This window comes from Arachis hypogaea, chromosome 3, assembly GCF_003086295.3.
Source record: "Arachis hypogaea cultivar Tifrunner chromosome 3, arahy.Tifrunner.gnm2.J5K5, whole genome shotgun sequence".
NCBI lineage: Eukaryota > Viridiplantae > Streptophyta > Magnoliopsida > Fabales > Fabaceae > Arachis > Arachis hypogaea.
In genome coordinates, this window is record NC_092038.1 from 9,832,984 (window position 1) to 9,889,069 (window position 56,086).

A 56,086-nucleotide genomic window follows, 5' to 3' on the forward strand; every position below is an offset into this window, starting at 1 on the left:
TTAAATACGAATTGTTAGTTTTATAATTGCTTGAGATGTTTCTTTTGAGCATTAGTGGTTGACTTCTAGGAATTCTTTAGAATTAATAAGCTCTTGATGGAAAAAGTTACTTATCGTTAATCTAAACATTATTAGTATTAGAAATGTATAGTTTCATATTTAATTTACTATTTTTTGTTTTGTTTACAGGAAAATCATGTTGAAGGGGAAAACGAATTTAATTAAGGTCACAAATTTTGAAGAGCAAATGTTAAAGAGTAAAAGTCATGAACTTGTGGACATGATGATGATAAACGTACTTGTTACTTAGCTATTTCAACTCTCTTTTGTTATTATATTTTTTGCAAAATTAGATGATATAGTTCGAAGTTGTTATGACTTAGACTAGTATTATGGTATTTTGAAAATTGATGATATAATTAGTAGTTATGACTTAGACTAGTATTATGGTATTTTGCAATGATGATATAATGTAATTGTGGATCTTACATAATACTTTATAAATCAAATTTGATGGTATATGTTCAATTAGTTTTCTTTAGTAATTTGATTCAAATAGTTAAGGTTATTTATTGACACTAAATTAAAAAATAGTTGGAATTAATTTCAATGCAATATGAGAAAATTATTGTAAATAAAGAATTATATAATTACAAAAAATCGTTGTCAAAAGTTACAAAAAGGCAATGGTGTTAAAATCGTTGCCAAAGGCAGTTATAAAATGGCAATGGTATTTAAACCGTTGCAAAAAAAAAACAACACCGAAGGCAACGCTTTTAAACCGTTGGCTTTGGGAATAACAAAGCTACAACCGCTTAAAACCGTTGTCTATCCAATTATGGTTTTAAACTTTTCCTTCATGAAAGAGAACGGTTTTAAACTATTGTCTATCTAGTAACGGTGTTAAACTGTTGTTTAAAAATGGTTGTCAAAACCGTTGTCAATGCCAGTCACTATGGTAACGATTTTTTTTGTTGTCGTTGTCTTAGGTAAAAAAACGTTACTTATGAGTATTAGCAACGGCCGCATATATCACAAAGTAAAAAATCGTTGCCAAACCGTTGTCTAAGATTTTAGAAACGATTTTTTTATCTATGACAACGGTTTTTGACCGTTACAAAAATTCTTGTTTGTTGTAGTGTTGGTTGCAAAAATAAAAATAGTATTATTTTATATTATTACTACTAGTAGTTGGTTACATTCTTTTAAATGTTAAACTATTATATTGAGTTATTGACATATGAGCAATGGATTAAATATATAATCTTTGTTGAGTTTTAACCAAATAATCAATTTCATTTTGACTTTAAAATGTATTCCGTTTAGCATCTGAATTTTATCATTATGAATTAGGTTAATTTTGTCATTGTCTTTATTTTCTAATTGATCATGAATAATTATAATAGAAATCACAAGAGTTGTAGAACAATATATTTCATGTTTTATAAAATGAGATTTATGTGTACTGTAAACCAATCTCAAATTAAATAATATAGTGTAATTTAATTAATTGTAAAATATTTGAATACATGACTGGCTAAGACTAATTAATTAATTAACTAAATACCATAAAATAAAAAAATGATATAATTTTGTGATTTGTTTATTGAAACGTGACACTACTTTAATGATTTATTTATTGAAACGTGAAAATAGTAAACACAAACAAATAAATAAAGATGACTGTTGACTAATACTTCCCTGCATGAGTGATAATAATTGACCTCAACATTATTAGTAGCCTCATTTTCGAGTAAAATTCACGTGAGGATCGCTAATGAAATTATATCGAGTTTTGTTAAAGGTGTTTAATATAAAAATATTTATTAACAAATTTAAAATTTTTAATATTTTTTATATTATATATATTACAAAAGTTAATAAAAAATATTATAAATAAATTTAAGAGTAAAATATCGTTTTATTTTCAATATTTGTAGTAAGTCTTATTTATATTAAGGCTATATTTTGTTTAGCGTTAGAAAGAAGAGAAGTATGTTTAAGTGCATTAAATACTTTTTTTTGTTATGTTTAAGTACTTTTTTTTTTCTAAACGTCAATGTAAATACAAGAAACTAGAAATTGTAGTTTCTAAATTTAAAAAATTACGTTATGATTGAATTTATTTTTTTCTTTTTAATTTTATTTTTTATTTTCTTGCTTGTAGTCTTTTTAGTATTCAAATATTTTAAATATATAATTATATTTTTTATTAAATTTTTACTTTCGATTTTGTATAAAAAAATTTATTTTTTGTTTGACCCTGTCAAAATTTGTAAGTCATTTTTGTATATTAGTTTATTATTATAATTTTGTTATAATATAAATTATTAATTCCATTAAAAAAAATAAAATAAATAAAAATCTAATTATCAATGAGAATAAAATTATAAATAACTAAAATTTATAATTTAAAATAATATTAAATAAACGAATACGAGAGTACTAAAAAATTATAAATAATATAATATAATAAAGTATATTTTGATATATTTTTTATATATTATTTTTGCTTTTGATATAAAAATATATTTTGTCAATTTTTATATATTATTTTTATTTTAGTAAGTAAATATTAATTTTATTATAAAATTAATTAATAATATCTATTTAAATATCTAAATTAAAATGATAGAATAATATAAAAAATTTATTTAAGTTGATGTCTATTTTATTAATTTTTTATTTAAAAATAATTTTGAGTAGTGTAATTTAAACAATATTTACTTTACTATAATCCATTTTGATAGAAAGATTACCAAACATAAATCACTTTGACACAAATTTACTTTTCATCAAAATCAAGTTTGCAAAATCAATTTATGCAAACTCCCATTTACAAACTAAAATACAAACACACACTAAATTATCTTATTTGCACAACAAATTTGGGTTGAGATACCATTTAAAAATGTTGTCTATAATAAACAAAAATGTTGCTTTTGATCAAACACTTTTTCGACAAAATGCAACGCTTTTTAGAGATTGGCTATATAACCGTTAGCCCAATATTTTTGGTCTAAGACAATACTTTTATGTATCAAAAGGAATTTTTTTATAGTAACATTAAGGAAACATTACTTTTATTTACAAAAAAGCAACTCCACATGAGAGTTGTCTTACAGGATCAAACACAATACTTTAACAAAAATTTTATGGTAATATTTTTTACGAATTGTATTTTTTAATAGATAAAATAATACTTGTCCAGATTTTTTTAAAATTGTTTTTTTTTTATATACCTAAAGTAACACTTGTATAAAATTTTTCTGATTTTTTTATAGACTTAAAGCAACACTTATCTAAACTTTTTCTAATTTTTTTTATCTTTTTCTAATACCTAAAGTAATACTTTATTGAATTTTTCTTAAGTTCTCTTTTTTTATATCTAAAATAATATATTTTTTACCTTTGTTATATTTTAATTATATTTCTAACATTTATAAAGTGATTCAATATTATCCTATTGTCAATTATATATTATGAATTTTAGTTAAAGTTTTGAAAATCTCTTCTTGATATTAGAATACAAATGTTTATGATAGAATTGACGATTCACTCCGGATAATAACTCATTAAAAGTTGAAACTAATCACTCATTCATTTTGTTAGGGACATAATTGAACCTAAATAAATAACAGATACAATATTAAAATCGAACACATTCAAATGAAACCTAATTGAGAATGAATACATTTAAATGAAAATAATTAAAAAATACAATCTATAATTAATAACAAGATAACATTAAATTATTTTTATAAACATTAAAAATACAAATAAAATTATTCAAATATTAATAACACAAACAAAATTTACTCTAAATATTATGGACAAAAACGATAATTTACAAAGGAAGCTTCAAGGATTTGGCTCCTCTGTTATTACCAAACGATAATTGTGCGTGCGGTTATTCTAATTTCTGAATAAATAAATAATAACTAACTATATTCTAAACATGTTTTATGGCTACTTAACCCATTGAATTTGGTTAGTATTTTCTCCTTTTATTGGGTTATTTAATGTTCAATTTTATTGGAGTAATTCAATCTCATTTTATTGGTGTAGTTATTTTTCTTTTTATCGTACTAATATATTCCTCTAGATTATGAAACATTTGCAATTATTATGAAAAATGTTTGTCAAAAATATCCTTAGTTCCCATCAATTGTTGATTCTTCTGCACTTTGATCTGATTCTTTTTCTGCTCGCACGCAACACAAATTTTTCTTTAGTTTATTTCTATTTAGTTGCTTAATTATCACTTCTTTCTAGCTAGATTTAAATCGTGGCTGAAAAATCCCATTTAGCCTAATTGTAACTCATTCATTTTAATGTTAATCAGTTTCTAAAACACGATAAATATTATTTTTCCCTTTTTTTTATAAAGCACAAAAAAGAAAAATGAATTTTAAAGAACACTCATATTGAAGCTGAAAGAATCTTGCAAGTTGCAATATTTAGAATTAGAATATCTTAAACAAATTCATATATATACGAATCGGAAATCCTGGCACGCAAAATGTTAGGGAAACCTTCACGTTAAGTTACTATTGTCCTTCTCTTTCTTAGTTCTCATCAACCCTAAATATCCATCATATATTAATAGAAATAAGTTGGATAATATATTTTTGGTCAATTATCCTATCACTCTCAATTTTGGTCTATTTTATTGTAATAAATTTTCTGAAATAAATGAAGTACTAGCCAAATTTGTTTCTTTATAAACAATAATATATGCATAAACAAATGAAGAAATAAACTGGTAATAATAGAACAAATAATATTTTTTTGAAAAAATAATTTTAACTATAGAATAAAAAATGAATTAAAATTTTGAGACAAAAATAAAATAATTTAAATATTAATATTAAGACATAACCAAAATCTTAAAAACTAAGATAGTACACTATTTTTTGCGATATCATATCAAATTTAGAAAATCCCATAGTCACAATTTTTGGAAGCCTTGCATAGTTGCATTTATGTAAATCACATTTCAATTTAATTTTTCAATTTAATTTTTCAATTTAACTAAGTATCCTTTAAATATTATTCTTTATTTATTCTTTAAATAAAAAAATAAATAATAAATAAATTTTTTAATTTTTTGAATAATTAGTATTATACTAGTGAATATTTAAATTAATTAAATAATAATAAATTTTAAAAATAAGAGACATAATTAATTAACGAATTAAAAAATATATTATAAAATTTAAAGACGGACTAAAAATTAAATTTTAAAAAATAAGTAGTATTTTTTAAATAATTAATGACAAAAAACATAAAAGAATTATTGGTGTAAATCTTAAAAAGACTAAAAGATATAGGTTAACAGTAACCCCATGCATTTTCTTTTATTAACTGAAGAAACTTGTGCAAAAGGTTATGACCATCATCACTAGAGAGCATAGTTAGTGAGTTAATGAGTTAATGAGGAGCATATGAAAACTGGCAAGTGACAAGAGGGAATTATAATAAAAATTGGAGTAAAATTTCTCTTTTATTTCTAATCATTTATGAAAGGGATTTGATATTTTTTATTATTAGAAAATAATAACATGATTCTTATCTATTTTTTTTGTGTAATTGAAATGCACTTTTTCAGCGTCTTCTGATGATTAGACTTTTCTAATTATTTTTTATCCGAAAATTAATAAAAAAATCTTTTCAATCACACGGAAAAAATAAATAAAAATCACAATGTTATTTTCTAATAGTTAAAGAATTCTAGATTCATTTTATAAATAGTAGGGAATGGAAGAGGGGTTTTACATTTTTATTTTAAAAATTAGATTTGACTTTTTTAAAGTTTGAATTTTATTTTAGAGAATAAAGTGTGATCTTCTATTTTTAAATGATTTCTCTTTTATATTTATTTTTGGTCCCACTTATAAAATAAATAATGAAAAATCATACTTTACTCTCTAAAATGAAATTTAAACTTTAAAGAATCCAAATCCCTAAAAATTGGGATGGCCTTATCATCCCTCATGGGGTTATCCATAATCCTAATTCATGCCACGTGATTGGGTTATTGGGTGATGGGGACCAAGCTTAATTTAATGCTATGCTCCTCACTTTTTTCAGATTTTCCACATGCTTACAAGTATTTTATGCTATATTCATTTCTAACTATAAATAATTTAGATGTCGACAATTAATTGAAAATAATTTAAATAAATTTTATATCCATCAATGTTTAGTTTTATTATACATTTATGAGTTATGACCAATTGTCAATATTAAAGAGACTAACGACATCTATTTAAATTAACAATTGGTTAAAAATGTCTAATAAAACTGAATAATATTCATAAATATAAAATTTATTTAAATTATTTGTGGTTAATTTTATCAATGTTTAAATTATTCATAATTGAAAATAGATATTTATTCTTCAATCAAAATCAAAATTATAATAGTTAAAAAGTATAAATAAATAATAATAATTATTAGAAAGATTTTGCTAATAATTTTTTTTAACGTTTATATTAGCTTCTTTTGTTAAAATGGTTAAGTGGCTCATTACAAAAAAAAATAACTTAATATACGGTTTAAGACTAAAAGACTAAATAAATTTTAAAATTAAATGATCAAATTGATTATTATATAAATATTGAAAACCAATTTAATTAGTTAGAAAACATATTTCTCATCATAATTTTACAAGTCAACATTTCACTAACATCATTAATTTAACCAATTTAAAATTGGGTATTAATTTGACCATCAAATTTCATCGAAATTAATTTTAAAATAGAATTCATTTAGGTATAATGCACTAAAAATAATAAAATTTAGGTTCGTTTGGAAAGTTTTAAAAGTAATTTTTTTTAGTTTTTGACTTATAAAAAATAGTAGTATTAAATATTAATATCTGATATAATTTTTAAAATTAAATTACAATTTTTTAAGAAAATATTTAGAAGTTTATAAAAAAAGTAAAAAAATAACTTCTTTTATAATACTACTATTTTTTATCATATTTTTATAAAATAAACACTTTTAAAATAAAAAATTTAAATAAAAAATAATTTATTTATAAATTATTTTTAATATAATCATTTATTATTTAAATTATTTTTTTAAAAGAAGTTTAATTAAATTATTTACATACCCAAACTAGACCTTAAAATATCTACACTAATACGAGTCTTTTGTTATTCGCTGGATAAAAAAAAGCCCAACGTCACTCTATCATATATTTGAGTTGATGGAGACTTGGTTGGATGACATATCATATGTCTCTTTAATAATTACATTCGAATTTAAGATTAAAAATATATTTATATATTAATATTAGTCACTAAAATTAATCATCAATATATTTATGTATAAATAAATTATATATATATATTTATATTTTAATATATATTTTATACTAATAATTTTAGTGATTAATTTTAATATACACATAACATAATTTATTCAAATTTTACCGGAAAAAAAATATACTCATACAATGTGTAAATGTATAATGCATAGATAATACTTAGAATCAAAAACTGTTTAATCCACCAAACCAAAAAAAAAAAAGTTGATATACTTTTAAGACCCAAAAAAAAATTTGATCTGCTTTTCCGTGCTGAAAATAATTTTCACTGGCAGATTTTAAAATAAAAATAAATAAATAAATTAACTTCTCACCCAAAAAATAAATAAAAAAATATCTAATATTTACTCGTAAGATTAAAAAATAAAGTAGATTTTACTTCATTCTATTTCTACTTTTAAATAAGTTCGAACAAAATTTTGAAAACACGAAAAAATTCACCAATAAAAAGAACTTCTTATATTTCTCCGACATATTTAAGTTAATTAAAATTGATATTTAATTTTTTTAAAAATATTATTTATATATTAAAATTAATTATTATGTATTTATATACATATATTATTTAACTTATTTTTAATATATATTTTATATTTTAATATATATTTTAAATTTGTTTGAATACATTATAACAAAAAATATTTTAAGTGATTTTTTTAAGATTTAAAAAATTAAAAATAATTTTATGTTTAGATATTTTATGTAAAAGTGTCTTTTTATTTAACAATTATATTTGAGTATGATAATAAAAAAATATTTGTTTACTTATAATGTTAAAGATATTTTTATTTTTTAAATACAAAAAATCTTTTAAAAAAATATAAATTATAGTTTTTATTTTATTTTTATTATTAAAATTTTGTTAAATATATTAAAAAATAAAAATATTTTTTATATATTAGTGATACTTGAATAAATTCTTGGTATTACTAGTTGATTTGTTGATTAATTTTATTATAAACCTAAAATTTGTTGGATTATTTTTTTAAATAAATAATTTGTAGCATATTTATCAATTTACATTGTATTTATTTATCTTGTTTATTGTGTAAACGAGATATATGTATTTATAAATAATTAAATATAATTTTTAAAAATAATAAACAATATTAATAATTTAAATTGGACCAAATTTTCAAATGAAACGTTTCAAATAATAGAAAAATGGAAGTCTTTAAATAATAGGGAAGATAAACCATCCATTTCAAATAATAGAAAAGATGGACGGTCTACTATTAGGGTGTTCGCGGTGCGGTTTGGATCGGTTTTGAGTAAAAAATTCATCCGATCTGAACACTAATTTTATTTGCGATGCGGTTTAGATTTTATGTTTTTTAAAAGAAAATCTGATCCGATCCGATCTAATTTCAAACGGTTTGGATTATATTGGATTTGCGGTTTTATAAATTAAAAAAATTAAATACATATAACAAATCTCAACATAAAATTTTAAAATTTCATTAATAACATAACAAGTTTCAACAATATTTTAAAAAGTCAACAATAACATAACAATAGAAATAAAATTATAGGTTAGTTAAAATAAATAAATAAACAACATTATGAACATAAAATATTTATTAAATAATAATAATACATGGAGTAAAGTATTGTTTTTGTCCCCAACGTTTGGGATAAATCTTAAAATTGTCCCTAACGTTTTAATCGTCCTATTTACGTCCCTAACGTTTTAAAATTGACTCAATGTTGTCCTGCCGTTAGGGATCCGTTAATAAAATTAACGGCGGGACAAAATTGAGACGATTTTGAAACGTTAGGGACGTAAATAGGACTAAAACATTGCGGACAAAAACGATACATAGAAATAAATTTTAATTTTATTCTTCAATAATATCAATTTGTTACTGTACATAGTATTCAATTATTTTTAATCATATTTACACTTAATCACCTTATTTTCATTCTAAATAAATTTATTTTTTTAATTTTACACTTAAAGTAATCTATTTTTGATAAATAAATAAATTTTACACTTTTATTCTAAATAAATAATGTAATGTGATTAGAATGAAAATGTAAAACTATAAAAAAATATAAGTAATGTGATTAAGTAATGAAAGTAAAATTACATTATTTATTTAGAATGAAAGTATAAAATTTATTTATTTATAAAAAAAATTATATTACTTTAAGCGTAAAATTATAAAAAAAATAATTTATTTAGAATGAAAATAAGGTGATTAAGTGTAAATGATTAAAAATAATTGAATACTATGTATAATAAAAAATTGATATTATTGAAGAATAAAATTGAAATTTATTTCTATGTATCGTTTTTGTCCCTAACGTTTTATTCCTATTTACGTTCCTAACGTTTCAAAATCGTCTCAATTTTGTCCCGCCGTTTATTAACGGATCCCTAACGGCAGGACAACATTGAGTCAATTTTAAAATGTTAGGGACATAAATAGGACGATTGAAATGTTAGGGACAATTTTGAGATTTATCCCAAACGTTGGGGATAAAAACAATACTTTACTCTAATAAATGAATAATATAAAAATATATAAAAAATTGAACATATTATAAGCATAATTATAAACATAATAAAAAATAATAATATTATAATACATTGTGCGGTTTGGATTAGATTAGATCGGTTATAAAAAGTAGATCCAAAATCCAATCTGATCTAATGATTTGCAAAAAAATAGAATCCAATCAAATCCGAATTAGTGCGGTTTTGATCAGTTTTTAATTTTAATTTAGATCGATTTGAATTTGAACTCCCCTGTCCACTATTAATACGGTTGCTTCTTTTTCTACTATCCACTGTTAACACATTGCTTCTTCTATTTACTGACCTCTATCTGCCAATAATTTTTTACTAGAATTTACATTAAATTAATTCAAATAATACTTTAAATTTTTAAATTTTTAATGTACTTTTTTAGTATTAATATATATAATTTAAATTTAAAATTTAATATTTAAGAGAATACATAAAAAATTTAAAAATTTTGTTAGTTAAAAATTATATCTCAATTAATATATATAATTTTTATTTACTCTCATATAATAAATAAAATTTAAAATATATATAATTTAAATTTAAAAATTAATAATGAAGAGAGTACATACCAAATTTAATTCACTCGTAAATAAATCAAGTTCCATTTTTTGATTTCATAGCCTTTGGAGAAGATGGAGCAGTAAGTAAAGCATCGCTTCAACTGCGCCCGAAGATGACTATAACTCAATTTTAAAACAGGAAGTATGCTACTTCTAGCATTTGGAAACTCCCATATCTGACTATTGGATATTCTTTCTTGTTACTCTGTATCATCTTTAGAAACGCAGAAGACTCCCCAATACATTTACAGCTAGAAGGAGGCCGTTGAATTTTTTCAATATGTAGAAAATTTAATCTATTTTTTTATTAGTCATAAATATATATATAATTTTTTATATGAAACTATATAAATATTTTTTATCTTAAAAAATATAATTTATAATTCTAACATATTAGAATACTTAATTTTCTATCTTAATAAAATTATACATAAAAATACTTTTAGAGTATTGTATTTATATTTAAATTATAAAAATATTATTAATATAATATTTCTATGTATATCTAAATTATTCGTTAATATAATATTTTTTTACCATTTTCTGTTAATACAGGACTCTCCTCTGGGTTCGCACACTTGAAAGCATGAGTTGAGAATGACTTCCAAGCATCATCACGCGATATAAGCGAAGGAGAATGAGTTAACTCAGCACCAATTGTCATTGCACGTGTTTGACTGCGTTGTGTGACAATAATTCTGCTTCTCCAGCTTCCTAATAAAAAAGGACATTTGGAAGATGTTCCAATCAAAAAATTTTCATTCCAAAACCCATCCAAAACAAGTAGAAACTTTTGTCCTGATAATTTTTTTTGAGCTTGATTTGGAGTACATTCAAGTCTATGATGTTTGAATGAGACAAAGTCAAAGAATGAAAAACTTTTTTGGTTATTTTAGACACAATCAGATGTCTCCGAAACAGAGGCCCATGATCTTAACTGAAAATGGTTCCTCATCCTTTATGTTATTGTATAAAACCTGAGCAAGAGTGATCTTTCCTACCCCTCCCATCCCAACAGTTGCAGCCACAGGCACCCCTTCTCCATTCGATTCTCCCAAAGAAGAAAATCAATAATCTTCTCCTTATCATCGTTCCTACCATAAACTCTAGTTTCATCCACCAAAGAAGTCGTAGCAGAAACTAATGAAAGTGATCTAGTACCTACACCACCTTCCTTTAAGACCAAGAAGATCTTTATGCTCTATTATAGACTTCAACCTCTCAGCAATACTCTCAACTTTCGATTAACTCTTTCAGCAAAAGGATTGAGAGAAGCAGCATAATCTATTACCTGATCCAAGGTGGTGTGAAAACCAGAATCCATCTTGTCTAGTAAGGCTTTGGTGGCAATCTCATCCAAGATATGATCAGCATCATAAGCAGCATTTCTGAGTCTATCAACTCAATCCTTCACCAAAGAATTAAAATAATATATTATTAAATTTAAAGACTGATTAAAGATTAAATTTTAAAGAATAAGTTGTATTTTTAAAAAATTTAATGACAAAAAAAAGAATTATTGGTGTAAATCTTGAAAAGACTAAAAGATATAGGTTAACAGTAACCCATGCATTTTCTTTTAACTGAAGAAACTTCAGCAAAAGGGTATGATCATCATCACTAGAGAGCATAGTTAGTGAGTTAATGAGGAGCATATGAAAACTGGCAAGTGACAAGAGGAAGTTATAATAAAAATTGGGGTGGCCTTATCATCCTTCATGGGGTTATCCATAATTCTAATTCATGCCACGTGATTGGGTTATGGGGACCAAGATTAATTTAATGCTATATGCTCCTCCCTTTTTCCACATGCTTACAAGTATTTTATGCTACTTAACTTTGTATCGACGGGATCGGAAAAGATTTTTGAATAAATAGTTAAATACTCATTTCTAACTATAAATAATTTAGATGTCCACAATTAATTGTAAATAATTTAAATAAATTTTATATCCATCCATGTTTAGTTTTATTAGACATTTATGACCAATTATCAATATTTAAGAGGCTAACAGCATCTATTTAAATTAACGATTAGTTAAAAATGTCTAATAAAATTGAATATTAATAGATATAAAATTTATTTAAATTATTCGTAGTCAATTTTATCAATGTTTAAATTAATCATTAATTTAAAATAGATATTTATTCTTCAATCAAAGATCAAAATTATAATAGTTAAAAAGTATAAATAAATAAATAATAAGAAGAATGTTAGGGACCAGTAATTTTGATGTTTTGTAACCATCAATTGGTCATCAATAGTATTTTTAATGGTATGAGATTATATCTAATAGTAAAATATCATTCACTTTTGTTTTGATGGTTAAATATTGTTTAGAAAACACAAAATTTACTGACCCCTATACTTTTCCTAATAATAATTAGAAAGATTTTGCTAATAATTTTTTAACGTTTATATTAGCTTTTGTTAACATGGTTAACTGGCTCATTACAAAAAAAAAAAAAATTTACGGTTTAAGACTAAAAGACTAAATAAATTTTAAAAATTAAATAATCAATTTGATTATTATATAAATCTTGAAAACCAATTTAATTAGATAGAAAACATATTTCTCATCATATGTTTACAAGTCAATATTTCACTAACATCGTTAATTTAACCAATTTAAAATTGGGTATTAATTTGACCAACAAATTTCATATAAATTAATTTTAAAATAGAGTTCATTTAGGTGTAATGCACTAAAAATAATGAGATTTAGAAGAACTACACTAATATGAGTCTTTTCTTTTTCGCTGGATAAAAAAAGCCCAACGTCACTCTATCATATATTTAAGTTGATCTGTTTTTAAGACAAAAAAAAAAGAGTTGATGTGCTTTTCGCTTCGCATGCTGTAAATAATTTTCACGGCAGATTTCAAAATGAAATAAATAAATAAATAAACTTCTCACCGAAAAAATAAATAAAAAAGGATTCTAATATTTACTCATAAGATTAAAAAATAAAAAAGTAGATTCCACTTCACTCTATCTCTACTTTTAAATAAGTCGGAATAAAATTTTGTAAGCACAAAAATATACACCAATAAAAAATAAAAAAAACTTCTCATATTTCTCCCACATATTTAAAGTGAATTAAAATCAATATTTAATTTTTTAAGAATATTATTTATATATTAAAATTATTTATTAAAATTAGTCATTATATATTTATATATATATATTATTTAATTTATTTTTAATAAATATTTTATATTTTAATATAAATTTAAATTTATTTAGATAAATTTTAACAAAAAATCTTTTAAATTATTTTTTTAAAATTTAAAAAAATAAAAATAATTTTACATTTAGATATTTTGTTTAATAATTATATTTGAGTGAAATAATAAAAAGATATTTTTTTTATTTATAATATTAAAAACATAATTTTTCAAATACAAAAAATCTTTTAAAAAATATAAATGGTAGTTTTTATTTTATTTTTATTATTAAAATTTTGTTAAATTTAATAAAAAATAAAAAGTATTTTTTTATAATTTAGTGATACTTAAATAAATTTTTCGTATTATTAGTTAATTTTGATGATTAATTTTAGTGTAAATCTAAAATTTGTTAGCATTTAAGTAAATATATAAAAGAAAAAAAAAGGAGAAAAAATATAAGTTGGCACGTGTTAAAAGTGTGAGATAAAGAAGTAGGTAGATTCGGTCCCTCGGTGATGGTGGTGGATGTCGAACACGTGTTTCATTAGGTGTCATCTTGTCTTTCTCTATGTCTTGCATCTTTCCCAATTTTCGGACCCTTCTCCATTCTCTATTTTCTTTTTCTTTTTCTTTTTCTTTTTTTATTGGCTTGTAAAAGAAGAAGAGCCTTGCAAGCAACGAATAAATAAACTCATTGACTCAACTGAATCTTTCTAATTAAAATACCTCACTGAACTTTCCCAGTTTTTCCGGAACGAGAAGAAGATTCTCATGCTACCTTCTTCATTAAATTAAAAGGTACAACTACTACTACTGCTACTAATTTATTGTTTTTCGTTTTCAATTTTCTACTATTTAAAGCTTTTAATAGCAGCTGAGATAGTCTCTTTCACTAGAATTATAATTAAGTTAAATTAAATATGTATGCAGTTAAAGTTGAAATCTTTATATGATGATCACAAAATCTTTATATGATGATCACAAAAGTTTTTGATGAATTTCTACTGAGTTCACTTGCTATGGCTTGTTAGTGCAGATTTGAGTTTTTGGGTATGGAAGTTCTCTGTTATGGTTCCACACCATGCTGCCAAGTGGTGCAGACAAAGTGGAAATTGGTTGAAAAGAACTTCAATTCACGCCAATCAAGGTTTCCAAGCTTTGTAAATCATGGAATTTCTTGTTCCAACACCGTACCCAGAATTGATTCCATGAGATTTCATGATAGGTCACTAAGTGTTCCAGAAGAGTCCAGAAGATTGAAGAGTTTCAGGGTTTATAGTGGAACTTCTGATGGCTATGTGATTGGTAGTGAAGATGAAATTGCAGGGATTGATGAACATGCTGCTTCTAAGATTCTTGTTCCAGGGTTACCAGATGGTTCAAATGGTGAATTTGGTGCTCCTATAAGTAGTTGTTTCTGGCAATGGAAACCTAAACTTAATGTACACTATGAGAAAGCTGGTTGTGAAAACATTGGTTCACCAAATGTTCTTTTTCTTCCTGGTTTTGGTGTTGGTTCTTTCCATTATGAGAAACAGCTTAAGGATTTGGGGCGTGATAATAAAGTGTGGGCATTGGATTTTCTAGGCCAAGGAATGTCCCTTGCTTTTGAAGACCCTGCCCCTAAGATTAAGGAAGGTGAAAGGGATATGGATAGGGATAGTACTTCTTCATGGGGTTTTGGAGAAGAAGCTGAACCTTGGGCAACTAAGCTTGTTTACTCTGCTGATTTGTGGCAAGATCAAGTTAGATACTTCATTGAAGAGGTAAATGACATTGTCTTAGATTGGTTGCAACAACTTACTTTGAAAATTTATTGATTCTTAGTGGAATGACTGTGTTTTCGGTTTTCGGCAGGTGATCCGGGAGCCTGTTTATATTGTGGGGAACTCACTAGGAGGATATGTTGCATTGTATTTCGCAGCACGAAACCCTCATTTGGTGAAGGGTGTCACATTGCTTAATGCAACACCTTTTTGGGGGTTTCTTCCTAATCCAATCAAGAATCCACGGATAGCGAAATTGTTTCCATGGGCAGGAACATTTCCTTTACCTTCTAGTATAAGGAGGTTCACAGAATTGGTGTAAGTTTTATTCAATGTTATTCATTTGTCTCTTTGAAAAGGCATGTTTCTTATAAAACGTTCTGTTTTGACCTTTAGGTGGGAGAAAATTAGTGACCCTGCAAGCATTGCTCAGGTGCTTAATCAGGTTTATGCAGATCATTCGACAAATGTAGATAATGTGTTTTCGCGCATAATTGAAACCACAAGGCACCCTGCTGCCGCAGCATCGTTTGCTTCAATCATGTTTGCTCCTCAGGCTGAAATATCTTTTGCTGAAGCTTTATCTAGGTAGCAGAATACTAAAACAATTATAGCATTAAGAATTTGAATACTGCTGTGGCTATGGATATGCATTTATGATTTATGGTTCAAACCTTGAGGATTTTGAGTGTTGTTTGCAATGTAGATGTAGAGAAAACGATGTGCCGATATGCCTGATGTATGGGAAAGAAGATCCATGGGTGAAGCCAATATGGGGAGTGCAAGTGAAGAAACAAGTGCCTGAAGCTCCATACTATCAGATCAGCCCCGCCGGTCACTGCCCTCATGATGAAGTACCTGAGGTATGCAACTAGCATCCCTTCCTCATTTTCTAGTTCCATGTGACTGTTATGGCAAATGCTTAAAAGTGCATCCCCAAGGGTGTAATGTAAACCGTCTAACCTAATAATTAGATTCCACGGCTTGAATCCGTAGCTTTGAGGTCACAGAGAGACAACTCAACCCTTCTCCAACGCTCCCCTTCATGGCAAATGCTTGACATACACAAATAGATTAAAATAAAAGAGAGGTTAAGAGAGTAAAAAGCATTGCTAGAATTTTGCTTTCACAAAAATGTCTCATGTTTATTGACACTTTCAACATGAATTCAGTCAGTTACACCAACCAAAGATGGATCCATGTTTAAATAGTTGGGGACATGTAAATGTACCTACAATGTTTTGCCCTATTATATTGTTAAGTTGACCCCTACACCAACCTATGAGTAGGTGAGGCTTCTCGACTCGCTTTTTGCGCGGCTCGGTGTCTTACCCTATAAAAACTTTTGATTATTCCTCTATGAGAAGTTTGTTTATTCGATTATTCTGCCATAAAAAGTTTGATTATTCGACTGAGTTAGTGTTATACTACTTGAGTTGATTCTGAAAATTTTTGTCCAAGATTATTATTGTAGCATTGGTCATTCAGATCATATCATTGTGTGCAGGTGATAAATTTCTTACTAAGGGGTTGGATCAGACACCTTGAGTCCAGTGGCTCTCTCTCATTGCCACTGCTTGATGAGCTAGACAGCAAGAAACATACTAATGCCATTGCTAGGGAATTGGAATACATTAGAGAAGGTTCAAAAAAATCAGTGATGGTAAGATATTTTGGGTCCACAGTTTCCTTGTGGGACAGGCTAATATCTTACATCAATTCAGGCTCCAAGTTAAGGAATTTGGCAGCCAAGTCACAACAATGATGTATGATCAATTATGCCCTCTTGATAAGATAAGAAAAAAATTGTATATTTTGTGTATAAAGAAAATGAATCAACTGCCATTCACTTATTGTAGAATCAGTTTGCTATTGTATGGCATAGCACACTATAGTGATTAGAGTGATTTAGTCTAAAATGGTTTACGTGTTCATACATAATCGTAGAACTATGAAGCAACAACAATGCGCACGACATTAATTTGCTAGTAATTAGTATATGGTTTAAAACATTAAAAATGGAATCCTTTATTGGAGAACGTCTATCAATTTATATTAAAATAATTTCTAATATAAGAAATTGTTTTAATTTGATAAACTGGCTCAAAAAATAATTTTAATTTGATAAAATGATTTAAAAACATTTTAAATATCAAATTTGGATTTTTCTTAAATCTCTTAAAAAATAGCTCTTGATAATTTTATGCCAAGTGTTTTTTCTTTTATATGTATTTTTAAATATTCTAAAAAAATTAGATTAAATACATAAATTATTTGCTATTTTATAAAAAGAAAGTAATTATTTTATCAAAATAAATTACTGGATTAAAATATAATTTTCTCCCCGGAAAAATGAGAATTTATTCAAATAAAAAAATGAGAATCCACTTTAAAGGTTTCTATTTAAAAAGTTGGAAGTAGTTGTCTTCAACGGTTGGGAGAAAAAGCATCAAAGAACTACTATGAAGGATACGCAATGTAATGGAGAGTAGAGAATGAGAACGATATCGGGGGCGTTTCGCTCGATCAAACGCCCAAATCTAAACCCTAATTTATCCAAATCCTCATCACCTACTGCTTCCACATCGCACCTGAATTTCAATTCCGAACCAAAATCGGAGTCTTGGTGCGTTTATCTGATCCTCTCCACCAACCACCCAATCAAAACCTACGTTGGGGTCACAACCAATTTCCCTCGCCGGTAACTCCAATTTCACCTTCTACTGAGCTGCATCGTTATAGATGTAGCTCCCAAATTCTATTTACTTGTAATTGGATTCTGATCCGTTCACCTGGGACCTCAAAGTTTTGCTTTTTATAATTTTTATCCCTCAATCATACTTGTATTTTTGAAATTGATCATGCTATGTAACAGAGATTAGTGTTGGAGCCTGGGGTTAGATTTGATATCAAGGAAACTCAATATACTCATGTTGTAAACTTGTATTATGCTATGAAAATTTCAATGCCTCTCTGTATTGTATACAATGAATTCAGATTTTTATGATATTGGTATGGTAAAAGTACTATGCTTTGGTTTAGAATACTTAATTTTCAGTCAGACTAAAGCTGCATAAATTGTTACTTTCCTATTTGCCATTGACTTGCTTTTGCATTTTGATTTAAATTTTGTTCTTTTCATGAAGTTGTTTCTGTTATTGCCCTTTATTTTGTAATGCTGTTGTCTGCAACTTGCCATGGAGTTGAGGGAGTAGATATTTAATTTGTGCTTATCTTAATTGGTGTAGATTGAAGCAGCATAACGGCAAGCTTAAGGGTGGTGCAAAAGCATCCCGTGCTGGAAGGCCATGGATTTGTGCATGCCTCATTTGTGGTTTTGCAGACCGGAGCGAAGGTATATTATATACATTTGTACTTTTCATGTGCTTTTTTTTATACCAGTTGCCAAGACACTGCATGATTGTTTTTTCATGGTTATAACTTTAAGCCCAACACATTTCCGGACTAAGCTAATTGATAAATTGTTGAAAGATGTTGCAAGTTTCTGCCACTATTGGCTTTTAGAGAGAAGAAACTGTAAAGAGTGAGCAAATCAGTCAAAATTTGCTCATCTGTTCTTACAATGGTGTAATGTGATATGGTGGTTTGATGCAATGATTTTGACAAATACAAATAATGTGTTTTTATTGTTAAAGGGGATGTTTTCCCAGCTGTAGTAATCTATCCTAGATAAAAAAAAAAAATTAAAAGGAGATTTGAGCATAAATGGGATACTACAAACATGATCCAAGACAAGGTGCAATGCCATCGTTTGATCCATGTAGCCAACTTATCCTAGTCGGCAGGATCATGCTTTGTTGTTTTCGTTGTTGTTGAAGTAATTGGTTCTAGCTAAGATCTGGCAAATAAGATGAAAATGATATCTGCACTTTAGTGTTATTCTGTGACTTGATTTTCTCTTTTTCTTAGACCAGTGTTGAGGAAGATAATTGTCTCATCTTGTTATGTTTAAGCTGCAAAGATTTGCAGCATTGGTAGTTTCTCATGTCTTTGCAGTTAATGTATTTTGTACTGTGTTCCTTCATCATTGTAGCTTGTGTGTTTGAATCAAAATGGAAAGATTTCTCAAGGAAATCTCCCCGCAAAAGTAAAGGTGGCAGCAGCTCCAAACAGATTGAAGATCCCTCACGTCCGTTGCTGCAACACAGGCAAGCAGCTTTAAATAGAGTGAAAAGCTCACTTGACTGCTCTCACTTAGAAATTAACTGGCATTTAGATCCATCGTGATTCGACCTCCATTCTATGTACTTTAATGAATTAATAACAAAAAATTGAAAAAATGGCAAAACATAGGCCAAATATTTAATATCAACTGTACCATAGGCATTGATTCATTGTTGTAGCAGAAGTTATCCATAATGTATTATCTTGAGGAAGCTTATCCTCTTATAGCAAATATTAAATTCATACATAATGTATTATCTTGAGGAAGCTTATCCTCTTATAGCAAATATTAAATTCATACGTGTAATCAAAGTATGATATTTGTCAAATACATTTGAACTTTTCCCTTCAATTTTCATTAGTTTTAATCAAAACTCCAATTTATAGATTGATTCATATGCCAAATATAAAAACAGAATCATATGGAGCATGTAAAATTTTTAATTCAATTCAAAATGATACACTATTCTCGTTCATGGTGTTAGCAACAACATGAAATACTTTGTCATTTAGTTGGGGGAGAACTATAAAAACTCCTTTTTGTTCTGAGGTTCCAACAATGCTCAAATCATCAAAGAGAACTCAGAATGCAGCACTGAGATTCTTGACAAATGCTCCCAAGGCAGCATAATCCTCAAACGCCATGACATCAATGCGACAGCGGACGAACTCAGGCAGGAACAACCAAAAGCTGGTGGCAGCAACAAATCCAAAGGTCAACAGTCCGGATACCAATCTCGGCAACCGCCGCGTGGATCCAAGTGTCTTCTTTAACACAATCTCCACCATCAAACACAATCCATGAAGGACAAAGAACTCCATCATCCTCAAGGTGGGTGGCATCCTCCCCATATAGTATAATATCAGCTCATGCATTATCCCTGATACCACAAAAGTTGCAAAAACTGCTGGCAATGGAGCCCAGCTGGGACCAACCACATTCATTGCGGCTTTCAGTGATGGCTGGTAAACTGCCGGGCGTAAAATGCTGGTGACCATGAGGTTCCACCTTCTGCCCCAGAAGTCCTGGAGTGAAGTGGAGAGTAGTGGATTATTGAATTGTGGCTCCAGCTCCATCCCCATGGTTCTAGCCAGTGCAGCAAAAGTAGCTAACAGAAGCTCTAACATGAAGTAAATATGGAAACAGTACATGCCAAAAATGACTTTTGGGTGGATCTGATGACTGTAATCATACAGTTTCACCAAAGAAGCCAAAAGAATGGCCTTTATTGCATATGGTAAAAGTGGCGTGTGACCTTTGCTGGGGTTGGTAGGAGATGTCTTTTCTTTGCTCTGGCCATTGGTTTTTGGCGTTTCTGAAGATGGATTGGTTACAAAATGTGAACTTTTGGAATGCTTTGATGGATCTGGAGGTGGTGGGGTTTTGCCATCTTGAGAGGTTTTAGATCTGATGTGTGGTTGATTCTGTTGGATCTTGATAGGAAGGGAAGCAGAAGCTACAAAACATCCTAAAGAAATTGATGGATCAGAGGACAAGGGACCTTTGTTGAAGGCAAAGAGAATGAGTTTGAAGGTTCCAAGCCATGCAAAGAAGAATCCAGTGTTGCCTCTCAAGTGCACACTTGAGAAGTTGAAAGGGATGAAGAGGAAGAAGCATATGATAGGAGCTAAAAAGAGAAGTCTTCTTGTTCCTGCAGAGATTGATCTACCAATCCAATAACAATAGCATAAAGATATCACAACTGAAATGTTCACCTTGATGACCATGATAATATCACCCTCCATAACTGCTTAAGAATCTAATTCGTGAGAACAATCCTTAAAGATTGGTTAAGACTCGACAATTAATGAGACTTTGGAATTATACCTCAAAATCAAAGGTGGACTTCGAGAAAGCCACACACAAAATAAGGTAGCATTGACATATGAATATGATATTGCCATGTGTTTGGGGGAATTTAATAATAAATTAAGAACCTATGACTTGGAGTTGCATTTTGTGGCGGTGGTTTACATAATAACCTAGTTTAATTTTTCATTATCTTTGCAGAAGATTTATGCTGAGATTGATGTGGATAATATTATATTATCCCGTGAGTAACACATGCAAACCAAAAAATCTGTCTGTGCGCTGACCAGAAAGTGTGGATTGTTAGAATTTTGGACTGGTAATTAAAAACTCAAACAACTTTCCAATATGAAAAAACCGTTAGATTGTTACACAATGGGGGTGTGTTCATTTCTTGTATCACGGTTCATTTTTATTTTGTTGAAGCTTAGTAGGTGAATTGGTGATATGCAAATATGCAATACTAGAGTAAAAAAAGGGGGCAAGTAGCCGTAGAATCCCATAGACCTACTTTAAAGTTTTAAAGGATGCGTTATGCAAGGTCCCCACCCCTTTTATAGCGCCAAGAATTTTCCTTTTAAGTAGAAACATCGAAACAATACGTAACGGGTAGGGTAACACCGATTTATTTAATGCTATATTCACATGAAGAATTGACAATTATCATTACATTGGAAGTTTACGTGACTATGGGACATTACCCTTAAGTTGGTAGTAAAATTCTATGTTGCCTCCTTTAACATTTAGATTATATAACATTTTTACCATTATTATTATACTTTAAAATTGTATCAGTGTGTTGAGTTTAAAAAATAATAATCATATTTTTTGTTTTGACATATATATATATATATATTATTGGTTAAGCGGACTGGACAATCTCCAATTCTAGACAAACATATTATATTTAGTTGGGTTAAATATCCAAAATTATTTAAAATATGTTTTATTATGTAAGTCATAATAAGTATTAATCTATTAAAATATTGGACTAAACTTTAGACCTAAGCAAAGTAATTAGGTGCTTATTTTCTTGGCCCATCAAAGAGAATGAAAAAAGACCTAATGCTGCTAGTTTTTGGGCAAATAGATTGGAGTTTGCACTATATTCAACATTGTTAAACTTCACAAGCAAATAAATAAGTTTAGAATTAGTTCAAACTTATGTGAAGAAGTGCTTCACTTTTCGATTAAGCACCAAAAGAGGAAAAGGAGAAAAAAAATAAAAGATTGGAGACTAAGTTTTAGAAAAAAAGGTAAAACAAATTAATCATTCTTGTGCACAGATAATAGTTTGTTGAAGCTACTTTAAAGAAGCAATCACAATTCAGGTAGGAAGAAGAAAATAGAGGTTATTTTTCTCTGCTGCAAATTAAAGACAGAAAATGTAACTTGGGACTAAAGCACAAGATTAAGAGTGTGGATTTGGCTAACACATTGAAAGTCTCTTGACCAAGTCATCGTTGCTGCCTATCTCTCTTCTGTGTCACTCATCTGATTTTTAACCCTAATTTTCAGCTTCAATTTCTTGGGAGAAGAAGAAGAACTCAGCTGGTTTAAGACTCAAAATGTTGACTCTTACCTCTAATCCAACTTTAGAGGTGTTATCCTATACATAAAAGAGTAATCAGCCAAAGATTGGGGTAAGGAGAGATAACTCATAAATCTGAACCTACTCAGCACCCTTATCACTCAAATATGAAATTTTGGAAGCAATGCACCTACATTAAAAGGAGCATTCCGCTAAGATAGAAGACAACATTAGAGAGTTCTAAAATCGGGTTATGCTCATAGCTTTCAAGCTGTTTTAATTCTTCTATTTCATGTTTTTTTATTAAATATTCTGGTTCTTTAGTTTATCATTCTTTGTTTTAATTAATGAAAAAAGCATAAATGTGAGAATTTAGAAAAAGCCATTGAGAAAAAAAGTAAAGAGAATTAACTTGAAGAAAAGCTAAAAATTATGTCAATCTCTTTATAATTACGTTCTATTTTGTTTCTTATATCTGAAAGGTATCCTTTGTTAAGTTGGCTGAGCACTTAATGTTGATAGTCTAGGAAGTGACCGAGCCAAATCAAGTTTGGTTAGAAGTTTGATTTGTCTCGGATAGAATTAGGAAGAATCCTAAGGAATTGGTGAATGTAACTCTTTAAAAGAACAGTAAAAATTCTACCATAGTTGTAGTGGATACTGGATGCAGGCCACATTTTATAAGGTGGTTGAACCAAGATATATAACTGTGTGCTTTTTTCTTCTATGTTCTGTTTCTGATGCGTTCATTATGAGACAAAAGTAATTTGTCTCCTATATAATTACTTTCGTAGACTATGTACTATTTTTGAAGTTAAAATAAAATTTAAAAAAATTTAAAAAATGTCATAGATTCAACTCCCTTCTCTAAGCCATTGAAAACTTTTACAGTAATTAATATATAATACAACATCAATCATGCTAGGTGTATATCGAAATCAGTCACTATTATTATTTTTTTTATCAAATATAGCTTTTCATTTAATGAAAATAATTTTTTGGGTCCAAGTTGGACCTCAAACAATGTCAAAATAGGGAATTCCCACAAGTAAAAAGTCATGAAACAACCTATGAAAAGAGAAAAGAATAATGTTTGGGTGGTTTCTTTCTAGCATCAGCATCTTCACTCTGTTTTTCAAACTGCTCAGCAATATCGAAATTTCGAAGCATTCTTCCTTGCTACTTCAACAACGCGTTGACAATCAAAGCTACGACCCTCGAAGATAAATTTATTTCGGGCTTTCCAAATTTCCCAAATCAGGTACGCAGCTGCTCTCATTTGCATCCTACCATTCCTTTTGTTCTTCAATTTTTCGGTTAATTCAAACCATAATTTTCATGTTTTTTGTCCGGCTCGAAAATCAGGAGCATCAATTTCAAAACTCAGCCATACATCTCCGGACTGCATGCAACTAATCAAGTAGTGTTGGATAGATTCATCAACTTGGTTATATCTTTGGCAGATTGGAGAAACAGTAGGTATTCGTTCATGAATCCTTTGACCCATTGGTAATCCTTTATGCATCACTTTTCACAAGAAAATTCTGATGGGTTGTACTTTTAGGTCCCAAATCGAGCTCCAAAGTCTTTTCTGTCGGCACTGTGTAGGCATCAAATCAAGGGGAGGGTGGTAGAATTGGTGAGCTAAGTCATATTCTGAAGCCACTGAGTAATTTCCACTTCTTCCATGGTTCCAGGTGACTTTATCACTTCCTTCTTCTATATCTGTTTGTAGAATGACATGTGCAATCTCTGCATTAAACTGTGCTATTATGAGCTGTTGATTCTATTTTTTGGTATCTGTTATGAGTTTATTAACCCATGTTAATTCTGAGTCACCATTTGAAACCATTTGGGTAGATAGGGCCAGATGATCTTTGATCCAAGTATCCTCCTAAATTCTCACATAATGACCATTTCCCACCTTCCATCATACTCTTTTTTTTAGAACATTCCGTCCTTCTAACAAACTTCGCCAGCCCCAAGAGAGGCTGATACCCGTTTCTGCCTTGAGAAAGTCAGAATACTTGAAATACTTGCTCTTATATACTTTGCAGATTAGTGGGTCAGGTTTTGTTTGTAGTCTCCAACCTTGCTTACCTAACATCACCAGATTGAAAGCTCTGAGGTCTTTAAAGTTCAATCCTCCTTGAATTTTCAGCCTGCACAAAACGCTCCATTTAACACAGTGCATTCTTCTCTCTGCCCCCACCAAAACTGTCAAATCATCGGATGTATCTCTTCTAGCAATGTCTTTGGGAGTTTGAAGCAGTTGAGAGTATATATCGGTATAGCTGTAGCTACCGCCTTAATTATTACTTCCCTTCCACTCACCGAAAGCAAAGACCTCTTCCACTGCTGAAGCTTCTTAGCAAATTTATATTTAACATAGTTGAAAGTGGCCCTCTTTGTTCTGTTTATTACTGCTGACAGCCCAAGATGTCTATCCTGATTACCAACGTAGGGAATTTGGATAATGGATGCTAACTCCTGTCTAGTTTCAAATGGCTTATTGTGGCTGAAGAAAATAGAGGATTTATCAAGGTTAACCACTTGACCACTAATCAATGAATAAGTGTGTAGGACATTCATTAAATTATGACAAGCTTTCTCTGTTGCCTTGCTAAATAAGATAGAGTCATCTGCAAAGAAAAGGTGGTTGATTGTAGGACATTTGCAATTCAGTCTCAAACCAACAACTTCTTGTCTCTGTTCTCCTCTGCAGAGCAGGTGGGATAATCCCTCTGCAACAAAAAGAAATAGATAGGGGGATAGAGGGTTGCCTTGACGTATCCCTCTACACGGCTTGAAAAAGTCATGTGGTTGTCATTCCATAGTAACAGAATAAGAGACCATCGTCACACACTTCTTTAACCAGTTAACCCACTTTTTAGCAAAAATCCATCTTCTTTAAAATAGTCCATAAGAAATTTTACTCAACTCTGTCATATGCTTTACTCATATCTAACTTCAATGCAAAATCTTGAGTCCCATATCTCTTGTTCTTGAGAAAATGTATGAATTCGTGTGCAATAAGGATATTATTACTTATGAGTCTTCCTTTGGTAAAGACACTTCGATTAGCACTGATGATCTTATCCATAACATTCTGCATCCTGTGAATTAATATTTTTGAAACAATTTTATAAACCACACTACTGAGGCTGATCGGTCTGATTTGCTTTATGCTCTTAGTGTTAGCCACTTTAGGAATCAAATAGATATGTGTATGATTAAAGGCCCTTACATGTGGCCTCCAGAGAAAAAACTAGTTACAGCATTGATAACATCAATTTTTATATCATGCCAGAAAAATTGAAAGAACTTTACAGTAAAACCATCATCATCTGGGGCGGAAAAGGGGTTGATTGAGAAAACTGCTCTCTTGATCTCCTCTTCTGAAACAAGTCTTGTCAATTTTTCATTAGTGTTGTTATCAATCTTTACTGGCATATCTTGTAGTGATTCGTCTGAATTAATTGGGTTGGATGAAGTGAATAGATCCTCAAAATAGGTTTGAGCAATTTCTGCTATACCTTATGCATCTGATTTGCTTTCTCCATTCTCATTCTCTAGAGTATTGATACGATTCTTATGGTTCCGAATCTGGAACTTAGAGTGAAAATACTTGGTGTTATTGTCTCCCCATTTCATCCATTGAACTCTAACTTTTTCCTTCTAGTAACATTCTTCAATCAGATATGCTCCTTCTAGCTCCTCCTCCAATTGTCGTATTGCATTACCATCTGCCCTACTTTCTTTTCCTGTTTCCTCATCCAGCCGTTCCTTAAGCAACTTAATTTCTGACTGCGAATTAAGGGTGGTTGTGCGCTGCTGGTTATTAACTATAGCATGTCGACACCTTTTAAGCTTTTAGTGGAGTTTGAACATTGGAGAGCCATCATATTCTATCTTTCAGATATCTTTTACCAGTACCACTACCTCCTCCTTATCACACCATCTCTCATGGAATCAAAACATTCTCTTTAGCTTTGGGGCATCTGAATTGGAAACTAACAACAAAGGTCTATGATCTGAATTTGTGTCATTAAGGTGTGCCACCGAGTCTCTTTGGTAAACCTCTCTCCAAGTACCTGAACTTAACATCTAGTCCAAGCTTTCTTTAATGAAATCATCTCCAAACTGCTTGTTTAACCAAGTGAATTTGGGTCCTTCATACTCCAAGTCAACCAACCCACCTCATTAATAAAATTATTAAAACTTCTAATTGATGATGCAAATTTCATGCATCCGCCTTCCTTTTCATGGTATGCCTTAATTGCATTAAAGTCTCCCATCACCATTATGTGCTCACTAGCTAATGCAATAATATCCAAAATAGCTTGAAACTGGTCCTCTCTCTAACTCTCCTCCGTATGTAAATGAACTCCTATCACTTCTCAGATTCTCTGTTATTTTGGATCTATCACACTGAAGTGAATCTAGAACTTCCCATGGCCCTTTATTTATAATTCTACTTCCTCCCTCCACTCCACCAGCATTCCACCCGCTCGTCCTCTAGGTTCGATACAAAATAGGTTTTTAAAATCTATGGTATTTATCACTCGCTCCACATTTGAGGTTGTATTTTTCATTTTACATAGAAAAACTACCTCGAGAGGAATGGGCTGTGCACAGCCCTTTCATGTTGTGAACCGTCAGGGATTTTTCCAAACCCCGATAGTTCCATATCATCATCTTCATGGGTACCTGGGTACCTCTTATGGGGTGGCACCTTCTCCCATTCTAGCAACAATACACATCTTCTTTTGTCCCACTTCCATCATCTTCCCTTCAGCACTTCTTTTAATCCCCAAAATTCTTTTTGCTGTTTGAGCTTTACGAGCTAGTTTCTTCAATGATTACTTCCTATCTTTATTCATAATTTCTGTACTTATCTCATTCGATTCACATTGTTGTTGCAGGCTTTCTTCATGACTTCCACATGGCAGCTTGTTATCACCACTAAAGTTGTCTACAGCTTTTTCCGAGCTGAGATTCTGCTTTCTCCTTATTTTCTCGTTCCAAACCACTATAGCCGCTACCATACTCTAAACTTCCTCCTCTTTTTCCTCCCATGTCCTCTGATCCCCTTTAACAGAGAGATTGGCCAATCCTTTAAAGAAATTGATAGGAGTTAGATTTTAGATTTGGATCCCCCCTCACTATTTACTCATAGTTCTAAAATTGCCACTCTCTTTCTGATCTTCAATTCTTCTCCCCGCCTGCTCTGCTCGTATCATTCCCCCCATCTCTCCTCCTCTACCTTTCCTTCAATAGCCACTTTCACTTGTCCATTACAGTTTCTAACATCATGGCCAATAAAACTATAATAATTGCAGAAAGTTCCTATTCTCATACCTTGGCTGCAGTTCAATCACTTTTTGGTTTGGCCCTGCCACCTTAATAATTCTCGTTAATGGCTTTATTACATCCGTCTGAACTTGTACTTTTAGAACTTTGTCTTCTCTCCAGTGCATTTGAAAGAGATATGAATCGATCACATCCCCATGAGCCCTTCCAATCTTCCTCTCTAACTCCTTTGTTTTGCAATATTTCGGTAATCCCCATAATTGAATCCAAATAGGGATATTAGCAAAATCCTTATCTTCCAGCATTTCACCCTGTTTCCATCTTCTAATATTGATAATGAAATTTTTGAATAGCTATGGTGTACCTTTCTCCATTTTTACTGTGTCAAATTCATTATCAAAATAGAATTGAAAAATATTTCCCCCATGACTTTGCACCTTAAAACCCTTAGGATGGCCCAAATTGCATACATTGCAGATTTCATAGTCCCTGCACTGTACGATCAATCAGCTATTACTCTACCCATCAAGTTTCGCAAGCATTTATCAATCTCTATTCTAATATCTGCATCGACAAATCCTATGATCTCCTCCTCCTCATTTAAAGAATGCCACTGCTGTTGTACTCCATGGTCAATGGTGTTTACTATATTAAACAAAGTTAATGACTCACTCAAAATTTGAAAATTAGGATTTTTTCAAAGTGCTAGTAGAGCACGTTACTAAATCCTACGAGGCATTTGTTCATTAAATTAGTCACTATTATAAAATATATATTAAATAAATATCAATTGAAAATAAATTAAATAATATATATTTATATATAAATACATTAGTGATTAATCTTTATGACTAATTTAGTATAAATAACATTTTTGTATAGTATCTATCTCGTCTTAAAAAATTCTAATAAGAGGGGTGTTTTAGAGATTAGATACAAATTTAAAAAAATAAAAATTATAATTCAAATTTTAACATTTTTTTATTCAGGAGGATGGGTTAAACAACTTCTAATCCTAGACATTGTATGTTAGTACACTACACATTCATATATCTAAACTGAGTGTACATGGTTTTTTTTTGGTAGATAAATTGAACCGTCTCTAATTTTAGGTCATTGCATCATAAACTCACATATACAATATATTTACGAGTTAAGTTTCAAAGTGGTCCCTGAATTTATACTCGAGTCTCAAAGTGATCCCTGAAGTTAATAATTACTCAAATTCGTCCCTAAAATTGTTTTCCGGAACTCATAGTAGTCCCTAAAGGAATTTTCGTCCATCCTTGTTATTAGAAATGACTAAAATGACATTGTTTTATATTAAAAAAAAAATACACCCCTCCCCCCTTTCCCCTATTTCCTTTTTCCTTTCCTCTTTCCCAACCCTTTTTCACTTCTCCTTTCCCTTCCTCTTCTACGCTCCCCTTCCCCATTCCCAGTTCCCTTCTCTCTTTCCCTTTCACACTCCCTTTCTCCTTCCCTAACAATTTCTCAGTTCTCCTACCCTTTCCAAGCTCCCCTTTCCCTTCCCCATTCCCAGTTCCTCTTTTTCTTTTCTTTCACCGGTCCCTTTTTTCTTTCCCAATTTTTTTCTTCCTTTTCCTTCCACGCTCTCCTTCTCCTTTCCCAATTCATTCCCAGTTCTTCTTTTCTTTTTTCTCTCAGAAGAAACAAAATAATAATTTGTTAATTCACAGAGAGAGATAATGGAAGATGGAAAGAATTGCAGAAGGCAAACCTCCTGCGGGCATTACCTCTCTTGTCGCCATTGTCTCCTTTTGTTAATTTGTTTTTGGGGCACTGTAGCGCCTCCTCTTATGCATGTGCTTCTACTTTTCTCTGCTCCGGCGGCCTGCTCCTTTCTTCTGCTCTGTCGGTCTAATCTACTTCTTCTTCCCCTATTTACTCTTTTTTTAGTTGCTTATGTTTTAATTTTTGTTGTTCCATCATATTTATTGTTGCCACTGCTATGATTTATAAAATTTTTGTTATTTAAATCAAATTATTGGCTTGAGCATGATTATCGGATGTCTACATAAACTAATATGAATTTGATAGTTTAATTATTGTTTGCAATGATGATGTTGTTGTTGTTACTGTGAATTTGAAGAAGAACAGGGTGAAAAAGAGAATTGGTGAAGGTAATTGGAGATTATGTGTTGGAGATTAGGAATTTTTTTTGGTATAAATACAAAACGACGTCGTTTCAGTCCTTCCGATGGTATGGATGGACGGAAATTATTTTAAGGACTACTATGAGTCTTGGAGTATAAATTTTGGGACGAATTTAAATAATTATTAACTTCAATGATTACTTTAAAACTCGAATGTAAGTTTAGAGACCACTTTAAGACTTAACTCATATATTTACACACTCAACATTTTTAAGGATTTTTATCCACCAGTTAGCATAGTCAAGATTTAAATTCGAATGCATATTGAAAGGCATGTTAATGTCATCTCAGCTAGACTTTAGTGGCTGTTTTTTTTTTTTTTTTTTCCAAACACAACTAACTGATTACTGGCTTAACAAGTTAAGCTTCATTTGTCCTCCAAGCCTTAACACATAATGCAAAGGGCCTCCTAGTCCAAAAAAAAAAACGCCCAGGAAGGTGAAAGATTTGATAATATCTCAAAGTTTTATACAAACAAATTGACTAGAACTGAAGATAGATCAAACAACTCTTAATGACCAACAAAAGAACAACTCTTAATTGGTAGTATACAAATGTTTCTTTGTCAATGTTCTGTGTTTTTAGCTTTTAAATGATAGGATATTTTTTAAAGCACTTATAATTTTTTTTTTCAAAATTAATTTATACATTTCAAAATTAAAATATCTTGATATAATTTTATAAATATTTAAATTTATTATTATTTATCATATTTATGTTTATTAAAATTATTTTAAACTTCAAAACAATTTACCAAATAAAATTATTACAACTTATATTTATTAAAAATCACTCTTATTTTACTTTACCAAACATAACTATCAGAACTTAAAAAAAATTGAAAAAAGCATACAAAGTTTACTAAACCCAAAATTAGCAAAATGCATTTGTTTGTGGTGGGTGGTTGATGGAATAGCCACGTGGCACAAGGGACAGGTGGGAGAATAAGATAGGGTAGGTTGATGGGTGGCTTTCGTGCATGGTAAGGTGCAGACTGCAGTGCCCACAAACTACTCATTTGGGCTTCCAAAAGTGGGGAATACCCACTAACCTATTTGGATTAGGGTTCCTTCAATTTGTTCCTATCTCTCTTGTTGGGGCCCAGCTTCACCACACGGGTATGTACGTACATTCTTCATGACCCAAAAGCAAGAACACGTTATATATATTTTTCCCAGCATGAAATTATAAACTTAATAATTAGAACTAATTTAGGTTAGTTTATTGGTTAGTTTATTCGTCTGATTAAATAAATATTAGAATTTTAAACTTTATTTTATATATATTATAATTTATTAATCAACAACAAATTCTTAAATAGAATTTAAATTTACAATAAATTAATCCTCTCTTTAAAAACATTTCTTTAATCATAGAGTGTGAAACGTTAATTTTTAGCCATATCGAATTATCTATAGAGAGGGCAATAAAGCTGTAGATTAGTTGGGCAGAGAAGGCCTTAGATCCCCTCCAAATTTGTAGATATTTTACTCACATATTTAAATATATCATTGCTGATGATTGTAGAGGAATTTTTGTATTCCGTTTTCTAATGTTTTAGTTTTGTTTGGGTGTTTTAGTCCCGTCTTAATAAAAAAAAAATGTGATTGTACTTTTAAAAAGATTGAACCAATAATTTAATGACTAATTTTATGTATATTTCCGTTGAGCATGGAGTATTGTGTTTTGTATTTTGTGCAATTCTCATTTGAGTTTATGATTACTTTCTAATTTCGTTGGAATGACTAAAAATCAGGTATAATTTTAGGTTTAAAAAGTTTATTATTCTTTTCTTTCATAATATTTGTTTGGTACTTTGGTTTGCAAATATTCAAATTTTAAAATGTTTTTCATTTATAATTTTACTTCTAATCATTTATTTTTTAATTTGACCCAAATAATAATAATATAATTTTAAGAAAAAGAATAAAAATATAATATTGATGGTATTAATTGAAATTTATCTTCTTATATATATATATATATATATATATATTATATTATACATGTGTGTTAGCCTAGCTTTCAATATATATGCTAATTATTTTTTATATAATGAATGAAATTGTGTAATATATTAATATGAGTCTAATTCAACACAAATAGTGAATACTGGTTTGTATAACAAAAAAACGTGATTTATAGTTTTATAAATTACCATTTTTTTTAATTAAAATTATGCTCACAATTTTCAGATCACCTTTTATCTTATTTAAAATCGTGATTTATGATTTTTGCTTATCTTTTGTCTTATTTAAAATTATTATTCATGATTTTTTCCTATTTAGTATAATTTTATATCATTGTATTATATCAAAATATTGTAATATTAACGAAAATCATCAATAATATTCTAATATAAAAAAAGTAGCCTCTAAATATACACATAATTTTTATAGATATTGATTAAATTTTGATATAATACTTAATTATTAGATTTTAATTTTATGATGTTCTTCAAAATTCTAGAGATAGCATAGTACTAGTACACCTGTGTATTGACAATACACTCTCCACATACGTACTGTTCGTAAAATTCAATAACTGAGATCAATATCTAAAAAAAAGGTTAGCCTCCAATCCAATGTATCAAAGTATAAGTAATGTTTCTCCCCCGTAAATTACCAAAGATACCCCTCAGGAAAAAACAAAAAAAGAGACTTGGTTAGAGTAGGAAAACACAGTTGAGTCAAACATGTGGAAAAGTGAATTGTGAGTGTAGTCAAGTCAAGTATGTGCATAAATTCAGATTCAGTAATAAGTAGTAATTACTATCAAATGCATTTCCTAAAAAAGTGCATGTATGTCACAGGTGAGATCAAGTTTCGGGTGGTTCCTTCAATTTAATTCAAAGTTGAAAACTTAATCCAATCCCGTGAATCTTCTTAATTGCATTTTGCTCTTTCAAGTTAGCCCCTCTTAATGATTTCATTATTTGACCTCAACTACAAATAATAAATAAATAAAAAGATATCATCGTTAATTTGTTTATATATATATATATATATATTTTTTTTAAATTTTGTCCACATAGTAAAAGATTATTTTATCCTTGTTAATAATAGTAGTTGTTTATCAGTATTAATACACACAAAAAAAGCACCTTCCAACCATTTATGGGATCCTTCCAAAAAGTAGGCCCTCTTTTTTCTTCTGCTTTTTCATTCCTATCATCATATCTGTCTCTACTTTCTAACCAGAGAGAGAGAGAGAGAGAGAACCTCACCAAACAAAACTCCATTTAATTAATGAAGGAACAAACCGCTGCACATTGTGTTTATCCCATAAACACAACATTAAACAAATCATTAATTATCTGCCCCGACAGCATCAAGTAATCAACATTCAACAACATTTCTTCCAGTCCTAACCGATTGTTGAAGCATAAATGTATAATTAAGCATATGTCAACTGAAAATTAACTTTTAACATTTTAATTTAAATAAATTGTATAAACGTTACTTCTTCTTTTTTTTTAAATAAATTAATTAATATTTTCTCATTTTTCTCTGTTTACATATAAAAATCAAATACATTTTTAAAAATAAATGCTTTTATAGATTTTATTAAAATTTACTTTTTAGTGATAATTCATGTAATGAGTATAATATAATTATTTTTATAAATTCAAAATACTATGTAATTATGTATTTATATAAAATATATTTTCATAGATAATGTATAAAATTAAATCTCTATTCAGATTCCATTTGCCTTTGACTAAACTAATTTTTCGTTAATTTTTTATTTTTTCAATAAATATATCATAGCAAACATTCATATTTTAATAAAAAATTTCTATATTAAAAAATCTGAACAAGTCACCTTAGTAAAGCACTAATCTTGCCAAATCTATTAACTAGCGGCCATTATTTCATGTTTTCTTACATTCGTGTTAATTAGAGTGTAAGATTATTTTATTTTACCCCATTAGTAGTAGAAAATTATTTAATTATTTTAAGGATAAAAAAATATTAAAAAAGAAAAAGAATAAAAAGACATCCTTAACACGCAGCCCAAAGCGAAGCCATTGTTGTGTTTTGTGTTGTGTTGTATCATCTTCTTTCTCTTCCACCCCTTCATTGATTCACACCAAAAGCTTGAAACTTTGATTGATGGGGTACCTCAGTTTCTCTTGCAGAGCTGAATCCGCAGTTTCAACCTCCAATTCTCTCACACCATCACCTTCTTCTTCGTCTTCTTCCACCACCACCACCTCAAAGAAACAGAACAACAAAGAAAAAGAAAAACCCATCAAGATCCAACACTTCCATTACAGTGACCTTGAAGCTGCCACGAATGGCTTCTCAGAGCGCAAGCTCCTCGGCAAAGGAAGCCATGGTTATGTCTATAAAGCTGTTGTACGTGGCCGTCCTGTGGCAGTGAAAAGACCATCAAGACCCCATCATCCTAATTTACCTCCAAAACCATCGCCAATGGTTTCTTCTTCTTCTTCCTCTGCATCTGCACCAGAGTTCATCATCAGCAACAACGAGGTTGACAACGAGATCGATATCTTGTCCAAAATCCAGAGCCCGAGGCTGGTGAACTTGGTTGGTTTCACAAATGATTCACAGGACAGGCTTCTGGTTGTTGAGTTCATGAGCAATGGAACACTCTATGATGTTCTTCATTCTTCTTCTTCTAATAATAACAATAACAACAAGCTTCCGAATTGGGGAAGAAGGGTTCGTTTGGCATTGCAAACTGCAAAGGCAATTGATACCCTTCATTCATCAACACCACCTGTGATCCACAGAGATATTAAATCAGCAAATGTTCTGATTGATAGAAACTTCAATGCAAGGTTAGGTGATTTTGGTTTGGCTCTTATGTGCCATGTTGATGATTATAGACTAAGGTCAACTCCACCAGCTGGCACAATGGGGTACCTTGATCCTTGTTATGTTACTCCTGATAATTTGAGCACTAAAAATGATGTCTTTAGTTTTGGGATTTTGTTGCTTGAGATTATTAGTGGAAGGAAAGCCATTGATGTAACATATTCGCCACCTTCTATTGTGGATTGGGCCATTCCATTGATAAAGAAAGGGAAGCTTATGAGTGTTTATGATCCAAGGATTGCTCCTCCTAAGGATCCTATTGTGAGGAAGCAATTGGCTTTGATTGCTGCAAAGTGTGTTAGGAATTGTAGGGAGAGAAGGCCTTCCATGAGTGAGATTGTGAATTGGCTCAATGGTTTGTGTAAATTGGTTCCTCTTCATTCATGGAATGGTTTCAATAATCCTTGCATGATGGTTGAGACTATGGGAAGGCCAGTTGAAGCAGCAACAAGAAATGATTCTAATAATAATAATGAGAAAGACAAAATGAGTTCAAGATTGGAACTTGATTTCTTGGATGAGAGGTTGTCTAAATCTGCAATGAGGTATTCAAGGAGGGTCTATTCTGATTTGGGATTTAGTAGTAACTTGATGGATCTTATGGCTACAACTGAGGAGCCTGAGTTTCTAAGAGATGCTGATGGTAATGGTAATGGTAATGGTGTTTTGGAGCATAGTTCAAGTTGTAAATCTGCTGAACAAGTTTCTTCTTCAAGCTCAAGGTTTGGAAGTGGAAGGTATTTCACAAAAGGAAGAAACTTTTATAAGCCTTGTGGTACTTATAAGGATGTATTGGATTTGAGTAAAGGTCAAATTGTTGTTGGTAATGGTGGTGATGATAATGGTGCTTCTTGTTCTAATTTGAATTCTCTTGCTGCTGAGGCTGTTTAGTTATGATTGGTTGGAGTGAGAGATGCTTAGGATTTGTAAGTTTCTTTCTTGATTGAAAGATGATGTATGTAGATTTTGTTGTTAGTTTTCATTATTTTATTTGTGTGGATTTCAGAAATGATCCCTCTTCATGTTGTAATGTAATTTGGATCGAAGGGCACATTGCTGATGTCCCCTTGAAGCTTTTCAATAATATTTCTGTTGCCAAACCTCTTCTTCATTGTCACATTCTTCTTCTTCCTTCTTCTTAGCCAAAATATAAAAAGTCAACACATCCCTAACAAAATATACTTACATATCGCGCGCGCACAAATCACGTTGTTTCTCTTTGTATCATGCATTCTTTCTCCTCTTCTTTCTTCTTCTTCTCTTTTTTCTTTGCCTTTCTCCTCTCTTTTTTTTACATGTTTCATCTTCATTATTATCTTTTTATTACCGTTGTTATTGCTGCATTTTTTTCCCTCCTCTTTCTATTGATTTTATAATATTATATATTTTTTTCTTTGTTTGATTTTTTCCTTCCAAAAAATTTATAAGAATATAAAATAAAAAGATGAAGAAGAAGTATTAGAAGATAAAGAGGAGGAAGAAGAAGAGTTTTGAATTATGCAAAAGTTATTTGCATACATATACCGAAAATTCTTAAACAATGCACTCACATATCTTCATGTTACACCCAAATTTGCTGCAAATACCGAAAAATATTTCCTTTAATCCTACATTTTTTTTCTTTTTTTCTTTATTTTTTTAGTTGAATGAATGTAAGTTCATCATCTTTCAAATAATTTTACAATATTATGTGTTTCTTCTTCTTCTTTGTTTGATTTTTGTTTTTATTCTTGTTAAGAGAGTAAAACAAGAAAAAACTTGAAAAGGTAAAACAAAAAACAAAAAGAAAAAGATGAATAAGAAAAAAAGAAAAAGAAGCAGAAGATGAGGAAGAGGAAGAGGAAGAGTTTTGAATTGTAAATAACTTATCAGCACACATACACCGAAAATTTTTAAACAATACACTCAAATATCTTTTGTTATACTCAAATTTGCTGTAAATACAGAAAAATATTTTCTCTAATGCTGCATTTTTTCTTCTTCTTTTTTTTCTTATTTATTTCTTTCTTTTAGTTGAATGAATGTAAGTTCATTCTCTTACAAGTAATTTTGTATTATTATGTATTTTGTCTTCTTCTTTGTTTGATTTTTTTGTTTTTATTCTTATTAATAGAATAAAACAAAAAAATTTGAGAAGATAAAATAAGAAAAAAAAAGATGAATAAGGAAAAAAAAGATGATGATAATGATGATGAAAAAGAAGAAGAAAAAGAAGAATCAGTAGAAGATTAGGAAGAGAGAGAAGAAGAGTTTTAAATTATGCAAAATTTATCAGCACATATACACTGAAAATTCTTAAATAATATATTCAAATATCTTCGTGTTACACCCAAATTTGTTGTAAATATAGAAAAGTATTTTCTCTAATGCAGAACTTTTACATTACATTCAATTCAAACCATCAATGATGAACAAGAATTTTCACAAACAAAAACATTATTCACCTATAGAATCATAAAGTACTAACGAAAACATTAACTACAATCAAATCATACCTCAGCCACTTGATAGGATTCAAAACAATAATCAATTTCGTTCTGCTTAATTGACAATCTGAATTTGAATTATTCATTATTTTAAACAACGAGATAACTGGTGATGGAGGAGAATGAGAAAAAGGAATGAGGAGAAGAAATTCTAATGAAAAAAGAAGGAAGAAGAGGAGGAGGAGAAAGAGGTGGTGATGTTGGCGACGACAATTGGAAAAGAGAAAAATAATGAAGAAGAACGTGCAGTAACGGTGCGAAGAAAAACGTGCATGCGTAAATATAAATTACTTATATAGACTTATATCGAAAAATAACTTGTATGTGGAGAATAATACTTAGTTTATATCCAAATATATTAATTTATAAATAAATTAAAAAAATAAGAAAACATTCATTTATTTTTGTGTTTTTATTTTTTATTTTCATTTGTAATTTTTTTTTTGTTTTGTGAAGAAAAAAATTGAAAAGTAAAAATAAAAAATAATTTTTTTAACAAAATTTAAAAATAAAACATCAACCAAACACATCCTAACCAAAATAAAAAAGATGAAAAAGTAGGCAAAATAATTTAATATAAGGCCAAAACGTGAGATTTTAAGTATATTGTCTTTTTTGTGTGTGTTTCTTTAAAATATGGGAGCCATTTAGCAGATAGTAAAATTAGAGGGTCTAATTTCAAATTTTTAAATTTTGTATTTTCTAAAAATAAAAATTTTAAAGTTTAATTTCAGTTTTTTAAATTTTAATTTAAAGCAAAAATTGATAGTTTCAATTTGAATTTTTAAATTTTATTATTTTTTTATAAAATAAAAATTAAAATGTTTGATTTCAGTTCAATTTTTCTTTTAAGTAAAAAGTCTGGTTTTCTTTCCTAAAAATCAGAGTTCGATTTTACACCCTAAGTCAAATAGTGTCATATTTGAAATTAATATCCTAATAGCTCATAATCCTAAAAAATATCATTTTCAACCCAATATCAAAATAATTTTTGAAAAAAATACCCTAAATAAAATAAAATAAAAAAGATGAAAAAGTATTTTATATTACCATTGTTTGATTCTGTCTACATTCAACTATGGTGTGCATGCATGACCAACAACATCCTGTAGTAGTCAAAATTCCCATCTAAGTTACAATAAGGATGATGAATCTCTACACACGTTTTGAGTTATATATTATAGTATTTATCAAAGAAAAAGACTTGTTTAATAAAGTTGGGGAAATTTCATTTTTTTATCTTTTGGAGGCGTAGACTTAGGCTCATATTCCAATCAAGCCAAATATCATTTTCAAAGCTGTCAAATTTTTCCATCAGAAAATTATGGCGTGGATTAATATGCCAATTCCCCATTGAGATAAGTTTATAGCAAAAGAACAAAGAGACAATGACAAAAGTATTAAGAGAGGGGACACCATTTCCATATTAGTGGTGTGACTAATTGACCCACACACACATACACTAAGGTGCTTGCAAAGTTTCAATTCGTCATATGTTGTTGTAGTTTGTGGTTTTGGAGAATATTGTAATTAATTTGAATTATTATACCAATTTGCAAATGCTTAGGTAATAGAGACAGCTATGTTGCAGAAAAGTGGTGGGAATATTTTTTAATAGATGTTGAAATTTCATGATTCTAAAGCTGTGTTTGGTTACCCTTATCATTAATAAAATAATATGAATATCTTATCGTATATTCACTGTTTGTTTAATTAGTACAACAATATATAAAAACGGGCCTGCTACACATACAAGCCTACAAGCATATAAGTTGGCCCAACCCAAAGAGAACTCACGCGCATGAAAAGAGATAACATGGCGCGTCAAAATCACGCGCTCAACACTCGAACGGTTACGTATGGCAGACTCTTCCACTTCTTCCACTTCTTCCATTTCTCAAGGCGCTTTGAAAACAACGAAACCCTTCCATTTTCGAGCGAAAATCAAAGTTCAAAATATAGAAATCGTTGTTCGAAAACTCCATCAAAACACCATCAAACTCTCCGTGAAGAATCTGAAGAAAAAACAAAGCAACAATACTCAACGTAAGTCCATTAAGATTCCTGTATATTTTACTTTTTCTTCTACGTCGTTCTTCTAGGGATTACTATTATTCTTGCTTCTTTGTTACACTGTTCTAAGTTCTACGTCGTTGTTCTAAGTTCTATGTCGTTCTACGTTGTTGTTCTAAGTTCTCCTGCTATTTTTGTTGATCTTTGGGGGTTTATTCCGTAGATTCGGGGGTGTAAACTGCTTAACCTTGTAATGTGGCTTGATATTGAAGCATGGTTGAGTGATATCTGACTGATATCTATATGGATGTATCTGAATAATATCTATGGGTGTATCTCACTGTAATCAATGGGTGTATTTTGTTGATATCTATATGGATGTATCTGAATAATATCTATGGGTGTATCTGACTCATATATATGGGTGTATCTTACTGTTATCAATGGGTGTATCTTATTGTTATTAATGGGTGTATCTGAGTCATATATATATGGGTGTATATTACTGATATCTTTGGGTGTATTTTTAGTTTCAGAGAAAATGGCAGCAAGAAACCAAACTAAAGACCTTAAATGTGCCACACATCTCCTGAATGATAAGTTCAGAAACATGACTGAGGAGAAGAAGGCGATTGTGAGGGATCTTGGATTCGGTGGGTTGATGCACATCCCACCACTAAGAGTGGATCACCAACTCTTAAGGGAGCTGGCAAACAACTTCAAACTTGGGGAGAACAGACTGAAGACAGGATATGGTTCTTTCCAAATAACCCCAAAAAAAATAGGTGATGCGCTTGGCATCAATGCAACAGGTAATTAGGTCAAAATTATAGGTGTATATTAAGTTGTTGCTTGGGTGTATATTAAGTTGATGCTTGGGTGTATTTGAACCGACTTGGATGCTTTGTTGTCTTTCTTTTTGTAGGAGATCTATTTCCTGAGAAAGTTGAGTATAAGAAACTTTCTGATGATGACAAAATAATTTATAGAAGATTCCAGGGTAAGACCCTCAAAAGTCTTACCGATGAAATGATAGAAATCGGCGTTGGCAACGAAGAGGAACGCCTGATGTTCAAGAGGATATTCATCCTCTACATACAGATGGCGTTCCTTTTGCCAACGACAATAAACAAAATATCGCCCGTGCACCTGGCCCCAATTTTTGAGATGGACGGCATATCGGAGAGAAACTGGGGGGGGGCATGTTTTGACCTTCATGGTCAAGGGCATCACAGACTACAAGGAGAAGAAGAAGAAGGCAATTAATGGCTGCCTCTTCGCCCTGATGATAATCTACTTTCATCTTTCAAAAAACAAAGGCAAGAACAGGACTGAAAGACCACCAAAGCCCTGGATTGCCAACTGGACTAAGGAGCAGTTGGTGGAAAGAATGACTACAGAAAGAGAGAAAATTTTGGTAAGTAAACATAAATTGGGTATATTTTATTTACCCGAATGCTGCTAACTAAAATATCTCATGTTTCAGGAGATTGTGAAGATGGCAGAGACAAGAGAAAAAAAGAAAAAAAAAGAAAAAAAAAACAAGAAATAAAAAAAAAAACAAAAAAAGGAAGGCGAGCCCAACATCGTCTTCGCAGACAGAAACTACTGACAGTGACACTTCTACCTCTGAGTCTGAGGCTCAAGAAGACTCAGAGGATTCGGGAAGAAAACACCCCGGCAAAAAGGGGAAAAAGTAAGTACCATACTTGGGTGTAATTTCTTTTTCGGTTTGGGTGTATTTTGTTTGTCCACGTTGGGTGTATGTAGCTTATTAAGCAGGGTGTGTTTCGTTTGCTGCGTTGGGTGTATATTGTATATTTAGTTGGGTGTATCTCGTGAATTCATTTGGGTGTATTTTTAGTATGTTCTAAATGACAATTGTTTGCCTTCCAGAATGGACTCAAGAAAAAGAAAGCAGAGGCAAGAGGAGTCAGATTCTGATTCAGAATCTGAATCTGAACCAAGTGATGAGTAATGTTCTGAAATTAATACTCCTTTCTTTTGGCTTCATTATAAAGATTTCGTGTATTAACTGAAGTGTCTATTATTAACTTATAGGAGCGAAGAATCATCACCTGTGGAGAAGGAGAAGAAAAAGAAAAAAACAAAAACAACTCCAAAAAAGTAAGCAATTCTTTGGATAAAATTCTGTGATAAAATCAATTTTTTATTTCTGATTGGTACTGTTTTTTTTTTCCACCCAGAACACAACAAAAAAAAGAAAAAAGTTGTTGTGGAGGATTCACCTCCTGAAGAAGATCAATACTTTGACGGGTACAGTACCTCGTACGCTATACTACGGTTTATCATCGTAATTATTTTTGTTAACGTCTTATTTTATGAATGTAGTGAGAGATATGAAATATCAAGTGACGAACTCGATGAATGGCTAAGGGAAAACGTTGATAAATCTGCTGCAGAGGGGTACGTTTTGCTGGGCTGTGTATTTGAGATTTTGGTGTCTTTTTTTTGCTAATAATTGTATCTTGTTTCGCAGGGAGAACCAAGCTGACCTGCGATCGACAGAAGGTCGCTATGTCTCCTCTGAAACGTAAGAAGCTTTATTATTTAATAAAATCTTGTTATCATGATTTGGATGTATTCTGTGAAACAATTTGGGTGTATTTTGTGGATCAAGTTGGGTGTATGTTGTTTACTAAGTTGGATGTATATTTCGTTTGAATAACATGAAATCTGTTTAGACTACCGGCTGTGAACTTGGGAAGTGATGATCCTTCCTCTCAAGGACGCACAGAACAGAGTAGTGTAAACCAGCCGTCACAGAGCATGTAATTTCTCTTTCAAATAACCGTTACTTTTGTTCTTCTAATACCTTCTACTTCTAATTCTGTATATATTTTTTTTAGAAAAAAAAGCCCTTTATTATTTTATTCAAGAAAAAAAAGGCAGCAAAAAAAAGCAAAAACTGCAAGTATGTAAGTTCTCAAAAAACAAAGCCCGTCTTCTTTTTGAATTGTTCGGGTGTATTTTTTGACCTTCTTTGGGTGTATTTTAGGTTGACTCCGACTGATTCGAATATGATGGTTGTTAGGGAACAAACACCGTCGGAAGCGCTCGCAGTGTGAGTTTTCCAAGAATATTTCAACCTTATAACCTTATTATTTTCAAATACGTTGTTAACCTTTCATTTTTATTCTTGTTTAGAGTCCCGATCCAGGTTTTTGTGCCGGCATCCCAACAAACAACTACTGACATAGATTTCGAACCAACCCCTATGCTACAGATTGAAGGGACTAGAGAAACGTAAGAAAATAGTATTGGGTGTATATTTATTTAGGGTTTGGGTGTATATTTGCTAACAGTTTGGGTGTATATTGTTCCTGATTAATTTTGTGTAACTGTACAGCACTCTTGAAACCCCCAAACAACTTCAAGAAACAACACCCAAGCTTCCCCCAGCTCCAACAAAAATGTAAGTTCATCAGACTGAAATCAATCTTTGCTTATCATCCGTATATTCTTATTCTTACTCTTATTCTTATACATAATGACGCAGTCATCCAGCCGCAGAAGACGCTGCTGCCCTATTGATGATGACACGGACAGCAACCTATGTTCCTAAAACAGATCCAGGGATGTCATCATTCAGCCTTGGATTGACAGATTCAAGCCAGGAGGGGGCGTCAACGCAGGAGACAGAAAGGGAAAAATCTCCAGAAACTGCAACTATGCTAGAACAATTAGACAGTTTGGTCCAAAAATTAGCAAGCAGTGCGGCAAAGGGAAAAGACGAAAGTCCACAAATTCAGAGGGAGACTGGGGGAGAAAGTTCTGCAAAGTTTGAAACTCCTGGGGGAATATCAAATTCCGGATGATATGAAACAAAAGTGCTACATCTGGGGGACGAGACTGAAGGAAGACGCAAATGGCGATACTGACGAGTATGAGGAGATATGCACTCTGATTGGCCAAGGAGAATACATTTTGATGAGAATGCACCTTGCATCCCTCCAGGCAAAAAGTGATATAGAATCTCAGGTAATTTTAGACTAACATTAATGTTTTTACACCAAAGTCAACTGCAATGTTTATTAATTTAAAATTGATTTCGGCATATATTTCTAGATTGTATCTGCCATCTGCCTCATCCTAAACCAGAAAAATGAAAAGAGGTTTCAGGAACAAATATACTGTCTCCCCCCCGATATTGTGGTAAGTGTTACTTCTACGAACTTTGGGTGTATTTTATGCATTGATTTGGGTGTATTTTTTAGCTTAGATTGGGTGTAAGTTGTGTATTTTCAGTATTTCATTTCTTGTTTCGCAATTCTTGCAGAGCATGGCACTTTCGGATCACCCAAGGGGGGAATTCATATCCCCGAAAACAAAAAAGGAATTCAGGGTGGAAGCCTACCCGAGTTTCATTCACTTCATAGATAGAAAAAAACTAAGTTCGCATCCATATGTAAGTTTTCGTTTCCTAAATTTATTAGTACGCTTATTTACTTATATGCCAAATAAAATAACACACTGTTGAAATGTGGCAATCCTTCCGATTTTTGCTCCTGTTTGCCACTCGGGACATTGGTGGTTATGGTTGATAAATACAACAAAGCGAAAATGTCAAATACTTGACCCGCTACACAAAAAAGCTCCAAGTGATGAGAGAAAGGACATTAATAAATTCACTGTAAGTTGCCTCTGTCTTCTTTACTTTAATAGATAGGTCTATTTCGAAGGTTGTGTTGGGTGTATATTCCATATTCAGTTGGGTGTATCTTGTCCATTCATTCGGGTGTATTACTGATTTGTTTTGGTATTTAAAGGATATGTATTTTCAAGATTGATAACATATGCCGGCGGGAAACCTCTGGAGAAAGGCGAGAAGGAGAAGGAAATTAAAGCATCATATGTTAAAATATCAGGACAAAAAACAAGGTATAAATTTGTGACTCTGAACATTAAACTTTCCAAAATGAGATTTGTAATTTATTTTCTTCGTTTTCAGCTATGACTGCGCTATCTACGTAATGAAGTGGCTTGAGTTAATTGAGTCGGAAAACATTAAAAAGGGGAAGTATGAATGGGATAATTGGCCACAGGTAACTGTCTTTAGAACTATATAACTCTGTATTACTTTACTGAATTAATATTTCTGTTTAAACATAACATACTTTTTAATTGTAGGAGGAGGTGGACCACTATAGAGTGGAGTATGCTTCCCGGATACTATTCAGTGAGATGAATAAACAGAGAGATCGGGCAATTAGAGAGAGTAGTGCTATAAGGCTGTCGAAGCCATCCTCTGTATTATTGAATCCGTTTTGTCAGATTAATTCTGCTGATATAGAAACTGGGTAATCCAACTGCTGGGTAGTTTGTAAATTGAACAAATGATGTAAATATTTGCCATTTATCAACAACTTCTATTCCATGTATATTTTTTCCGATAGTTAAACTATCGGTGCTGGTAAACTGCCTGTGATGTATTCAAAAGCTGTATTACAGGTGGTAAAATATGAAGCAAAAAATCAAGGCATATATAAACGTAAATTATAAACTGTTACACCCAACGCAAGTCTAATAATACACCCGAGGTTGAATAAAATATACACCCAACTGTCTGTGCTGTATTCAAAATGTATGAATTACATGTACTAAAATATGAAGAAAAACATCAAATGAAATATACGGCCATAACCTGCGAATTTTTACAGCTTTTGTTCTATATGTATCTATATAACTGTTACACCCAACGCAAGTCTAATAATACACCCAAGATTGAATAAAATATACACCCAACTATTTGTGCTGTATTCAAAATGAATGAATTACATGTACTAAAATATGAAGAAAAACATCAAATGAAATATACGCCCATAACTTGTGAATTTTTACAGCTTTTGTTCTATATGTATCTATATATGTGTCTATATATTAATTCTGAATTATAAAAATACACCCAAAAAGAACAGTGCTTTTACACCCATATTCTATATAACTATACACCCAAAGAGTTATCCCCTGCTGCTGGTACACTGAACTGATAATTTATAACGTGTCCTTGATATTGGCTGCAATTTGAATATGCCGCTGATGCAGCATCAAACAGGTTTATCTGAATATAACACTCACGCATTAGCTAAACTATTAACGAGAAAAATAAACTCAATCGCCACAAATTTAAAGAACATTACATTTACCTCGCTTAAAAGTTTCGTCTTCTTCTTCTTTGTGGCATTTGCAATCTGTTTTTCCAGCTTTGAACCTAGCCTGTTTTTTGGATGTCCTCTTGTTCGAATCCTTGGCGGGCTTTGAAGCTCGTTAACGAATTCCAAGTTGGCGTCTTCGTGGGATAAAGGAGATGTCCCCTTCCTTTTGGCTTTTAATTCTTCCATCTCGGCCATGACGTTATCGTACGCACGGTGCAGAATTGCAGTCAGCTCCTCCGATTCGGAGGCAAATTCGCAAATATTTTGCGAACGAAAAACCAATTGGTCGAACCTCTTGCTTCTTGGCTCCATTAGTGGCTCGTCGTGGCTGCTCTTGATGTGTGTGTGTGTCGCCTCTTTACCTTCTTGCTCCATCATTCCAGTATATATCTAGGGGACACTTGGCTTACTTGTTCGAAGCTTAACACGCTTAGTGCGTGACGGCACAGAATCCCTCTCGACTCGAATAATAAGCATTGGCATTTTACCACGGCTGCAACTGAGTCGTAGGTAACTGCGAACTTGTCAAATATTGAGCTGGAAACTTATTCTCCGACTTCGTATACTGAATAGCCTAGAGCAGAATTCTTTAATCTTAATTCGCCTTTCCTCTGAATTGCGCTTGGACTTCCCTAAACTTTGCGTGAGTGTAGGCATCTTGAAACTGAGCTTCAATGGAGGATTTGGTTGCACACGGTATGATCGTATGAAAATCTGCAGCATCTGATTCTCTCTCTGCTTGCTCCCTGCTTCCGAGGCAATTATCGTACTGTTTGACGAACTGAATGAGCGAGCTGTTCCGGGTGATGTACTTGTTAAAAAATGAATGCATGCTCTCACTCCTTTGTGTGCTTCTCATCCCTGCCCAGAAGTGGTGATCCAGATAGATAGGAACCCATATGTGACGGTCTTCGTACAGATCTGCATAATACACCCAAACACAGACTGTAAAATACACCCGAGAGAACATACAATTTACACCTCTGCTGCATATTTTAAAAACACATTACCTGAAAGCCACTTGTTGTCCGCAAGACCAAAATTCAGTAGAAAATCGTTCCAATTCCTATCGAATGAGTCTTTGCTATGAGAGTTCCAAACAACATGGCTCATTTGTTGTTCGATATCGGCATGTCCCTTGTACCCGTTTAATTTGCTTGGAATCTTCTTCATGATGTGCCAAATACACCAGCGGTGAACTGTTGTTGGCATACAGGCCTCTAAAGCCCTTTTCATTGATGCGCACTGATCGGTGAGAAACCCTTTCGGAGAGTTTCCTCCCATGCAACGAAGCCAGCATTGAAATAACCATTTGAATGATTCAATTTCTTCGTTCTTCATCAAAGAGCATCCGAGAAGTGTTGACTGACCGTGGTGATTCACCCCGACAAAAGAACCACAGACCAAATTAGACCTGAAACGAATTACCATGGTCCAGAATGCAAAATCATTAGGTACACCCCAACAAATGCTTCGAATACACCCAATGAAACAGCCAATATACACCTCTGCTGCGGATTCGTAAAAATAAATTAATTTAGCATCATAAACAGGGACAGTTTGTTACCTGTTTGTGTTGTAGGTGGTGTCGAATGAAATGACATCTCCGAAATACTCAAAGGCGGCTCTGCTTCTTGCATCGGCCCAAAAAGCCAGCTTAATCGATTGATCCTCCTCGAGTTCGAGCTCAAAAAAGAAATTCGGATTCTTCTCTTTCATTCTTAAGAAATATTTCCCGAATTCCTTTGCATCTTCTTGTTCGTAAACATTCCGCACTTCCCTGGTAATGTAATTTCTCACGTTCTTTTCGATAAAATTTAACTCGCGATGACCCCCGGCAGCCGCAACAAATGATTGGTAGGTTTTGCTTGGTCTGATACCGGCCTCGTCGTTATTCTCTATCGTACGACGAATGGACATGCTTAGTTCCTTGTGCTGTTTGAGCATCTCTGCTTTGCTTGGACAGCAGGGGTGTGAATGATCCAGCACAACCTTTGAAATGATCCAAGCACCGACATCCTTCAATGTGTGTATATAAATTCTTGCAGGACAGTTTAAACCGGCTGTCGGATTGGTCTTCTCGGTTGGAGATATTTTAGATTTCCATTTTCCCTCTCTGCTACATGTAATCAGTTGATTCTTAATCTCGTTTCCCTTCTTATTTGTGCACCGAACTCTTGTAGAGAAACCTGCAGCCTTGGCGTAGTTCCTGTAAAATTTTCCGGCATCTTCAAGGGTGGTAAAGGTCATTCCGACCTTCGGAACAAGCTCGTCATCAACAACCGAGAGAGGCTGCACAATACACCGTGTCAGAACTGTGAATATACCCATAGATATGATTCAAATACACCCAATCATGTCTAATATGATACACCCGAACCGCAACAACTCAACTACAGAATGACCTTTAAAGCCATAAACTGTCAATACACAGGCTGCAGAATACACCATGTCAAAAACTAAAAACACACCTAATCATGTCTGATATAATACACCTGAACAACAACAACTCAATTAAAAATAACAAAAAACCAGTAAAGTGTATATACACCCACACTTCTAGCTAAAATACACCCAAAGAAGAATTAATCTACACCCGAGCGTCTGCTATAAATTCCAGGTAATTAATCAATGTTCAGCAATTTTTAAACTACACAATGCTATACAAATTACTGTAAATCAAACCTCACGAACTTCGTTAGATTCAAATTCATAATCCACTTCGCCTGGATTCAGCAGACAATCTGAGCTTGAAGGATCCATTATCTTCAAAACGAGTTCAAACTTTGATTTCAGAAAACAACTAATCAAAAGAGAAAACGAAGCTCGAGTTGCAGAGAGAGAAAAATGTAACGTAAACGAAGAACATACCAGTGAGAAAAGGAGAGGAAAAGATCGATGGAGAAGAATGAGGGAAGACGCGCGAGAAGAAGAACAACCAAATCTCAAAATAACGAAAACGAATAAGGAAACAAATATTTTAAATTTGGAAGTTAGATATACGCGGGATATTATATAGCGCGTGTAATCAACGTACGTGGAGCAGCGCGTATTTTGATTTTATTGTTTAATAAACTTGTAAAGCATACAAGCCCTAATGGCTTGAATGCAGAACTTTTCCGATATAAAAAATATATGCATTTAGTATCTTGTTAATAAGTTGGGATACAAATATTAAAATTTCATTTTCTATTATTGTCACTTTCATCACTAACATTAATAGAGATAAAATTTATTTGGTTAAATTATTATGTTGTTTTATATATTTTTTTTAAATTTATAATTAAATTTTTATATTTTTTAAAAGTTTTTAATTGAGTTTTAATATTAATTTTAAATTTATAATTAGTTTATTTTTAATAGTAAATATTACAAAAATATTTTTATTTATCTTAGACCATTAACAAATATATCTCAATATATTTTGTTAAATTAAACGTTTTTGGCACAATAAAAATGTAATTAAAAATTTAAATTCAGTATAAAAATATAATTAAAATTTTTTAAAATATAGAGACTCAATTATAAATTTAATAAAATTCTAAAAACTAACTAAACAATTTAACCAACCTATTTTTAATAATAATGATATTTATATCTCTTTATTAATATCTAAACAAGTAAATAGATTACATATATTAATGCATGTATATATATGTTGAGTGTACGTGTATGTATGTGAGTTGGCACAACTTCACGTGCAACTCTTGGCATAGATGAAAAATTATGCTTTTGCTACAGAAATTGTACGTCTCTGATCTTCAGATAGATAAAAATGTTGAGACTTGGACACTCGGTTCCAAGTTTAAGCTTGGATGCTAATATTTTCTCATAATTAAACTAAACATTGTGAGAACGGACAAAGAAATTATCATGATTATATAATTAATTAATGAATAATGACTCAAAATGTGACATTTTATGTCAGCATGTTAGCAAAGCTATGGGCCTATGGTTGGTACAATTAATTATTTTAGTGGAATATTTCTAAGTATTTCTTTATATATAAGTGCTAATTAAAAGAGTTTAATTTGGATAAATTGATCGGTGTGAAACCAATTTAAAATTTTAATACCAAAAATAAAAAATAAAAATTTGCAATCATAGGTAATGGGAGTGGAATAGAATGATATACGAAATGGGTTGCTATTTTTGCCAGGCTCATTTTTTTTATATGAGAAGTATGTGTGTGTGGTGTTTGTTGCGGAGAATGTGTTAGATATAGACGTGGGACAGTTTTTTTTTTTGAAGAGATGAAGAAATCGAATTATTTGAAAAAAAATTAAGTCTATTAATCGGATAATTCAGTCAGTGTAGGAGAAAAAATTTAAATTTCAGTGAAGGTAATCAAACCCTCCGATTTGTGTTTAAAAAATTAAAAACTCAAATTTTTTTAAGTTTTTAAACACAAATCGAGATATGTGTATCCAAAAATAGGATGGTCCGATTTTTACTCTTAACACCACAATTACATAAAATACCTATACACTCCATAACGTCCTACACCATTTTTCCTTCCATATCTAAATTAAAAAAAAAGTGGCAATTCCATCTCATTTCTCACTTTCATTTTAAGGATTTTGTGTTGTTTTCTTTCTTCTTCCCCTTTTTTTTGGGACTACTTTTTTTTAATAAGGGACAGAGGGAATCAACTTCAACCTTTGCTGAAGACTCAAGTTATTTTATTTATTAGATAACATTATCTCAAGTGGCCAAAAAATAAATACACTTACGAAAATAATCAATAAAATTTCTCTTCTCACTAATTGTTAATGCAATAAATGAAAGTTACTTGCAATGTGGAACTGACAAGGTAATCTTATTATTACAATGTTGAGAGATATATATTCACTTTTGGAGTTTTCTGAATCTTTACGTTTTCAATTTTAAATAAATAAATAAAAATAGAAACAGGTTGAAGGCCTGCAATATTATTAATGCATGCAATGCAGGTATAGATGACAAAAGCTAGTGAGGTTGTAGGGTATGTACTTTAGAACTTTAGTTTATTCATATGTTCTGGTAACAACATTTATTTTATTCACTTTTGCTGTTAGGTATAGTGTGGCCCTTGTGGTTGGAGACAAATCAAATTAACTCATCTTCCTTCATTTCATAAATACTTCATTCAATTATTTCATTTATAAAAATCCTTCTTTTGGCCTATACTTGATTTATATTTATATGACATAAGAGAAATAAAAAGTTAGGTTCTTAATATAATTATTAAATTAGAGAATCATCCTAAAATAAATATGAAACCGTCCAATTTGTTTTTCTTATATATATTCATGATTGCAATTGCCAAATCCAAGTTTTCATGATGAATCTTAATACTTACTCAATGTCATGCATCACTTCAAATGTGTTGCTTTGATGATTTATACATTTATCACCTTGATGAATAATCTGATTGAAAAGCATATATATTTAGATGAGAATATCATTTCTCACTACAAAGCCAAGCAAAAAGGGACCACTTTTTCTTAATTGAGTTGCAAACTGCAAAGTATGAATGATCAGAATCACTAGTAGACTAACAAATTTGGGCTCAAGCTAAGTTCATTTTGAATACCATATTTTTTTTTCCTTTTGTTTTGGAAGCTACTAATTCAAAAATGTTGTGTAAAGTGTAAACTAAAATGCAATCATATACGTGTGTGCTGTTTTGTGTAATTTTAATAAATTTTGTATTTTTATATACTCTATACGACTTGTATAGTAGTTAATATATATTAGTATTTCAGTAAATTTTAACCATTAATATTAATTATATATATTATATATACTTTTTATAATTAAAATTAATCATTAAAAATCACATACTAATATAACGATAAACTCAGAAATTTTCCAATTTTAAATGCAATCTCCTATATTTGTCATGAGAGACGCTATTCTTATCCTTATCAACCTAGTGGCCAACACAATAGTAGTGACTCATGCTAGAAAGAAGAGAAAATAGTAGAGAACTTGTTTCTTGTTTTTTTTTTTTTAAACAATAAATAAAAAGTTGTTAATACAATCAATGTATAAGAAATTTAATAAATAATTTTAGAACACTAGTTTAAAAAAAAAAGAAAAAAAAAAGAAGAAATCACTTGGCTGATGAGAAGACAAGTAATGGTGCTATAATTAATAAACTTTAACTTCCTTATTCCTTTTTATGATGGCAATCAAGTGGATCGGACTATATATACCAAATTACCAACCTTTTGGTTTCATCGTTTTTCATATGTGTTTTTCTGTTTCTTTCTTTACGGATGTTTCAGCCTATAATTATTTGCATACTTACACACTTTTAAGTAAATCAAGTGCGAATAAACTCATTTATTATTAAATTTAATAATTTAATAGATAAAGTATTATTTTAATCTCTAACATTTGGATTAAGTTTTAATTATTTCAATCTCAAAAAATTTTAAATTTTCTATTTCAGTCTCAAAATATTTTAAACCTGTTTAATATTATCCCACAATTCAATTTGACATAAACTATTATCATATTAAAGAGGTAATAATATCTAATTTCAATACATAAATAAAATTGATCAATTAACTATCCCAATGTAAAAGTTTTGCTTTGATTATTTAGAGCGATCATAATTGATTAATAGGGTTTAGGAATTTTTTTTTTTACAAAAAAGAGATAGTCAAAAAGTGTTATAAGAAAGTTTTGGTTATGTTTTTTTAATACATAAAAAAAGATACGACTTATAATAATGTTATTAACATCCACACGGTAGTCATTCTTTTAATTATTCGTGTCAAATTTAACGATAAGATAATATTAAACTCATTTAAAATTTTTTGAGATTGAAATAAAATATTTAAAACGTAGGAGTCAAATCAACTCAAGTGTTGAAAACCAAAATAATATTTTACCCTAATAGAATTTTTCTATGTAAAAATTATTTTCCTACCTCTCATTAAAAGAAGAACTTAAAGTTGTCATATTTTTAATTCTGAAAAGAAAGTGTAACTAGGTTAATTAAGAACAATATAATCTCTCAATGCTAAGAGAGCCAAATAACTTGGAAGAAACTAACATGATTGAAGGCATTTAGAGGATATTACCACACTTTTACTTTCTTTTGCTAATTCTTTATTTTTACCACATTAACATTTAATTTCTACCACACCATTTGAATTGTTAACCACTTAAGGCCTATGATTATGATGGTTTAGTGAGCATTATTTTTGCTACCTATAAGTCAATCAAAATGATAACATCAACAATACAAATTTGGACTTTTTATTTGTCATATTCAAATTTAATTTAAAAAAAAAATACCAGCTGTGCCAAGTCCATAAAAAGATGAAAAATCCCTTTCATAGAATGAATGCCATTATTTCTTATTTATGTTATGATGATATGCATAGGTTTTTTTCTTTTCTTTTTTTTTTTCTTTTTACCCTCATCTTAGAAGAACTTTGAGTTGTTATTGCTGAGAAGTAGTTATGGTTCAGTAGTGGAATGAAGAATGAAGAATGAAGAATAGGACAATTATTTTTTAAAATTTAAATGCAATTCCAAACCATGAAAATGACAACACAAAAAAGCTAGGTAACCTTCACAAGGTTAGAGCCATTGGTGAATCCAAAAATGGGTTTTAAATAGAGACAATGACATCAACAAATGAAGACAAATAATTATTAAAATAAGAGAAGAGCTATATAAGCTATAGAACCATAGAAGTGTTACAAAGTGGTGTGATGTTAAATTAAATTCCATAATCCAAGAAAGAAAATGGAGGAAAATGAGTAGTGTCATTTACTGTTTAGCAGTTTGCAGCAGTTGAAAAAATAATGTATATTCCTTTTCCTTAGATGAAGGCTTTACAGCTCAGAAACTTCCTTACATGATGCATCAAAGAAAATCTCTTTTGAATTTATGAAAGCTTTCATGTGTGCTACAGTTGTCTTTTCAGTTAGTTGGAGAATATAAGTATCATGAATGAATATATAGTTGACTGCAGGGACAAAATTCTTACATGCTATAACATATTTAATCTTAATTAATTAACAACCCATTGTTAATTTTTAATATGATTATTTTATAAATTTAATTTTGAGGCATTGTCAATGTAAAATCATGTTACACATACATCCAATTACATAACATCACATTAACAAAAATAATTACCGTTTATATTGAGCGCATGAATGATCATTCAAGAAAACGGATTTTTTTTTTTCAAAATGTATATCAGAGAAGAGCTGTATAGTGTAGTAATGCAAATGGGTCATTTTAAAGTCTAAAAAATTGCTTTTTTTTTTCTTTTAAATTTAAACCAAAATACAAAATTTGGATTATTATCTTCCACCAATTATTTTATTCCAATACCCTTGTCGTTCTAAATTGGAATTATCTTTATCTTTATCTTCGATTTTCTTTCACAATTCCAATAGTCTGTAAAATTTGTTCATTCATTCCAATTTTAGATAAAATTACTCATTAATTATATCATTGTAGCAAATTTTATATCGTTATCACTATCGGCATTAACAAAAACGATTGTTAACCAATGCAGCACTGACTTATATATAATTCACCCTTTGATTTAATTTTTGTTAGAGTAATATAATACATATATAAGTCTTTTTGGATTTTGCAATGGATTTATAACTTTTTAAGAAAAAAGTTGTAGTTCGTTATATAATTTGTTCAAAGACTTAGCTTCCTTGATACTATTTTTTCTTTTAAATACCTATAAATCTATCTCAATATTATACAAGAACCTAATTGCCTTATTATTCTTTATTTCGATTTTTTTAATGCGCACTTTGATATGCCAAACCTTGCTTATTTATATTTTGTTTCACACTTGATACTTGATAGAGAAAATATCAACGTGGTTAATATGGACATTTTGAAAGGTTGCCTTGTCATATTTAAAGTTCTAAAGTGAAAATACCTATGATGTTAACTTTTTGAGAGTAAAATCTTAACTAATCATTTTTTTTATGCAATGTAATTGATATCTAAAAGACTAAAATATTATAATTTATACTATCACTCTTTGTCTTATACCCCTTGTTTTTGCATCTTTTAAAGTTGTAGTCTTTCTGAGGGATAAAAAATATAAGGTAAAATCACCTTTATTTTCCGGGAGGGAAAAAGTTCATCATGGAATGGAAGGGTTAGCGAGAGAGGCCAAGAAAAAATGTCAAAAGGCACCAATTTTATCAAGAGTTAGTTCTCTTTTGTGTCAGTACGTCAATGGCATCTATGGAGAATTGAATAACTTTTATGGGATCTTCCAATGAAATCCTTCTAGCAGCACTCTAGAGATATTAATTGTACAATTTCATCATTTCATGAGAGAAAGAGGAAAACATTAAAATGAACACATAGCTTTCTTATAGCTCAATATATAGTTTTGGTCAAGTTCTTTTGTTATTTACTTCTAAATGGATTCCACCAAGTTATGCATCAAATTTGATATTTTGCTTTCTTTTTTGTTGGCTTTATGCTGAAATTATTTTTTTGGGATTAACAAAAATCGAATTTTAGATCTTTGGGCGACAAACACTCTAATACAATGTTATGATATCATTTCTTTTAGAAGTTTAAACTAATAAGAAAAGATACATCAATTATTATTTCTCTAGCATTAACGACACATCAATCAACTCTTATTCACATTTGAGATTCACAAGGATATTTTGATGCTACATCCTTGTCAAATTTGATAGAACCAAGCATAGTCAGCATTTTGTCCACCTTACATCCAATTATCCAAAAATACTGTCTGCCTACAGAAAATTAACTGTTATGTATTTGTATTTGTGTGTATATATATATATGTGTCTTATTTCACATATTCTCAATATACTAAACATTTTGACTTAATTGAACATCTACTTGTAATGATCCACTTTGGAGATATGTAATTAGACATGAAAAGAAAATCAAAGTTTTCTATTACACCCAGTTCATTATGCTTCTACTTTTGTTTATGCGTAGATCCAAGATATAATATACCCTTGTTCAGTTGTTCTCACCAAGAAATTTCTAACTCGATGATTTATTTATTTATTTCATAGACCTTAGACGAAGGCAGATCATTTGTCGCAACTTGGTGTCCTCTTTGTTGTTATTTTCGTTACACTATGACATATGTATCAATTTTATTAATCAAATGAATCAAATTTAAAATTACTGGTACATGTATTGCCA

The 56,086-nt window shown here is 30.5% G+C and overlaps 4 protein-coding genes across 5 annotated transcripts; 3 read left to right on the forward strand and 1 right to left on the reverse strand.

Moving 5' to 3' along the window:
- Positions 1-14,173: 14,173 nt before the first annotated feature.
- On the forward strand, positions 14,174-17,288 carry LOC112789392 (pheophytinase, chloroplastic). 2 transcript variants are annotated; one of them, XM_025831261.3, is made up of 6 exons: positions 14,174-14,401; positions 14,635-15,369; positions 15,461-15,687; positions 15,766-15,957; positions 16,076-16,232; positions 16,877-17,288. In XM_025831261.3, exons 2-6 carry the CDS (start codon positions 14,656-14,658, stop codon positions 17,132-17,134), a joined length of 1,548 nt encoding a protein of 515 aa, XP_025687046.1. In that variant the 5' UTR covers positions 14,174-14,401; positions 14,635-14,655; the 3' UTR covers positions 17,135-17,288. The 2 variants fall into 2 exon arrangements, with proteins under 2 accessions (XP_025687046.1, XP_025687045.1); XM_025831260.2 differs by having other exon boundaries at positions 14,640-15,369.
- A 491-nt stretch (positions 17,289-17,779) lies between these two features.
- On the forward strand, positions 17,780-19,906 carry LOC112789395 (structure-specific endonuclease subunit slx1). Its single transcript, XM_025831263.3, has 3 exons — positions 17,780-18,070; positions 18,618-18,724; positions 19,424-19,906. Exons 1-3 carry the CDS (start codon positions 17,865-17,867, stop codon positions 19,615-19,617), a joined length of 507 nt encoding a protein of 168 aa, XP_025687048.1. The 5' UTR covers positions 17,780-17,864; the 3' UTR covers positions 19,618-19,906.
- Positions 19,907-19,977: 71 nt separating this feature from the next.
- Positions 19,978-21,613, reverse strand: LOC112789393 (acyl-CoA--sterol O-acyltransferase 1-like). Its single transcript, XM_025831262.3, has one exon. It carries the CDS (start codon positions 21,298-21,300, stop codon positions 20,137-20,139), a length of 1,164 nt encoding a protein of 387 aa, XP_025687047.1. The 5' UTR covers positions 21,301-21,613; the 3' UTR covers positions 19,978-20,136.
- A 12,625-nt stretch (positions 21,614-34,238) lies between these two features.
- LOC112789396 (serine/threonine-protein kinase-like protein At3g51990) lies at positions 34,239-36,329 on the forward strand. The gene has a single exon (XM_025831264.3). It carries the CDS (start codon positions 34,501-34,503, stop codon positions 36,118-36,120), a length of 1,620 nt encoding a protein of 539 aa, XP_025687049.1. The 5' UTR covers positions 34,239-34,500; the 3' UTR covers positions 36,121-36,329.
- Positions 36,330-56,086: the final 19,757 nt, after the last annotated feature.

Coding starts and splice junctions, on each gene's coding strand:
- LOC112789392 (XM_025831261.3), top strand. CDS start 14,656: ATGGAAGTTCTCTGTTATGGTTCCACACCATGCTGCCAAGTGGTGCAG. Junction 15,370..15,460: donor TTAGATACTTCATTGAAGAG/GTAAATGACATT, acceptor GGTTTTCGGCAG/GTGATCCGGGAGCCTGTTTA. Junction 15,688..15,765: donor AGGAGGTTCACAGAATTGGT/GTAAGTTTTATT, acceptor TTTGACCTTTAG/GTGGGAGAAAATTAGTGACC.
- LOC112789395 (XM_025831263.3), top strand. CDS start 17,865: ATGAGAACGATATCGGGGGCGTTTCGCTCGATCAAACGCCCAAATCTA. Junction 18,071..18,617: donor ACAACCAATTTCCCTCGCCG/GTAACTCCAATT, acceptor TAATTGGTGTAG/ATTGAAGCAGCATAACGGCA. Junction 18,725..19,423: donor TTTTGCAGACCGGAGCGAAG/GTATATTATATA, acceptor TCATCATTGTAG/CTTGTGTGTTTGAATCAAAA.
- LOC112789393 (XM_025831262.3), bottom strand. CDS start 21,300: ATGGAGGGTGATATTATCATGGTCATCAAGGTGAACATTTCAGTTGTG.
- LOC112789396 (XM_025831264.3), top strand. CDS start 34,501: ATGGGGTACCTCAGTTTCTCTTGCAGAGCTGAATCCGCAGTTTCAACC.